The 72,089-nt window shown below is 35.6% G+C and overlaps 4 protein-coding genes across 7 annotated transcripts in view; 2 read left to right on the forward strand and 2 right to left on the reverse strand.

Annotated features, from left to right (window-relative positions):
• The first annotated feature begins 541 nt into the window (after positions 1 to 541).
• Positions 542 to 25,599, forward strand: LOC101744288 (glutamate receptor ionotropic, kainate 2). 4 transcript variants are annotated; one of them, XM_021352225.3, is made up of 19 exons: positions 542 to 763; positions 5,389 to 5,465; positions 8,351 to 8,506; positions 8,786 to 8,970; positions 10,315 to 10,472; positions 10,889 to 11,030; positions 11,107 to 11,274; positions 11,359 to 11,379; positions 11,450 to 11,602; positions 13,411 to 13,629; positions 14,001 to 14,251; positions 14,584 to 14,763; positions 15,773 to 15,910; positions 17,094 to 17,292; positions 18,243 to 18,474; positions 21,325 to 21,440; positions 23,219 to 23,374; positions 24,113 to 24,121; positions 24,189 to 25,599. In XM_021352225.3, exons 1-19 carry the CDS (start codon positions 741 to 743, stop codon positions 24,339 to 24,341), a joined length of 2,736 nt encoding a protein of 911 aa, XP_021207900.1. In that variant the 5' UTR covers positions 542 to 740; the 3' UTR covers positions 24,342 to 25,599. The 4 variants fall into 4 exon arrangements, with proteins under 4 accessions (XP_021207900.1, XP_021207902.1, XP_021207901.1 ...); XM_021352227.3 differs by having other exon boundaries at positions 557 to 864; XM_021352226.3 differs by lacking the exon at positions 15,773 to 15,910 and adding an exon at positions 15,243 to 15,374 and having other exon boundaries at positions 557 to 763.
• A 15,756-nt stretch (positions 25,600 to 41,355) lies between these two features.
• On the reverse strand, positions 41,356 to 43,069 carry LOC119630327 (uncharacterized). Its single transcript, XM_038019333.1, has 2 exons — positions 42,280 to 43,069; positions 41,356 to 41,435 (listed from the first exon to the last, which is right to left on the reverse strand). Exons 1-2 carry the CDS (start codon positions 43,067 to 43,069, stop codon positions 41,356 to 41,358), a joined length of 870 nt encoding a protein of 289 aa, XP_037875261.1.
• A 17,785-nt stretch (positions 43,070 to 60,854) lies between these two features.
• Positions 60,855 to 69,566, forward strand: LOC101744582 (glutamate receptor ionotropic, kainate 2). The gene is made up of 14 exons (XM_038019364.2): positions 60,855 to 60,948; positions 61,986 to 62,095; positions 62,651 to 62,807; positions 63,182 to 63,390; positions 63,736 to 63,921; positions 64,006 to 64,158; positions 64,229 to 64,666; positions 64,969 to 65,192; positions 65,473 to 65,610; positions 65,957 to 66,155; positions 66,840 to 67,071; positions 67,229 to 67,341; positions 68,681 to 68,833; positions 69,318 to 69,566. Exons 1-14 carry the CDS (start codon positions 60,870 to 60,872, stop codon positions 69,504 to 69,506), a joined length of 2,580 nt encoding a protein of 859 aa, XP_037875292.2. The 5' UTR covers positions 60,855 to 60,869; the 3' UTR covers positions 69,507 to 69,566.
• A 1,536-nt stretch (positions 69,567 to 71,102) lies between these two features.
• The window catches only part of LOC105841261 (glutamate receptor ionotropic, kainate 2), an 8,731-nt gene continuing 7,744 nt past the window's right edge, over positions 71,103 to 72,089 (reverse strand). The window contains exons 15-16 of the mRNA XM_038019365.2: positions 71,865 to 72,020; positions 71,103 to 71,459 (exon numbers count right to left, since the gene is read on the reverse strand). Of these exons, the coding sequence (XP_037875293.1) occupies positions 71,262 to 71,459; positions 71,865 to 72,020 (354 nt within the window). The 3' untranslated portion in view covers positions 71,103 to 71,261. The remainder of the gene's footprint in view (positions 71,460 to 71,864; positions 72,021 to 72,089) is intronic.

The raw sequence follows: 72,089 nt of genomic DNA on the forward strand, positions 1-72,089 counted from the left end.
TAAAAATCAATGGCTTTATTTAAAATTCTATAACAACAGAATTCGGTCTGCGGTTTCTTAAATTGATGCAATTCTTTCTTATACCAATATCATATTGTACCAAGAGCTGTAACAAAAGCTGCTCTAACACCGTAACAGTAAGAAAAATATAATTTTAGTCCCTTATTTTTTTTAATTTCTTATATGGTTGGACGAGCTCACAGCCCACCTGGTGTTAAGTGGTTACTAGAGCCCATAGACATCTACAACGTAAATGCGCCACCCACCTTGAGATATAAGTTCTAAGGTCTCAGTATAGTTACAACGGCTTCCCCGCCCTTCAAACCGAAACGCATTACTGCTTCACGGCAGATATAGGCAGGATGATGATACCTACCCGTGCGGACTTACAAGAGGTCCTACCACCAGCTGTACAAGAGGTCCTACTACCAGTATTAGAAAAATAAAGCATAATAATAATATCCATTCGTATCGTCGACAATATCAGGGAGCTTGCGCGCAGGCGCGATAAGGCTTCTGCGCTCGTGCCCTGTAGCCGTCAGCTTGCCAACGCCAACATCGCGGGCGGCCGTCCTACGTTTCACGGGCCTAAATCTACATCGTACACAAATCGATATTTCATTCAATTTACAACACTATAACAAGAGGAATCACGTGCCAAAACCGACTGCAAGCCACAACAAACCGCGGTCATATAAATTGAAACGGTCGGGCTAATTAAATCGTATGAATGCGTGAAAATGTTCGCTCTATGTTGTGAATGGTGGGTAATTTTCGTAGTAGATTTTTAGTGTGACTTATTATGACAGTGAATTTAATGTATTCAGCAGTTTGTACGAGAAATTGAGGTTGATACCTGAACAGGTGCGTTCCTTTGTATTATTGTCAATATTTAATAATTCTAAAAAGTTCCTAAGCTTCGAATCCACAAATTAATTAATTTTGAATATTTATTTGTTTCATATAAATTTCTTTGAATCATTTACATCAAAAGGGTATGCTTGTAATTGGTTCATTGTCACGTCGAAAGAAAGCGTGAGTTGAAGGGAACGTTAATTGAATCTAAGGACGACTGATGAAGTTCGTAGATATTATTTTATAAATGGATTTATTTTTATATCGTTCATTAATCAATTTCAAATTTGATTGATATCTGTAAAATCTATTAATTAATTATTACAGAAATTCTCGAATATTCATGAAGAGATTGATGAATGAGCGAACAAACATCAACAAATTAATTCAGAAATTTTAGAGTTACGATTCGCATCTGCTTTATTAGTTTAGTAGGTCCATGTTTATTGTGTTTATAATATATTATTACATAGTAGTGTTGCTTATGAATTATATATTTGAAATAGGAAGCCCCAAAAGCTAAAATTACTCCGAAAATTTAAAGGCCAAATACAGCTGTTTCTTAATTTAGTAATCAAGCTCTTGAAACAGTTGTTTATGCTCTTGAAATGAGCTGCTTTTGTGCATTTGTGCTCTTGAAACGAGGGAATTTCGCGCTAGAGTTACATTTAAGCCCGAGCTACCACCACATTATCCAGTGTTTACTGAAAATCGTGTGAACGCAGCACGAAACTATTGGCATTGTTAATGGCATGTGTAGCCGGTATATTTGAGTTAATCGTCTACTATCTTTGGCAAATAATAGAAACAATTTGTTACAGACTTTGTCTCACATTACGTTATTATAATTTCGAAGAAATCTCCAAACAAATTATTTTATTTAAATTTGAAACGATCAACGATGCATGCCAGCTACGTTATGAAACCAGATGAGGGGAGAATTGAATCAAACGAAATCCTGAAATTGTTCATTGAAATACAATAGCACCCACATTGTGTGATTAAATATGAAATAGAGCTTCCTAATTTACAAACTGACAACATAGTGTTGCATCAATTATTGTTAACCGCGATGTTAGCCGCAATAATAATAGTTGGTATTCGCCCAGTGGTTGAAATTCAACCCTAATTATTGACACCTCTAAATTTAAATTATTTTGTTTCTGTAATTTTTCTTGTAACAGAAAAAAAAGCGATTTCTAAAATGTTTTCTTTTTATTCATAGCGGTCTTCAAAAACTACAAAACAAAAGAAAATCGGTTGACACACAAAGGAAAAAGAGGCATTGAGGTGTTTTTGCCTATTTATTTGTAGATTTATATCTACACCGTAACTCATTTAGAATTAAACGTAGTTCTCTGCATTATTATGTTTTGTCTTCAGCTTGTTTGAGAACATTAATAATTTGGATTTTGATTCTGATTTTTCCAACATGATTTTTCGTTGGTTTCCAAAAATTTCCTTTACCATCCATCGCTAGTTTCATCAAAACTACGGGACGTTTAATAATATTTATAATTATTAACTGAAGAATTGTTTCAAAATCAATTGATTCAACAATTTTTAATCCGAATTTAGAAAGATACAGAAAGAGCAAAATAATTTGGACCCGAACCCAATTGACCTAATTCGAATTTCAACAAATTTAAAATGAAGTTCTATGAAGTTTTACATAACCTTAAATATACTGATAGAAAATGGTAGAGTCACAATGGATTTGTTCAACAATTTATTTTGGAAACATTACCTTTGTTGACCTTTGACAAAAAAGACACCTAATGACTTCCTATCTTTTGTGTGTTTTTGATAGTTCAATGTATTTATGTTTCTGTATACAAATCATAAAAAATATTTTTACATCTATCTATGTATATAAAATGAATTGCTGTTCGTAAGTCACGCTAAAACTCGAGAACAGCTTGACCGATTTGGCTAATTTTGGTTTTGAATTATTTACGGAAGTCCAAAGAAGGTTTGAAAGGTAAATAAATGTGAAAATTCTCGGAATTAAATATAAATAACAATTATGTTTTTCCTTTGATGTGTCCCCCGTCGGACGGATTCCTTTTGTTTGTTTCAAGTTTATTTTATACAAAAGTTTAGGTATTTTATGTATTGATTGAGGCACTACAAAGTCTGCCGGGTCAGCTAGTATACAATAAGAAAAAAAAAAAATTTAGTTTTGGGTCAACTATGTATAAGCATAGTACTTTATTATTACAGTGCGATAAGAATTACGTGATTGTTGTCGACTTTGAAACGTAAGGTCCAAGTATGAATCGATGTTTCCTATTGGCTATTATATTCTTAAACTGGATCGCATTACTGCTTCACAGCAGAAATACTGAGGTGATGTCCTACAAATAGTAAAAATGTGTGTCTTTCGTAAATAAATAAAACAAAACAAAATTGCGCACACCGTAACTGTTTCAAACATCAAATAAAACATAAGCAGATATTCAGGTTATACTTAAGAGAAAGCTAATTAACTATTTTCATAATAAAGGAGAATGCTTTCAACATAATTAGGTCGTTGCTCTTAGCGTAAATATGTATTTACAAGGTGGCGGCAAAATTCTGTAGCAGTCTGAAAAGCTAATAAAGATTAACATTTAATCACATTAACCTTAGACGTATGTATGGTATTGTATAAGAAAGGTTTTCGACTTTCTATATAATACAGATTCATAATTCACCGAATTGAGTTCCGTAGTGTGATTTTTGATCAACTTATTTTTATTTTTAATGTACTGAACTTAATTAAAAAACGCTGCGCACACATTTAAGCATACACCATTGAGTATTAAGCATAAAAGACAAACAACAAGCTAACCAGCAATTCCTTAGTCCGAAAAACCGCCGAAAATTTGTGAAATTCAATTGAAAAAGCGAATAATATTTAATAATAGTTTCGGAAACAACGTTCTTGCAGTAATTTTTTTCGACATTACTTACTACATATTCCAATTTAACTGTCAAGTTGCAACGTACTATGAACAACGAACAATAACACCACTGTATTATTCTTAAACACCGATCTAAACAATAAGTGCTAAAATAAATGAATCACTTTATTTGTTTTGATCACCCTAAGTCATTTTTTCCAAAGAGTAAGTGTTAACAGCGGTAACAGTGACAATAATACATATCCGGTAGTAGATTCATTCGCGAAGCAATTGCTCTTGAGTCGTTAGGTCTCGTTCGGAGGCGCTCGGGCAGCTGTTAGCAAATCCCACCCCTCCTGGCTGAGCCTTTACTCGCTCACCTGTCCTGGTGAAACTGGATAGGCCTCCGGGCCACCGGTAATCTTTCAATCATAAAGATAATAATAATAATACATATCAGCTCGTTTTTCATTCATTGACACAAGCGCGTAATAATCCATTTAGCTATATTATAATAAACAAAAATGTGTGCAACTACATGTTTGTAAGATGTTTCTAATCAAAAAAGAAAACTCGCTACGATCGAAGAAATAGAACTCAAGAATTTTTTGCTAGAGCCCAAGAATAAGTAGTGTTTATGGTAATCGAAAAAATGCGAGCTTATCAAATGTACAATTATAAAATAGCTCAGTATATTTTTCTCTTTAATATATCTCATCCAATTTTCTTTACCGCGTTCAATCATTTTATGTTGGATGAATAATAATTATGTATGTAATTTTTTACTTAAATTTATTTGATCCGGCGTCATAGTGGTTAACGCCTTTGCCTCATGTATTTAACTTGCATACACTAAGAAACCATTGCAGGATAGTCGTCGGAGCACCATGATTACTAAGGAAGTGGATCTCCATGATGATCTGGAGCTTGACTCAGTCAGTAAATACCTACAGTCGACATCATTGCGCCACTTTGAGAAGACGGCGCGACATGAAATCCCTCTTGTCGTGGCCGCCGGTAATTACATACCCGATCCTGTAGACCGAATGGTAAACAGTCAACGTCGCCCTAAACACGTCATTACGGATGCTCCTGATCCATTAACAGTGCTTTTAGGTACCTCAAGCACCGGTCATCGTCCTCGCCGAACCCGTCGCTTGCGGCGAAGGGCTCGATGAGTAAATTAACACATAGACACAGCCCTCTGAGTTTCTCGCTGGATCTTCTCAGTGGGTCGCGTTTCCGATCCGGTGGTAGATTCTGCGAAGCACTGCTCTTGCTAGGGCCAGTGTTAGCAACACTCCCGGTTTGAGCTCCGTGAGCTCATCTACTAGCTCGGTGAATCTAGAAAAACCCTCGAGGACAATAGAAAAGGTAGAAAAATAATAACAATAAAAACACATGCGCGTCGTACAAATGTTGACCCAAATCGATCCCAAAACTTTCGGTCCAAAAATCAGATGCGCTAAGAGTCGCCGATATGTATATTCGTTATAAGCTTGTTTTTAGATTTCGAATTTCAAATATACAATAACATAATCTCGTTAATCAGTTTTACGTCACGACATTAGATACGTAGAAAAGAAAGATTTATTTACGCAGATCTATGTTTTTGTTGTATGGCAATTCTCTTATAACTTTGTTACAGGATGAGAGGAACAAAAGTCGTTTTCCTCGTACTATTCTTTGGACACCTTTCGGCTCTTCCGGACACGATACGAATAGGTATGTTCTTATTATGTAACCCAAAACGCTGAATGAAAGAATCTTCCGTCCGTATTTGTGATTTTATCAAGCACTCTTGTTTTATATGGTCAGATATTTTTAATATCGTGTAACTCCAGATTAGTAAATCAATCTGCGGTCACATAAAACAAGAAAATACATCATAATCTTAATTAGTGTTGCCTAATCTCTTTGTGATGTTGAAGCAGGTGGTGGCGTGTATTATAAGTTTAAGAACGTGTGTGTGTGTATAAGTTTCTTTATTTTTATTGTTTATTGATTAGGTGGTTGGACTCGCTCACGGCTCACTGGTTTTAAGTAGTTACCGGAGCCCATAGACATCTACAACGTAAATGCTACCACCCACCTTGAGATATCAGTTCTAAGGTCTCCGTTTTTACGGTACAACGGTTGCCTCACTCTTCAAACCGATTCGCATTACTGCTTCACGGCAGAAATAGGGAAGGTGGGGGTACCTACCTACTTATCACATAAAAATATATGAATAAGTATATATTAATACGTACTTGCTTAAAAAATGACAAAAACGCTATACCTATAATATAATCACGACTCCAAAATCATGTCTAACGATGTGTGGCGGTGACGCACTATGTGGTGGCACTAGGTGACGAATAATGCATATATTATTTTCGATAATCATTTACACGAGAGGTCATTTACACATCTACTAACACAAAAGCAACCCTTATTAATTTTCTAAGATACATATATAATATAATTAAAGTGGACTTCAGTCTTGCCTCTAAAATTAGAACATTTCATTTCACCGTCAATGAAGATTTCACTGGTGTCATTAAGCTCAAAGTAATTTATTCCCCACAGGGAACAGAACGCTGTCACAAAAATACAGTTTTAAACTCAATCTTAATTCCAATAAGCCTTGGTGTATTTTTGTTAATTCCTCTGATCAAGGCAACCGCAATATTACAATAACGATTCGATTTTAATAAACTAGAATTAAAATACCTGAAGTACTTTTAATTTAGATTGATGGTGATACCGTCTTTGTATACTGTCGATTTGTTGAAACAATTTTACTCTAAAATCCTTTGAGTAATACATTTATTAATGTTATTTGCTTCTCCTTACCCATTTTCCTGCGAGTTGGAGCTGGCACAAAAGCTCTCCATTTTGTATTTGATCTTTAGTTACACAACCAGCGCGGTATTAAGCTCAAGATTTTTTGGTTTATGAATTTGGATAGGAAATGATGGGAATTTTAAGTTAGAATATGAAATAATGCTCATATTTTGTTTAATTGATGTATTTATTCAATAAAAAAAGAATAAGTAATTCAAACAAGTTTATCGATTCTTTTGAGAAGTTGACCTTAAATAAATTGAAAACTGCATGAAATACTCAACTATGAATCACAATTAATTAGTGAATCAGTGATTAAATCACTATGCGATTAGAGATTTAAATTACAATAAATCTCTGAATTGTCTTTAGATTAAATCACAAATGAATGGCTGACTGCTTCATTAAAATTGATGCAATTAATTAATGAACTCGTTTTAAAATTCACTTTGAAAGATTGCGCAAGTTTTTAGAACAAAAAAGAACATTATATTAATAAATTTTAAGATGGTTTATAAAATTATGAATTTCTTATATTTTATCATCATTTTAACATTTATTTATCATGCTGACTTAAACATCAATTCCTTTATTATTTTTATCGCCATTATTAGCGATTTCCTGTTTAAATGGTAGGATTGCTATTTAGCATGGAGTTTGATCTCATGACTCAACGACAGTGTGCAAACTTCTGTGGCGATTCAATATTTTAAATCTATACTCTATACTAATATTATAAAGAGGAAAGATTTGTTTGTTTGTTTGTTTCGAATAGGCTCCAAAACTACTGGACCGATTTGAAAAATTCTTTTGCCATTAGAAGCCGACATTGTCCCTGATGAACATAGGCTACTTTTTTAAAATTTTTTTTTTATATTTTTTTTGGTTTCATGTGTGTTTTAATGTTTCCGAAGCGAAGCGAGGGCGGGTCGCTAGTAAATAAATAAAAACGAAAAATTCTTCTTTAATATTTTGTTGTATCATTTACAGTAACAGCTTGATTACATGTACTTGCAAAGTAACATAAAACGAAACTTAACAAATACTTGTTGAAGTTAGAAGAGAACAATACTCATTACATTGTCGTTAAGCTGCAAAATTGCCCAAACTACTATCCCCTTTACGACGTTCTGTTTTACATAACATTTCTGTTGTAACATTTAAATTTTCTGACACCTACGTACTTTGGAAGTCGGTCTAGACGAAACAGTGAAAATCTGTTGAGTATTAAATTTGATCGAGCCTGGCTCCGAAGGCAAAACGCTTCTTACCACACATTCAAAATTATACCAAATATTTACAATATGAAAACCATCCACGATATAAAGACACAGCATTGCAAGAAGAATCAAAAACTAAAATAATTATGCGGTAAATAATTTTGCGGTAGGCAGCGGTTTGGCTCTGCCCCTGGCATTGCTGAAGTCCATGGGCGAGGGTAACCACCCACCATCATGTGGGCCGTATGCTCGTCTGCCTACAACGGCAATTAAAAAAAAAAATAACAACAAAATCTCTTTGTATATTAGGTGGACTCTTTCACCCTGAAGATGATAAGCAAGAAGTTGCATTTCGTTAATGAGATAATGCAGATCGCACCTTACTGCCGCGAGCCAAACCATTAGCCCAAGTCGAAACGATTTCTCCGCAGGACAGTTTCTTACCACACATGCAAAATTATACCAAATATTTACAATATGGAAACCATCCACGATATAAAGACACAGCATTGCAAGAAGAATCAAAAACTAGAATAACAAAAAAATCTCTTTGTATATTAGGTGGACTCTTTCACCCTGAAGATGATAAGCAAGAGGTTGCATTTCGTTACGCAGTTGAAAGAGTTAATGCAGACCGCACCTTACTGCCGCGAGCCAAACTATTAGCCCAAGTCGAAACGATTTCTCCGCAGGACAGTTTTCATGCTTCGAAACGAGGTGAGGAAACGGTTGAATTAAACTCAAGTTCCGTTCTCAATCTTCCTTGATTGAGATTAAGCTTCATTAATTTTAAAACCATCCAAGATAACCGTTGAAAAATAAGTTGGCATATTAAACTTGATGTTTGTGATTGATTGTAGAGACTAGTGAGATAAAAAGGTTAAGAATATATTCAGATATCGGATCAGATGCAGATATCAGATAAATTAAACTAGAAATCATTTTGTTAACTTGTGTTTAAAACTTTATTAAATCGATTGCGATATTTTTTGGTAGTATGTCATCTTCTACGAAGCGGAGTTGCAGCGATATTCGGTCCTCAATCAGCACCCGCTGCCGCTCACGTCCAGTCCATATGCGACACGATGGAACTGCCCCACTTAGAAACCAGATGGGACTATCGCACACGCCGGGAATCTTGCCTCGTAAACCTTTACCCACATCCAGCTGCGCTCAGTAGGGTACGTTTTATGATGAATACACAGAATTAGTTAGTTTTGTAAAGCATTGGAAAAAATTTTGTTTTCTACAATAACATTCTTTTAAGATTTTGGTTAGATAGTGAATGTCGCCACGTCTAAAATCTCATTACTTATTTATAATTTTTTTTATTTTCATTTTTTTTCATTTAATTCAGATTTTGTATCCATATTACATTTATTAACATTTCATATATTATACCTGAATAAAATAAAACAATAACTACAATTACGGCATCAAACAAAAACAATAATAATAGTAATAAAACAAAAAATAAAAATGAACGTCAAAACTACCTTAACCTTAAAACCTTATGATCCTAGGTATTCATTATTATATAAATAATAATTAATAACATGACAATGTATTATTCAAAAGCGTTAATGGTTTGTAGTTCAAATAATGACGTCGTTAAATACCACTGCGCCATTAACTTAATTCGAAACTGCGTTCGAGTTTCAAATGTTTTTACAAAGCAATACAACCTAACCTTCTATGGGCAATTTTTTATTACAATTTCACGGCTTCAAAACAGAGGCATAAAAGCCGTCAGTAAAAATCAGTAAACGGCCCACGAAATATTATATGAAATTGCGAAATCAACCGGAAGATTGGACATCCGCAATTAGGTTGATCGAATCATAGTAATAAAAGGACGCAACAGAGAGATAGCTAACGAGAAAATGTTTGGGAGATAAAAGGGACAATGGGTCGTCATACAAATATACAAATTATTTTGTTAGATGTTAATTTTGAAATTATATTTTATAATGTCAAGGTGTAATGTCAGCTCACCCTTTACTGTGGACTTGCTTAATGTTATTTAATAATAAGCCTACTCTATTCAATCGGATTTTGTTCACAATTCATAGAAACTCTAATTAATATTATTAACCACATGTTATCTCAATTATTCCTTTTAAAAAGCACAACTTGTCTGTGAAATTCCTGCCAAAATTGACTCAGCTGTTCCACAGATTAAGTGAAACAGACAGACAGACAATTATTACCAAAGCCGTTTTTTATTCTGATAAGTAACTAATATTGGTTCACATTGATTTAACTCAAAGCAATTTTTTGCATTACAAACTTTATTTATATTTGTTTGTATATATATTTTAGATGTGAATATTAATGGAGTTTGTTGTTCAATATTTTCTATTAAATTTACTGTCTCTTTTTTCGACATTCCTAACATTGTGAAGTATATAGTAATCATATCAAAATATAATAATAAATCCAAATTCTAAGGTCTTATCTATAAACGATTTGAATTACGTTTTTTTTTTTTGTTTTCAATTTAATCTGTTGTGATACTGTTCTAGGCGTACGTAGATCTTGTTAGAGCTTGGGGTTGGAAATCTTTCACTATAGTATACGAAAATAGCGATGGGTTAGTTCGTCTGCAGGAATTGCTCAAAGCACATGGACCTTCAGAATTGCCTGTATCTGTTCGACAGCTTCCAGATTCTCATGACTATAGGTAAGGAATAAATCGGAGCTTACAAATTATACGTTTTGAGAAATATAACATTTTCTTCAAATTTTCCGAGTCGTTCGTCCGAGTTCGAATTTTAACCACTTCTACGGTTTAAGCTCACGTTTTTTATTGTCCCGGGTGACTGTAAAAATGATAAGTATTCGAAACGTCACAAATAATGTAATGAGAATGAAAAATGCGAGATTAAATTATATCAACAGTTAATTTAGCAGTACAAAAAAAAGATGTCTAATATATTTAGTTTAAAGAGTTTTTAATTAAATCTCACTGACACATACAAATTAACTTTAGAAGCAACGCGGGTAATTTAGATATTTCCCACTGTCTGAAGATTGAATACATGAAGAATTTGATTATACAGAGCTCGACGAAGATAAAAACTTTACCCTTGTTTACAGACCCCTTCTGAAACAAATAAAAAACTCGGCCGAGTCCCACATTGTTCTCGACTGCGCAACCGAAAGAATAAGGGATGTACTCCAACAAGCACAACAAATCGGAATGATGTCGGATTACCATAGCTACCTTATCACATCTTTGGTAAGCTCGTTGGAAACTTGTAGAACTTTCCTTCCCTCCTTACACGACGTGTCTAACGCAATTTGAATTTCAACAGGATCTTCACAGCGTAGATTTGGAAGAGTTTAAATACGGGGGAACAAATATAACTGCTTTAAGACTGCTCGACCCGGAACGAGCAGATGTTCAATGGGTGGTGCGAGATTGGGTTTACGATGAGGCAAGAAAAGGTCGAAAATTGCAATTAGGACACACGACAGCTAAAGTAAATCCATTTTTTTTTTCAAAATTACGGATGTTAGTATGAACTAGTATAATTTGTAATTCTTGATTATTCTTTTTTTTTCAGGAAAATATGACATTTATTAAGGTGAGGCGAAATAACACGACATAGATTTGTTCAGTATATGATTTAAATAATTAATACAATTTTTGAGCAGACAGAAACAGCCTTGATGTATGACGCAGTACATTTGTTCGCGAAAGCGTTACACGATCTCGATACATCTCAGCAAATCGACGTGAGACCGCTCTCCTGTGAGGCTGAAGATACATGGCCCCATGGGTATAGCCTCATCAATTATATGAAAATCGTAAGTAGATTTTGCCTACGCACCCATTCAATCTCGTTTATGTAATCGGGCCTTTTCATTACTCACCGTGAAAACATTTATTTATGCTAAGAATATAAATAAATCGTTTTGAGATCACTGAATAAACTGATTTGGTAAGATAAATTTCTAAAGTATTAGAGTATTACCTAGCACAGGTATAAAATTGAAATATATTAAAATGCTAAAGATTAAGCTCTTAATAAAACAATATACTAAATAAGGCAGTCATAGAAAGCAAAAAACTGCAGTAGCATCTGTTTCGGATTGTTTGCATTCACAGCAATTAAAACTATGGATGGTAAGATTTCGTCTTTGGTTAATAGTTATTCTAAGAAGTTCTCGAAACACTTCTACACGCTAAATAAATACGCAAAAAATGCCAATTCTTAACCTCATATTAATTCTCAATCTTATTACTAGCCAGTAATCATTAAATTGAGACCTCAACCTAGTACCTAAAGTTAGTTGAATTTAAAATCCATTCGTCATGATATATCTGATTTTTTTATAATAAGAATTAATATAAAACAATAAAATAACAAAGCTTAGACCAAATACAACAAAAAGCTTAATGTTTAAATAGCTGTACTATAGTACCTACAGACAAAACAGTTCCGTTGTTTAATCCCGTCCAATTCATTCCAGAAACCTTGTGGCCAATGGTTAAACGACGCAACTGTTTTTAAATACCTTTTTTATGATAGAAAATTGTTGTGGAATTCATTTCAGCTACAACGAAACTGTTAGTTGGAGAATATAAAACTGTTAATGAAGAACAATTTATACAACCTCTTTTGTATAAAGACAATATAATTGAAGTTAAATATTTAAAAAAAAAACACCGACTGCTTTTAACTTATAAATTTGACTGCTAGTTTTATTCCTTAAAACTAATACCTAATTAATTGAAGCTAATATATTTTTCTTAGCTACAATATAACCAATTATAACTTTGGATATTAAATGTTAATTAATAAATTAACTTCATTCATAAGTATTGGTAACAAACCAATACAATTTGTAAAATGATAAACTAAATTATAGTGTTTTCTTCGGTTTTGGCGCGTTGTAAACATAATTCAATGCTAATTTTTATATAGCCTTACGTTTGTTATATTTTTTTATTATTATTTCCAAAGCTTCGAATTCGTCACAGACGAGTAGTTATCGCAAACGTCAAAAATAAACGCAAGATTGAACTGTAAAACTAGTTTCAATTATTTAAAACAAAAATCTTCTATATCTGTCACACTCGACAATCGAATTGTAATTGTTGGATATCCAAGATTCAACTACGACCTTACGCCCACCTCATGATAAGAGGTCGCCGTAATCCATAGGAATGTCTCAGTTTTACTATAAATGACTTGTGTCTTCAAATTGGTACGTATAATTTTTACGTAGCAGAAATGGGCTAAATCGTAGCGTATACCCATAAAGAATTGTAAAACACTTTTCGACCAGTACTAGTTGCTAGCATCAGAATCGGTAATTTTTATTTTTATTGCTTCGATGGGTGGAAGAGCTTACAATCCACCCGATGTTAAGTGGTTACTTGAACCCATAGACATCTACAATGTAAATGCTCCACCCACCTTGAGATATAAGTTCTAAGGTCTCAGTATAGTTACAACGGCTGCCCCACCCTTCAAACCGAAACGCATTACTGCTTTACGACAGAAATAGGCGGGGTGGTGGTACCTACCCGTGCGGACTCACAACAGATCCTACCACCAGTAATTACGCAAATTATAATTTGTTTTTACTTCATTTAACACAATGAACAGGTCGAAATGAAAGGACTAACCGGAGTTATAAAGTTCGATCACCAAGGATTTAGAAGCGATTTCACTTTAGATATAATCGAATTGACAAGGGACGGTCTCCAAAAAGCTGGAACTTGGAATTCATCTGAAGGTGTCAACTATACGAGATCTTACGGCGAGAACCAAAAACAGATAGTTGAAATTTTGCAAAATAAGACTCTTGTAGTGACAACAATTTTGGTAAGTAATATATCACTCCCAAAATTATAGGCTTTAATCTATTATATTATTCTATTGTGCTCTTGAGGCTCACAAAAGCGAAATTAGCGTTTGATACAAAGACGTTAGAATGTTCTCGTGGGACCTGAAAAGATGATTTATGTATTTTAGTATACGGAAAGTCGAATGAATATGTTCCCCGCGAGAAAACATTCATGATCGAAAATGTTACTGGATCCATTTTATGACATCCATTAACATAAATCCAGTTTTGTTTTATGTGGTTTCAAAATTATATATTATAGTACTACACTAGTTCAAATAAATTTACGATGAAAACTTTTAGGAAATTTCTTAATATCGATTGAGAGGCAAATCTTTTCATTCCTTAGAGTGCTCCGTATTGTATGAGGAAAGAAGCGAGCGAAAAGTTAACAGGCAACGCACAATTCGAGGGCTACGCAATAGATCTTATTCATGAGATATCTAAAATTCTGGGCTTCAATTATACATTCAAACTGGCTCCTGACGGTCGATACGGGTCGTACAATCGTGAAACCAAAGAATGGGATGGAATGATTAGGGAGCTTCTCGAGCAAAGAGCAGACCTTGCCATAGCAGATCTCACCATTACCTACGACAGGTAAATTAATTTTAACATTTGAACTTGACATTTAAAATATTTTATAAGTTTAAAAAAAGATGGCTACGTACTTATAATTTACAATCGAAATTATTATAGTTTACATGTTCTGTTACAACAATACGAAAATTACTTAAGTAACAATAGCACTCGTTGCACGATTAGTTTCACACCTAAAAGAAATGCCTACCACTTTGAAATTATTTAATTGACACATTAGTGTAATATCTCAAAAATAATTACGAAAATAAAAATATTCAAATTTTACAAGGAATGGTAACACATATAATTATATACTTTATAATATATATTTTTTTTTTTTTTGTGTACAGAGAGCAAGTGGTCGATTTCACGATGCCATTCATGAACCTCGGCATTTCAGTGCTTTACCGCAAACCAATAAAACAGCCCCCGAACCTCTTCTCATTTCTTTCTCCTTTATCACTGGACGTGTGGATTTATATGGCAACTGCCTATTTAGGGGTTTCTGTGCTGCTGTTTATATTGGCAAGGTATTTATGGACTTTATTTTCTCGTCTAAGTTTCTTTAACAAGTATTGTACGGAGCAAATAATTGATTAAGTGCTAGAAGTTTGTTAGGGGATTTAATTAAATTTAAATTTAAATTGAATAAACACTTAAAAGTTTCATCAACAAAATGATTTGTGGCTCAATTGTGTTACAAAACTTTTGCTGCCCTCGAATCTGTTTATAAATTTTTCTACAAGAAAATATAAACCAAGAAAAATGAAACTGAAATCATGCTGTTTCTGAAAATAAAACATGAGAAACTTAGTATAATATAAATATATTTTATAATAGCTTAAAACAAAACTATAATCAATGTAAATAACCAATTACCAAATCCTACGAAAAATATACTTTATAAAATGTAAAGAAAAATCGTCGTTGCAAAATCGTGACCTCGTTGGACGTGATCAGAATAAGGAATATCTCATGCATCGAAAAGCTAAATGTATTCGTCCGATAGGTTCACTCCATACGAATGGCATCAAACGCATTCACCTGAGGGCGAAAAAATGGAGAATATTTTCTCTCTAGCAAACTGTTTGTGGTTTGCAATCGGATCTCTAATGCAACAAAGCTGTGATTTTTTGCCCAAGTAAGATTGTAATGGCTGGACTTATGGCCAGTTGTAAATAAATTAGGTGATTTAACATTTCATTGTCAAAGCCAGAAATGAAAGGTACATTGTTTCGAATATATTCGAAATCGGTTTTATTGAATTCTTTTACAATACAATTTCATTTCTGGACACTACTATTTGTATAGTGAACTCAGCGATATTTATACAAACGTGTAACTGTTTACGAATACTCCCAGCAAACTTAGCTTTACTTTACTTAATTGCGCTCGTTGTGCTGTGAAACATTACTAAATTTTTTTAAAACTCTAATTTGCTTAGATTTTCATGAATCATGTTTACTTAAAGTATGTTGGGAGTAGCTAAAAGTACCGCAAATGAATATTTTCTAAATTCCGGGGTATATTTGGGCACAGGTTCAGCCCGTACGAGTGGGACGGCCCCAGGAATTGTCTTGACGAGCCGCCAGTGCTGGAGAACCAGTTCACTCTGTTGAACTCGCTGTGGTTCACTATCGGATCATTGATGCAGCAAGGTTCGGATATCGCGCCGAAGTAAGTCCTTAATAAAATATTTGTGGGCTACAATTCTGAACTAGAAAAACTTAAATCGAGTTCAACATTCTCGTTTGAAACATACTCTTGTTTCCCGCATATCGAATTTGTCAAAATAGACTCAGGAAACTGCCTCGCAGTAATTAGAATGTGGAAATGTAGCCTTCAGTTGCAGAGTATGGATGAACAACTCCTTTTCGCTAATTAGTTTCAAAGCGACCACATCCCTTTCTGAATTACATGGATCGATGCTCGTTTTCAGCGAGTAGTATAAATAGAGACGTGTTTGCTAGTTTCCCAACACCGAACTACTCTGAACCAGATTAGCTTCGTGATGTTATTCCTAAATAAATAAATAGTGAAGAACAACGATAATGGTACACTAAATACTTCAGTGTTTGTTCCTTGGCTTGCTGCATCAAAGTTTAAAAAAAGCAAAACTCACTCGTGCACTCAATAAGTAAATTATGGAATGTAGTTTTGTGCATGCTAGTTTTATAGGTTAGTTAGTATTAATCAAAATTAAAAAAGGTAAATTTCTTTTGTTGTACATGAATTAAATGTTGGTCTCTCGGCTCGCACATGGTTCAATAATTTCAAACGAATAAATAACGGCATAGATTAAATCTACTGGTTGTTATCAAGTATTTTCTCTTAGAATCTCGACTGTAAGTATGATTTTTTATAATCTTCCGTTAAAACGGGCGTTTCCACTTCTGCCAAAATTTAAATTTAAATTTTTTATATATTTTTTAATTAGTTACTGTTGAAAGTTTCTATTCGAAAGATTTAATACCGCGGATATCCAACTACGTGTCCTTTATTTCAAGATTTGTGTTGTGCCACGATCAGATGTCTGTAAAGCCAACCGACCCTATTAGTCTGATAGTAATCCTTACATCAAAATATGTTAAATTCCCGAATGAACATTTAATGTGCGTATAAATTAATAATTTTCTTTTTGCAATTTTCTCACTAACACTGTAACTATCTATCTGTACTATACCTGATGTCGACATTTTTTGGAAATAATAGATTCCGAATAGGCAACGTAAGGTAAGTATTATTGTTTTAAGATGAGGATTCTCCTACGCATATTGGATATAAGCAGTAGTCGCTCAAGATGGCTGGAATACCTAGATTATTTTTTGAAACTTTCCCCAATATGATTCTTATTTGACAGAGCCGTTTCAACTCGCATGGTGGCCGGGATGTGGTGGTTCTTTACTTTAATCATGATATCATCTTACACTGCCAACTTGGCTGCGTTCTTAACCGTCGAGAGAATGGACTCGCCCATTGAGAGCGCAGAAGATCTCGCAAAACAAACTAAGATCAAATACGGAGCTTTGAAGGGAGGGTCAACTGCAGCATTTTTCAGGGTTAGAATCTGTTCCATTGTATTTTAATGATGAAAGTGTGTCTGACAGTATACACATTTTTTTTGTATTTCAAACCACTGAATAAATTCAAAAATTCCATTTGAAATGTTGTTATGATTTTGTGATAAATAGAATCGTTTTGTTTTAAAATGAAAAATTGTGTAGTCCTTGTTGTACGGTACAGAATACAGTGGTTGTGGAAATCTCCAGAAAGATTGCCGCTACCGAGTTCGCTCAAGGGAATGATAAAAGATTAATAAAATACAACGCTGTAGTCTGTGTTTCGAAATTAAATAATATATTCTGGCTTATTTCGTGCCGTAAACAGAGACTGTCTCTTTTTTTATGACACTTTGTTTTAATAATTCGGTTGGATTTTAAAATCCGTGTTACTTTTATACAGATGTATTCGGTTTTATTACGTTAATTCAACATGAAATGACGTATTTAGCAATTTATGAAAATTTGCTTAATGATCGTTATTTAGGTGACCGCAAAAATTGATATAATTCCAACTTTCGTGAATATTTTCTACTGTGTGATATTTAAAATCAAGATTACATTTTAATTCGACATACATTATTAATTACGGTACCTCAATGTGTATTACGCCGGACCTTATCGGAATCTTTGCTAGCTTAGACGAGAAAAGTACTCAAAGGTACTCATTATTATACAGAAACTGCGTAAATAAAATTAATTAAGCAATCTTTAATTATATGTTTTCATAGTTTTCAATTTCTATATATGTTCTTAATTAGTTCTTGAACACTTTTATTTGATAAATAAACGGAATGTAGTTTGAGCTTTGAAGAAGAACTTGACCTACCAACACATTTTCGGATAAATTATAATAATGTCATAGAAAGATAACTTAATTTAACTAGTTTCTTAATATTGTTATATAAAAATATTAAATCTCAAGATTTCATTGCGTTTGACTTGTACAGGACTCAAACTTTTCAACATACCAGCGAATGTGGTCATTCATGGAATCCGCCAGGCCATCAGTATTCGCAAATACTAACAAGGAGGGAGAAGAAAGGGTGGTGAGGGGAAAGGGCGCTTACGCTTATCTAATGGAGTCTACGACCATAGAATATGTGGTGGAAAGGAACTGTGATCTAACGCAAGTCGGAGGGATGCTCGACTCTAAAGGATATGGAATTGCTATGCCACCAAGTAAGTAAAAAAAGATATGTTGTGTCGTGGGACACCGGATTGAAACGAAGTTCCTTATTATAAAAATATTAATTTAAAGTTCTATTCGAGGTGTAAATAAAATAAAACTGCAGGTTTCACAACAACCCACGGTCATACGGTAACCTGCGAACTTATTGTGGTACACTTCAATCACGGTTGTTTGCATAAGAATTAGTGTATTGCGCAAACGAACGCTCTGAGATCGTGGTCAATGAATGATAAAAAAATATGTTATTTTTGTACGTTATTATAAAGTTAAGTCGTATACTGTGGCCATTACTAATTTTCACGTTATTACAAAGTTAAGTCGTACACTGTGTGCATTATTCTTAATAAAAATCTTACGTTACGGACGTTTTTCCCCGTTTATTAAAAATTTAAAAATTTAATCGACCATTCAGTAATCAGAATTGGTACTTGAATACAATATTCGATGAAATATGCATTTGCAAACTGAAAATAATTAAAAACAAAATGAGCCAAATTAATTTAAATTCAAATGGTTAGTTCGTCACGCTTTCATTTTTGTAAACGTAAACATTTTTCTCTACTTCAAATATTTGACAGTTTTTAAATAGAGAGCACAAAAATGATGCGATAAATTCGTGTCGTTGCAATGTTTCAACATAATGATGTTGATTTCAAAAAGTAAAAATTCTCGGTTACGTTATTTTCTCTTATAAGTGTTTAAGATAGCAGACTTTTTGCGGTAGCGCTTATTAAATCAAGAACAATAATGCACAGTCCAGAGTTAATTTAACTCGAAACCACCTCTAGTAATATTATTTGGTTACACGGTAACTGCTAACGAGAAAAGTTATATAAATACCTATCGGCAAATCGAGTTAGTACAGATCCATTATAAACTTTGCGAACTGCAGTCCACGAACATAGAAACTTGTTTCTGTTTTTACTGTAACAATAAACAAGCCTTTATTTTTTTCGTATTCATTGCGGAACGTAAATGTCGTTAATTAGATTGGGCTGAATAGAAATTCATATTCATATTCTTCATAAAATAAATATTCATATTCAGCCAAATTTTTCAATCAAAATCACTGACACCTTAAGAATTAAGTTCAAATTATCTAACATATTTATTCTTTTGTTGTGTTAATGAATTTTTGTAAGTGTGAACTAAAGCTCGCTAAAATAAAAAGATCGGTTGAAATAGGAGAAATAGACACTGGTCAGTGTTACTTTTAGGTACCACAAGCACCGGTCACCGTCCTCGTCGAACCCGTCGCTTGCGACGAAGGGTTTGACGAGCGAATTAACCCACAGAGACAGCCCACTGAGTGTCTCGCCGGATCTTCTCAGTGGGTCGCGTTTCCGATCCGGTGGTAGATTCTGCAAAGCACTGCTCTTGCTAGGGTCAGTGTTAGCATCACTCCGGCTTGAGCCCCGTGAGCTCACCTACTAGCTAAGGTTACGCTGAAATAGCCTCTCAAGGCTATCAGCTTAGGTAGGGAAAAAAAAGGTCAGTGTTGTCTTTGTCCATTTATATATAGATAAAATAAAACATAAATACTAAAGTCTTACGTAATTACGTACGAGTATGTCTTTTTAATCTAGACAAAAAACCAGTACAACCAGCGGTCACCGCGACGCGGGTTCACGCGAATGTCACCCGTACGTTATCTGAATATTATATAATATGCTTTACGTGGTGTGCAATACAGGGTGAAGAGTATCATTTAAAAAATCGTTTTCGATCGGTATTATTTTAATCTAATCTCAACAGAAAACACTAGCACTATCACATTCTAAACGCTTCGCTTTCCCCCCTTTGCCTTTTCATGAGTTCTGTCTCATGCGAGGTTTGGACGTTGGTTATTGAGCGACAGGAGGTTTTAGTCAGTTCGACTCTGACATGCCCCACCCTCCATCCCCAGCGGCCCAGTGGAGGGCGGAAGTCCGGCGATTTCCTCCTGAAAAAAAAAAAAGCATCATCACATTGCCCCGTTTTGGAAATGACTCACGTTCTTTAATAATTTTTTTCTTTCTTTGGCCTCGTATAATTATATTTTTCTGTTTTTTTTACCTTCATTATTTTGATACCCTGCTGAGCATAGGCCCTTTTTTTATGCCGATGCCCTATTTTTTGTTTGATCGCCCGCCATTCTCATCCAGGTCCGAACTGCCGTCCTGACAATGTCATCGGTCTATCGTCTACCGGCACCTCTACGACCTAAGCTTGGCCATTAATCCCATAATAGAAATTATAGTCTTAAGCATCGTAAATACCGAATGGACCTCCCCCAATATTATCCATTATTTTTCTATCACAGCTAATTGCTGAAGCATCTCGTAAAACTACTGGAGACGTTTCTATGAAAATTGTTTTTTCAATAGTTAACAAACAGGTGTATTATCCGGTTACAATTATGAAAGCCAGAGCCTGAAAAAAATTAATTCTCGACTATTTACAATAGCAACAAAATTTAAAGAAAATTTCATTTGAGCTATATCCGACATTGATTTTTAAAAATAATCTTGTTCTCTTTGCATTTTTACAAAATTTAAAAATAGTTAATGGTTTTTCTATTCTTCTTCTAATAATAAAAAAAAATATGCACAGTGCACTTTGCTTCCATTTTAGTAAAAAAAATCCCCATAACACAACGACATTTCACTACCAATTTATATATTCAACTACAAATAATTGTACTGTTAACAAAGTGAATCATGAGCCATGACTGAAAGTATTTAATTTATTATATATATTTAATGGACTAAACTGTGATTAAATTACATTAGTTTTACATTTAAATTTAGAAACATATCAAATTAGATCAAAGTAAATTTATAAACGAATACTTTGTGTAGACTCGCCGTATCGCACAGCCATAAGCGGGGCTGTTTTGAAGCTTCAAGAAGAAGGAAAATTGCACATTCTCAAAACGAAATGGTGGAAGGAAAAACGCGGTGGAGGTTCATGCAGGGTAAGTAAAATTGTAATTTTATTGTATTTTGTTCTGTTTTGGCGAGTCGTAGACATTATTAAAACTACTTTTGAAGTTTAATCTCGTGTTTATTATTCTCATTACATTATTTCCGACATCTCGAAGACTTTACAGTTTTTGTAGCCACTCCACGTCTTTGTAGGCTCCTAATTCTAGTATTCATTATTGTCGCCCGTCGCATTTTGTATAAAAACAACCAGTTTCCAAAATCCAATATGAAAATTTGTTTTTTAAATTAAATAACTTTTGACTTTTGTTAACGTCAAAGCAGTTTATTTTTACTCATCATTTTAATAAAGCATAATGATACCATAGATCAAGGTACAAGGTATTCTACTAACGTAAAATACGTAGAATACATTACATTGAAAGTGGATATGAACTTTACATATTGACATTGTTGTAGCCTTGACAGAAACGGAATCTCGTTTCTGTTACATTTTAATATGTAAATTTCACATAAACTGTAGTACATTTATTTCAAGTTCTACGTATCGCTACAATGTTGAATACTAACGGAAAACCTTTGGTTTCGACTTATTAGATTTTTCATTTAAATATTAAACGTGAATTTCTTACAGTATATATTATATCGAAAGTGTATTATTTAAAAAAAAATCAACTACCAACATTTAATTAAGATTATGTGTGTAATTGTGCATGTATATAGTCTGATATATTATGTATTAGTGTAATTTATTATTATTATTATTATTTATTTATTTATTATTATTTATTTTAATTTATTATTTAGTTATTTAAAATCTTATTGATTAGATTGTACTCTTCTATCCACTTATGTAAATCTATCCCTTTTTAAGAACGGCTAGCTGGTAGATAACTCAATTGTTGAGTTAAGCTCGCCATTTTATAAGTTTTCGCAATTATTGTATGGTATTGACTGTGTGTACAATAAAGAATAAAGAAAGAAAGACAAATTTACAAAAAACTATTTGAGGTTCGTTTAAGAACAGCCAATCAATATTAAAATGTAAAATTTACTGTGTGAGAATTTAATAGCAAATTTGCCGTCCAAAGCTGGCTTTAGAACGTAATAAATAAATAAACATGAAAACGTGTGTATGTACTATTAACTAGTAGATACACAAGACCTAACATTCATCGTTTAACGGTAAACGTGATACGACTCACAAATACGCCAATAAACCAGAATGAGACGACAAAATGTCCTCCAAAGACGACCCTACACGCACATTTGACATGTTTTATCTGATTATTTGGCTAAAATTGATTTTGCGACTAGGTGCGGAGAACGAGGATTGATAAACGAACTCACAGCTCATCTGATGTGAAGTGGTTACCGGAACCCATAGGCATCAAAATTGTAAATTCCACCATCAGACATGAGTTGAAAGTCCCACTTTTTTATAGTACATCAGTGGCCCCACCGTTCAAACCGAAACGCATTACTGCTTCACGGCATAAACAGGCAGGATGGTGGTACCTACACTCACTGTGGTGTGGTGGACTCACAAGACGTCCTACCATCAGTAATTACGCAAATTATAATTAACGTGTTTGATTTCTATTACACGACGTTTTACCTTCATCGTGGACGTAATTCGTAATGCTAAGTATGTATTTGATTAGAAAATTGGTACCTGGCTGTGGGATTCGAATACCGTTGTATCGCTTAATACGACTGTACCGGGCGTCTTATCTTTTAAGCCGCGACGACTTCAAAAAGCTTTGCATTAAAACCTTCCTTTGTAACTGTTTTTTGATTGTTCATTTAGGATGAAACTTCCAAGTCCTCGTCAACTGCAAACGAGCTAGGTCTAGCCAACGTGGGTGGAGTTTTCGTTGTCCTCATGGGAGGAATGGGAGTAGCATGCGTGATCGCGGTTTGCGAATTCGTATGGAAGTCACGTAAAGTAGCCGTCGATGAACGGGTAAGTAACCTAACCCATTTTTCAAAACAAAAAATCATCAGATCACAAAATTAATCGTGCATAATAAACAAAAAATCGTAATCATTCTTCGATCAGAATACGAATTTTGTTTCTGAAAAGTTTTCGTGGTAAATCTTTTATTGAGAAATTTAGAGCAAATCAAACTTTCTGTTTTACCGAATTCTTGTTCACTCTCTATGTACATATTTAATTTTTATATTTTGTTTCTTTTTATTTACATTTTTCTATTTCCGTTTGGTGTTGTGTTTTTTACGTCCTAATCTCAACTTTTGTTTTGTTCTAGGTTTATTTTAAATCGGGTAACATTCGACGTTTTGTTATCTTCGTATTTTATTAATCACATTTATTATTCATCATGCCACACCGCACATACCTCTAGCCTTCAGGGCGGTAGTTTTATATGGGAGCCATTGAACTTCTTTACATACTATGTGTGAAACGAAATAATTCGCTCCAAAATTAAACTTTTAAAACATGCAAAGAATATTTGCGGTAGTTTATAGATATGCCCGTAGTGTAATAAAAAACGCCTCAAACTCCTTTAGAAAAAGAAGATTAAATTAGAAACATTATAGTTTTATCCTAAATATAAACAAGCTAGATATTTCAGTTAGCGTACTTTTATTGGGATATAGACCTAGAGTATAGTATTAGATCATAGAGCACCACTTAAAATTTTATGATTATTTTTCATGCATCCGTTTGTGGACACCAAAGAAAGAGGAGGTACGATTGTTCTAAATGATATAAAATAGTCGTCAAATACAATCTATCGTTGAGTGTATGTGGACAGGCGTCACTATGCTCGGAGATGGCGTCTGAATTGCGTTCGGCGCTCAAGTGCCCTGGTAGCGCGGGTGGGGGCAGTGGCAGCGGGGCAGCGCGGGATGGCGCGGGTTCCCCATACCTTCACTACGGGTTCAGTACAAAGAGCCAACTCCACTAGCAGCCGGGACCCGCCGTCTCGCCCCCCAGTGACGTCTAGACACAGTGGCTGAACGACGGCGATGTCGTGGACACAACGTGACAACAACGGTGTTGTTTTCACGGATTGAGCACGACGATTTTAATGTCTGAGTGGAACTTTGAGTTACTTTATTAGAATCGTATGCTACTTCTGAAACGGTCATCTAATGGTTAAAACTCGTGAATAAAATGAACAACGAATTGTTTTTTTTAATACGAACAAATAAAATGGAAAAAAAACGAATGATTAATGATGACTAACAATTTTGATTTAGTCGGATTAGAATGTGGAATGTTGATTGATTATAGACGATGTACATACTTTATTTATTGATGCTATTGCTCAAAGTTGAATAAAAGTTTCAGCTCAAAATAAGGAGCGTTGCGAAAATTAAAAAAAAAACAATAATGAGCTTACATTTGGAAGTAAGCTGAAAAAAATTAAATTAAAAAGACAATAATATACCCTCGAGCTCTCGACGAAATACTTTACTACATTGTCAAGATATTAATCATTCAGTATTTTCAATTCCTGAACTTTAAAAGCAACGTTCCTTAAATTTAATGTGACATATTTTTTACCACACAATACACCAGTTGTAAATAATTCATATCTTTGTCTAGCTAATTCTCGTGAAGTTAAATTAATTATTAACACTCTAAGGATGTTTGCATTTTAAGATAATTTTACTAAAATTCTGGTGATAATGCATGCCAAATTGAACGGTGTGCCAAATATATCGTCAAGTAGAGGCTCACCTCGAGAAATCGATGATTAGTAATTATTGGGAACGTACATGCCTAAAATTCAGCGTCATAAGCGCAATCGTTCTTAACCTTAAATAAGTAAATTAATTTAGAAATTGATGTTTGATAAATTTATTGCCATTTATGAAATGCATTACTCTAGTGATATCAGTAGGTTTCTATAGATCGCTAAAATATTTGAATGTACGACTATGAAACTTTAATCGGCATCTGTAAATAAAAAAACCAAATTGATCATTTTCGTAGGAATAAAATATCATAAAATATTGACCAGAATAATATTATATAATATTATATGATGATAGTATAATATTGTAATGTTTGTAGTGTTTTTCTCGAATTCAGTATAAAAATAAGGCAACACAATAAACGATTCAGTGTTAATCGAAAAACTTCGGTCTATTCTCTGTATTATATTATATAAGTTTTCAACGAAAATGGGTTTCAATAAACATACTGTTTTACTTAAAGTTGGTATTTCATTTGTTTCCGTTTTTATAAAAAATCCTATAAAAACACAATGCAACAACAAACGTCAAAGGAGGATGTCACCAAAAACTATCTACATACATATGTACATATTATGTGTGTGTACGTTCGTATCTCTCACAGGTTGTCGTCAACAATGCAATCCAGGATTCTTCGATATTTTGGACACGTATCGCGACGGCCAGCAGAGCCTATCGAGAAACTTGTTGTTCATGGTAGGGTCAATGGTAAGAGATCTCGTGGACGAATCCCCATGCGCTGGACTGATCTGGTCAAAGACGTTACTGAAACCCCACTTAACGAGTGTGTGCGCCGTGCCTCGGTTCGCAGACTATGGAAAACATCTGTCAAGATTTTAAAAGATTTCACATGACCACGACTGCTCTGCCAAGAGCAACCGATTATGATGATGACGTTCGTAGGTAAAATGCTTACGAATCAGGCGGGCAGAGGATCGTACGATACACTTGATGGTGAGTGATCACTGTTGCTCATGGACGTCCCCAACGCCGGGAACACAGCCAAGTCGCTACCTGTCGCTAAGAGCGATAATAAAAAAAGCGACTGCGCTGTGGTTGTTTGGACGTTTTGTTTCTAATTAATAAATAAAATACTTCATCTTAATCATGATCGTCGTGTAGTATTAGAAGGGACAAATTTGATGCACATTACGGCGTCCCGCCATTTAGCGTCTTCTCTTAAAATCAAAACAGGACATAATGTTCATTATAGTAATGAAAAGTACCCACATAACTTTTGTTTATCCAAATATAATTCCACAATACATTTACAGTTTGCAGAAGTATGATATATAGGGTTATTGGTATAATAACCAATTAAAAATCTATGTATTAATACGCGAAGCCAAAGCTTTGTACTCTTTTTTGCGAAAATTGCGCGGACGGAGGAGTATGGAGAGATATAGAGAATATAGAGAAGGAATGCAGAATCAAATTTTTTTTCTAATTATGTATAAGAAATACATTAAATTAATTAAAAAAAAACAATACACTCACTACCGTATATTTGACACACACACGCATATATACTCTTTTCTTTATTGTGAAAGTCTGTGGTCAATTTGAGAAAAGATATTGTTTGTCTTTAATGTTGTTTGTCTATAGTGTAGCCTTGACGAAATTTATTATTTATTACACGAATAAAGTCTTTGATAATAGAACCACAATAATGTTCAAACTTATAACTGAAATTAATAATTATGGTTGAATTTCGACTACTGGGCGACCGCTAGTTTATATAAAAATTCCCATTTGCTTGCACTTTACGTATTCCAAGAACAATAACAAACGGAACGTAAAATAGGTTAATGAAGCAAATACAACTAGATAGGGAGTTTATCTCCAATTTTACTACGTTTATACGACCCAGGTATCCCGAGGCAGGTTATGATTTATATGAGAACTCGTAAAAGATTATACACATAATATGAAGCATTTGTTCGCGCGACAATAGAAACAAAAACAAAACATCAGAACAATTAATTTTACAGACATTACGTGGATTACAAGATATAGTAGCCCTGGTATTGACGTGACAACGTCTTATAATTCGATGGAGCCGGCTGCACGCAAGAAAAAACATGACTCATGCGGCGTTACCTCGCTCTGAGGCGTTCCATTTAAGGCTTGAAGTGCAAGCGAGAGCGCGCAACGAGCGACAAAGAGGCACAATCGGCCTCCGCGTTCGGCAGCGTTCGACATGTGTCTCTCTCCTACTTGAGTGAGCGATGCATCCGCGTGGACAGCTGCTATACAATAATACATTTACATGTTTTCGTCAAGTATGAAGTTCAGTGAAAAATGAATGTGGTGTCAATTGTTTATAGCAACGATAATTGCGATAATTGAAAAATGAAACCATTCCATCAGTACGAGTATTTTCTTATGACGTTGTCACGTTCAACTATCGTCAGTAAACCGACTTTACAGACAACCGATTTTTTTTGTAAACAAGGAACCTAAATATTCTACTTCTTTTACACTTTAACCTTTCTTTGAATAGTTACCATAAATACTTTATATTATTTACTGGTCCATTGTGTTCATATTGAACATTGGCTTACTAACAAAATACATACTCCTGCTGATAATGGGAACGTCAAACTCAATTATACGTTCAATAAAAATAGGAAAAGCGTAACAAATACACTGTTTGAGTTTTATAACGTGTGTGAAAGGGATAAAAGGGTTTTCGGGACGAAATCCAAAGCATTGATAATAACGAGAGGGAAAGCTTTCACGCCCCGTAGCACCTGCTACGGCCTTCATGCGATTTATATTTAAAAGCTTTATTTTTTATTGTTATGGCCTGAATTTATCTCTATCGCTAGGCTTAAAGTTGCTAATTCTTTATTGCTTCGTTTGTTTAATTACCAATGTGGGTTACCAGGCTTCTAAAGTAAAATGTTATAATGTTATAGTAACAACGATAATGGACATAGTGGAATCTAATGATATGTAACTGCTGTATTCAAGATCTATACTTTGTAATATCTACGAAGGTTAAGATCTTCCACTGAGTCGGTGTTTTTGCTCTATAAACCTACGGTTCAAATTTAATTTTTTTGTATTCTATTCTATGTTAGCTTTTATTTTTATTGCTTAGATGGGTGGACGAGCTCACAGCCCACCTGATGTTAAGTGGTTACTGAAGCCCATAGACATCTACAACGTAAATGCGCCACTCACCTTGAGTTATGAGTTCTAAGGTCTCAGTATAGTTACAACGGCTGCTCCACACTTCAAACCGAAACGCATTACTGCTTCACGGCAGAAATAGGCGGGGCAGTGATGGTACCTACCCGGCGGACTCACAAGTGGTCCTACCGCCAGCAATGACGCAAATTGGATTTGATTTTTATAACACGATGTTATTCCTTCACCGTGGAAGTCAATCGTGAGCATTTGTCAAGTACGTATTTCTTTAGAAAAATTGGCACCCGCCTGCGGGATTCAAACACCGTTGCATCGCTAGATACGAATGCAACGGACGCCTTATCCTTTAGGCCACGACGACTTCAATAGGCCACGACGACTTCAACTGTAGGCCACGGCGACTCCTAGGAGCTACTGCTACAAGCAGCTGCCTAAGGAGAGCGTCAACGAACAAAGTTCGTCTCTGCTTTATCTGGCTCTGGTCAAAAATCCTTTGTATGGAGAACCCGCATTTCGGGACCTGTGGCCGAAAAACCTTAACATTATAATAGTATTCTGATGAGAGCTCCATTAAAACGGAGATTTTAGATCGAAATGGAGTCTAAATAACTTTTAGGAAGTATCTCCCAAAAATTTAGTAGTTCGGCTGTTTTTGTATATATACGTATAGTTAAACCAGGTGTGCGGTTGGAAAATTGTTCAACACAAATCTGCCCGTTTGACCAATTAAAAAAAAACATTGCATGAAAATATAAATTGACAAGACAAATTACGTTTCGCTTAACTAGCCGGCTATAAAAAACGTCGATTTATATGTATATTTGGAAGATTTTAATTGTAAGTACAGTCCAAATATTGAATTAATTATAAATAACTAGAGGTCCCGCAGTAGTCGAAATTCGACTATAATTAATTGGAAATGTAAGTTTGTAGACTATTATGATTGTATTTTATAACTCTATAATCACAAATTTCGCCAAGACTACACTATAAAAAAAAAATAACAAAGACAAATCATATTCCATTCTCAATTTGACAACAGACGTCAAGAACAAAAGTTTGACAATAAATAGTATGCATGCGTGTGTGCGTCAAATACATGGTATGTAGTGTGTGTAATGTTTTCTTTATTGATTTAATGTATCTTTTATGTATTATTTTAAAAAAATATTAGCATTGTGCACTTCTTCTCTATATTCTCTATAAGTGTGGAAAATTTCTTACTCCTCCATCCGCGCAATTTTCGTAAAAAGGGATACAAAGTTTTTGCTTCACGTATTAATATATAGATATTTTGACATGTTGCGTAATTATAAATGATAACCGTTAAAGATAAATGCAGCCCGAAGAGTTCCCTAAACAAACATTCTAAAGATTAAATTTCATTATGTTGGAGAAACTGGAACGAACAGTTAAATTGTACACGAAAAGGCGTTTGCCGTTTAAGCAAAAGGGTTTGGTCCCTCCCTGCGCATTATCATTCCCGCTACATGTTTATTGCGCGTATGGTCCTGTTTCAATTTACTTACAGGATATCGATCGCTTAACTCGAAGTGCTTTGTTGAAAATAATGAAGTTGTTAATAATCGTGCTTAATAGTCACGGTAAAAACTAAATGTTTTCAGTTTTCATAAACCAATGTGGCGATAGGTATCACACACAGAACACAATATATTAGACAGATGCCTGAATCGACATGAAATAACGATATTTTCAGTATAAGTTCACATTTATTATACAAGCTTCGAACAATTTCTAAACATTTAGACCGTCGATCTATCGAGCAATTTCACCCGCTCGATGAAAGATCTTTGTCGCTAACCCGCAAAACCAAGTTTTTCCATTGGTTTAAAAATAAAATTAGCTCCGGATGTACCAAAAAATTTTATTGTTCTATTTTTTACATAACATCCTATTAATATTATAAATGTGGTAGTTTTTAAGAATGTATGGATGTATTTTTACTCTTTCACGCAAAAACTACAGAATCGATTTTGATGAAATTTTTCAACAATATAGCATACACATCAGAATAACACATAGGCTATAATTTATAAAGAAATAGTGTAAATCACCCAAAATATAACGATAAGTGTCAAGTAAGTATGTAGAAATAAAATCTACCATCTGCGACCTATCTAGCGTGCGCGCAAAAACCTCTGAAGTTAGACGGATATTATTATAATGTATCATGGAAATGCTTATCTCAAATACTTACAAAAAAGCTTGCGGCAGCATATATCTCTCTTTTATGTTTTATGTGTAAGCCATTATCGCTAAAATAGTGAACCAAAAGTGCAATAAAAATTGATAATTCATAAACGCACATTTGGTAATCACAAATTGATCCTTATTATGAAAATAAATACTTTTATCGCATCTGGTAATTACAAACAAACTTTGTCTTTTACACTACATCGTTTGGACAAATATTTGAATAGTTATGACTGTAAACAGCCAAGTGCGCGATATCATGAAAGATGAAGATAGAAAATTCAATAAGATCAATAATAAATTACAGTTCCCGAAGCGAAGCGCACGCGGGTCGCTAGTATACTAGCTACATAAGGTATATTTAAACACAATTTGTAGATATAAACGATGACCGTAGACCGACGGCCCTAATGTTTTTTTTTTTTTTTTTTTCCTACCTTTGCTGATAGCCTTGAGAGGCTATTTCAGCTTCGCCCTAACGTTTGTAGGTGAGCTCGCGGGGCTCAACCGGAGAGTTGCTAAACACTGACCCTAGCAAGAGCAGTGCTTCGCAGAATCTACCACCGGATCGGAAACGCGACCCACTGAGAAGATCCGGCGAGAAACTCAGTGGGCAACCTAATGTTGTTGTACGGAACTTGTATATATGCAAGCTTATCTTGAAAATGTCGTAAGCGAGATTCAGGCATCTGTCAAATATCTTGCGGTAGCCATCATACAACGCAATCACATCATCAAACATCATACATCATACAATAAATAAATAGAAACAATATTAAAGCTCTACTACTAATCCCCGTCACACAAGATACATTCTCACACATTGTTTTATTATTTCCACAAATCGCTACAATGAACATTGATTAACTAGAATTATACGAAAGCTAAATATTAGCTAGTAGATAAATATTAGTTTTGAATTAATTGCTGGTATTCCTGTGATCGTATTACCCTGGGTCAATGGACAGCAAAAGTTGAAAACGTTTCGTTTTAATTAAAATGTCGCCTGATGAATGCCTGCTCGAAGCGAACTTTTTAATGACACAGTGGAATGCAAACAAAATTAATATTTCGTTTCATAGACATAAAAGGGTTTCTTGTGTGTCAGAAATTTATTAATAAAATTTAAGTCTTGATTGTTTTGATAAGTGTTTCCATAAATAAATGTATTCCTGCAATGTTGCATTGAAAATCAGTTATATACATTTTGAAGTGTCATTCAAAGTTGTAAGTATCATAAAGTATCTTCCCTTGACCCCACAAATCTTCTTTGGTGTACCATCCTGTTCGTATCCCTTTTTTTCCTACCTACTATGCTGATAGCCTTGAGAGGCTATTTCAGCGTTACCTTAACTAGTAGGTGAGCTCACGGGGCTCAAACCTGACGACGTTGCTAACACGAACCCTAACAAGAGTCGTGCTTCGCAGAATCTACCACCGGATAGGAAATGCAATCCACTGAGAATATCCAGCGAGAAACTCAGTGGGCTGTGTCTGTGGGTTAATTTACTCGTCGAGTCCTTCGTCGCCAGCGACGGGTTCGACGAGAACGATGACCGGTCGCATCCTATAAGAAGCGAAGGTTTTGACCACAAACAAACAAAAACGCTGCGAAATGGCCATTACTTATAATATGTATACACTAAATAAAAATTAAACATAAGTCATGTGTGTGATATAAATGTATGATAAATATAAATAGTGATAAAGTAATAAATTTGTTAATTCAAAAATACGACCATCAAAAACTATTAAATGAAACCACATGAATCATACTTGAATATGAATTTTATGTAACCATACTGCAGCGAACGTTGCAAAGTTTGTTGCGATTTGCATTTAAAGTTCTTACTACTCAGTTATTCGTGTGTGGATATTGCGGTTATTGCTCGTAGCTTAGAGAACTCAAAGACGCATTTAAACATGTAAAGTCACATTTAAGTATCCATTAGAAAATGGCTGTAATCCCCTAATTTAATCGGACGAAACCCGCTGATCTTTTGTAATAATTAATTAGTAATAATATTATCAAGAGTTGCTGTTAAAATTTATAACTTGTATGGTAGATATGGTAGATAAAAATAGTTTAAGTCATAAATAGACTATTGTTGTAACTATACTTGAGACCCTAGAACTTATATCTCAGGATGGGTGGCGCATTTACGTTGTGGATGTCTATAGGCTCCAGTAACCACTTAACACCAGGTGGGCTGTGAGCTCGTCCACCCATATAAACAATAAAAAAAGACAAGGCTACGAAGGATACGAAATATTGAATAGTAAAAATTTAAAAGTCTGTACTACTTACTGCTTATCAGTAGTTCACCACACGCTTTAATAGCAACCCGAACTAAAATAACATATTTTAGCTTAATGATCCTTACTAAATTATGCCAAAACAATCAAATTATTTACTTGTATACGTATATTAATTTCCAAGTTAACCTATTTTATTTAAATTATATTAATTATTTAAAATAATCCTTATATTTTATTCATTGTAATGAACTGTGGCGAAAGTATAATGCTTCACCGCAGAATTTATGTGTTTCAATTTTGTTTCCAATATTTTAAGCTGTAGTATTATGTAATCCACTTGAGATATACCTTATTTAACTTTTTCGTCTCATTTTCTTTAATTTTATTCTTTACATCAGAAATGATATCCCGAGTTAATGCATACAGCTCATAAAACATATCGTAGAAAGATTTCACTGAAATATTATTTCACAAGTGATTCATCATACTTATAAGGTTTCCTTCTTCCTGCTACCCCGAATTCATACTTCTTCCTGTAATGTGACAAATCCATCATGGCTTCATTCTGCCAAAATGGATTGGATTGGACTTCCATTATACTAACAAGTAATTTTGCTAAGCTACTCTTAGTTTTAGGGTTGTCTACATGTATATTTATATATAAGTTACTATTATCTATTTGTTAAACAAGATTAAAGTCTCAATTTCTTTGCTACATTGGATGTCGCTCTTCAAGCTGGAACATACAGTCGTGGTCAACTAATTAGGGACAATCTCTAGTTAAGCCAAATTGTGAATAATTTTTTTATTTTCCAACGAGTCTTAGCAATATTCCATATCTTTTACATGTAAGTGTAATTAGTCATTTATGTGCGCGATTATACAAACAATAACAACTTCTTAAACATTAAACCTCTTTACAGTATAGCTGATACAATATCATAGTGCTATTGGTTCAAAGGATGCTGGCTGGCCATTTAATTAGGGACACTGAGGTATTGGGTTCTAATTTCAAAATTGGAATTTTAATACTTTTTAGTATCTTTTCTTATTGTTTAGTGATTGTTTTGGCGGCAATCCAGATTTTTTATTTTAAGTTTTGAGAATTATTTTGAAGAAAAATGGGCAAAAATAAAATTTGCGATCCAACACTACGAAAAATTATCATGAAGTTTGTCGAGCGTGGTTGGTCATACCGAAGGATAGCACAACATTTAAATTGTTCAAAAACTATGGAATGCAATGCAGTGCAACATTTCAAGCGCTATAACACGGCTTTAAATGTGTCCAGAACAAAAAGATCGAGATAAACGACTCCGCAAGAAGATAGAATGATAACCAGGTTAGCTAAGAAAGATCCGTTTCTAGGCTCTATTTTAATTAAACACGAAGTGTTTGGGGCAAACGAAAGAACCGGTGTATCTGCGAGGACCGTTCGACGACGTTTGGTAAAAGCAGGGTTGTTCGGAAGAGTAGCTCGCAAAGTACCGTTGTGGAAGAAAGAACATAGAAATGCTCGATTGGCATTTGCACGTAAATATGGACATTGGACCTACGCCCAATGGCAACATGTACTTTTCTCTGACGAGACCAAGGTTAATTTGATTTCTTCAGATGGAAGGCAATATGTACGGCGTCCTGTAAAAGCGGAAATGAATCCAAGATTCACAAAAAAAACAGGTGAAACATGGCGGTGGAAACATTAAAATATGGGGTTCATTTTCTGGACGTGGAGTGGGACCTGTGAGGAAAGTTCAGGGTAACTTAGACCAACATCAATACAAGGCAATATTGGAAGAAACTATGCTTCCCTATGCTGAGGAGCATCTCCCTATTATATGGACGTTTCAGCAGGACAACGACCCGAAACATACCGCCCATTCAGTCTATTCGTTTCTTACCAGTCAGTCTGTATCGGTGCTAGATTGGCCAGCAAATAGCCCGGACCTCAACCCAATTGAGCACCTTTGGCACGAAATCAAGAAAAAAGTTGCCACTTATCGTAATACAAATTTGGATGAACTTCATGAAGCTTTTTGTGAGGCATGGGCAAACATTCCTGCCAAAACATGTCAGAAACTGATAATGTCTATGCCACATCGGTGTCAAGCGGTAATTACTAACAGAGGTTTTGCTACTGAGTACTGATTTTACACGTAATAAAATGGAGCTGTTAAAGATATTATAACACTGAAGATTATAAGTTTTGTGTAACTGTATTTTTCATTATACTTTACTGTCCTTAATTAAATGTCCACTACAAAATTGTACCTTAATATTTAATACATGTTTAATCTTTGATATTAAATACTTCTTCTATTTATTAAATCTTTTATTTACAGCCATTTATAGCATAATAATCGGACCACATTATGCAAATAATAGGTGCTGAGAAATCAATAGGGTTTTATATTTAAATGTACATAACCGGTTATAGCCCTTCACTATCTTGAATGTCCCTAATTAGTTGACCACGACTGTATGAACATATCTTCACAGCAGTAATTTGCGAGATGTGGGTGTAAAATATACCATAGGCCAGTAAAAGAGTTATGAAAGTACTAACTACTACGAAAAAATGTATGTAATTGTAATTTGAGGTGGTCGTGGCCTAAAAAATAAGACGTCCGGTGCATTCGTGTTGAGCGATGCACCGGTGTTCGAATACCAGGCGGGTACCAATTTTTCTAATCAAATACGTAATCACTCCCCTCCGGAGACCGTGCCTACGGGCGATAGTAATCAGGAAAGTGTACTCTCCTGCCTGATCGTGTTGTCTTTACTAGGAGGTGTTGGTGTGGTGGAGTGGGTGGTGTATCTGGTACAGTGGGTGGTGTATCTGGTGGAGATGTGTGGCTTAAGGTCGTGCCGGTGTCATTGGACAGTATATATGCCGGCTTAAGGCGATCTATACTCACCGTCACAGCTTTGTTTTTTACCAGAATAGAAAAATGTTTATCGCCTCTTTTAAGTACTTCATGCGGTCCTGTATATGTAGGTTGAAGTGGGCCACGTAACAAGTCTTCTCGGAGGAATACATGACTACAAGTGGCGAGGTCTTTAAAAACGAATGTTTTTTGTGTCGAATGGTGTTGAGGAGGGACTGGGCGTATCTTCTCTGCAAAGGATCTCATACGAGCTAAGAAGTCGGTAACGTCGGTAGTGTAGTGAGTGACATTATGGCCGAAGAATTCACCGGGTAAGCGTAGAGGCTCACCATACACCAGCTCTGCCGATGACGTTTGGAGGTCTTCCTTGAAAGCAGTCCTAATACCGAGAAGGACGAGTGGCAAGGTCTCAGTCCAGTTTGCGTCTGCGTGGCAAGTTACCGCAGCTTTCAGCTGCCGGTGAAAACGTTCAACCAAACCGTTGCACTGTGGATGATATGCTGTTGTTCTACGGTGATCAAAGCCAATGGACTTGGACAACCGTAGAAATAAATCCGACTCAAATTGTCTGCCGCGGTCGGTGACAACCTCGACAGGACAACCGTATCGGGACACCCAACAAGAAATGAATGCTGTGGCCACGGTTTTGGCGGTGATGTCGGTTAGAGGTACAGCTTCTGCCCATCGCGTAAAGCGATCGACGGCTGTAAGGCAGTACCGATAATCACCTGCTGGCGGTAGGGGTCCGATCAAGTCTAGGTGGAGATGTTTGAATCGTGCTGAAGGTAGGTCATGCTTGCCCACAGGGGCGGTGACGTGTCTTGTGACCTTCGAGCGCTGGCAATTCAAACATGCCTTAGACCATTCACGGCAATTTTTCCGCATTAGTGGCCAAACGAATCGTTGTGCAACGAGTTTGGCTGAGGCGTTGGGACCGGGGTGGCTGAGTGAATGAAGGCACTGAAATACCTTCTGATTCATCACCAGCGCATCAAGAACTTCGGCTACCACAATCCCCGCATTCTCGCCGATAAAAGCACGTCATTGAAAGTCGTCCCACAGCAAGCCAGCATCGCAGCCTCAACAGGACCATCGCAGCCGGCTCACCGCGCTTCCTAGTCCTACGGCACGCAACTTCACTGCCTCATCAAGCCGCTACAGTTCATCGCAGCCCACGACCGGATCATCAACGCTTGGGGTCACACATCTCCGGCGTGGCAGCTCTGCATCACATGGACTACGCACGACACGCACGCAACATTAAAGCTCAGTCTCGACTCACCGCAGACTTCGAGCAGCACTGGCGACAATCACGCAGCATTCAGCTCAGTTTCGACTCACTGCAAACTTCGAGCAGCACTGGCCCTTGCAAGCTAATCTCAGCAACTAAAAAATGACACGACCTCCAGTCTCGGAGGGGAGTTATGTGGCGGGTAGCCATCATACAACGCAAGATAATTGACAGATGCCTGAATCTCGCTTACGACATTTTCAAGATAAAGCGCATATATACAAGCTCCGAACAACAACATTCGGACCGTCGGTCTACCGAGCAATATCATCCGCTCGGTGGAAGATCTTCCCTCCGTCGTATATTCCCCAAATACTCAACAAATGTTCACGATTTACTTCCACATTGAAGGAATAACATCGTGTAATAAAAATCAAACCCGCAATAATATAAATTGCGTAATTATTGGTGGTAGGACCTTTTGTGAGTCAGCGCGGGTGGGTACCACCACCCTGCTTATTTCTGCCGTGAAGCAGTAATTGCGTTTCGGTTTGAAGGGTGGGACAGCCGTTGTAACTATACTTGAGACCTTAGAACTTTGGCGCATTTACGTCATATATGTCTATGGGTTCCAGTAACCACTTAACACCAGGTGGGCTGTGAGCTCGTCCACCTATCCAAGCAATAAAAAAAATAAAAATTTATAAAGAAGATAAATATAAAGAGTAAATGGAGGAAGCCCGGTTAGTATTAATTCTTTTCAAATAGTATTCCCATTATTCAACATTGAATAGAATTCCAATATTTAGACAAAACCAGTATAACTTTCGACACAGTTATAAGACAAAATCACAATTCTCCATTGTTTGTTTATAATATTGTAACTTCGAACTTAATGGAATTTACTGCGAAATAACTTCATATTATGTATATTGAGGATTGTTCGCTGTCCTGAAATAAATAGAGATTCCAAAAAAAAGCCACAGAACAGTATATTAAAGCACCAGGAATCCAGACCGGGTTGTGCGGTAGAAGTATAAAATTTGATGGGATAACATTATTCTTTTGCAATACCAATAAAATTCTTAGACGTTCTGTAACGTAATAAATACGTGATTCATAGTTCGATATTCGTGTTACAAGAGCAAGTCGGCGTCGGTTCGCTCCCTCGAGGATATGACACCGGAGTGCTGAGAGCAGCTGTAATAGGACAACTTTGCGAGTATCGACTGTTAAAGGAACTGTTAATACGTTCGATATTAATAGCGATCGAAATTAAAATTATGTCAGCGACTACAGACATATTTTTTTATTGCTGGAGTGACGAGAGGGGACGACCTCACAGCCCACCTGGTGTTAGGTGGTTACTGAAGCCCATAGACATCTACAACGTAAATGCGCCACGCACCTTGACACATAAGTTCTAAGGTCTCAGTATAGTTACAACGGCTGCCCGACCCTTCAAACCGAAACGCATTACTGCTTCACGGCTGAAATACGCAGGGAGGTGGTACCTACCCGTGCGGACTCACAAGAGGTCCTACAACTAGTGATTACGCAAATTATAATTTTGCGGGTTTGATTTTTATTACACGATGTTATTCCTTCACCGTGGAAGTCAATCGTAAACATTTGTTAAGTACGTATTTCATTAGAAAAATCGGTACTCGCCTGGGATTCGAACACCGGTGCATCGCTACATACGAATGCACCGGACGTCTTATCCTTTAGGCCACGACGACTTCAAATATATTAAAATATATCTATCTTCAAATATATCTATTCGGGCTTATTGTATAAGTAATGCACGGTCAGACAGTTTTTTGGGATTATTACTCTAAAGCCTATTTATCTATTTTTCTTGTATCAGCCCACAGAGGTCCACTATTGGACATAGACCTCACCCAAGGCTCGCCACAACGACCGATCCTGCGCTGCTTGCATGCAGCGGATACCAGCCACCCTCAACATCTCCTTGGTCCACCTTGTGAGGGGAATATTCACGATACGTCTCGCCTTTTTCCTACCTAAGCTGATGGTCTTGAGAGGCAATTTCAGTGTAACCCTAACAAGTAGGTGAGCTCACGGGGCTCAAACCTGACAACGTTGCTAACACTAACCCTAGCAAGAGCAGTACTTCGCAGAGTCTACCACCGGATCGGAAACGCGACTCACTGAGAAGATCCTGCGAGAAACTCAGTGGGCTGTCTGTGGGTTAATTTACTTGCCGAGCTCTTACGTCTCCCGGTACGCGATCGCTACAATAGAACTCTTAGATCCCAGCGACCATTATACAAGTAATGTACCCTCTCCACTGACACTGCAACATCACAATCCTTTAAGCTATATAGGTCAACATGATTTTCCTGCACCTACCTACTACCTAGGTATCTACCCTCATTCGTGATTTATTCTCGCAGAGAAACTCAGAGCATAGCCCGCTCTCTCTATTGCTTTTTGGGTAACCAAGAGCCTTCTGATAAGGCCCATTGTGAGCAACTTCGAAGTACTAAAAATGTATCTTGTAATACGACGTCAGTTCAACTAACCCAAAACCGAGACCTCCATTTACAAATAAATTTGAACACAGAACCGAAATCATAAATACGAGAAGTATACTATTTCTTCTATCTGAACAAATCTTTGACCAAAACCAAAACCATTTGATGTTCAATTTGTCTCAAATTACATTGAGATAGAAAAATAAGTTGGTAAATTTGTTTAGAACAAAATGAAATAAATATAGAATATCAATAAAATTTAAGTTTAAAACAAACCTATGTAGTTATTTTTAATAATTAATTGATGACATCACTTTTTAAAGTACATTTTGGAGGAATTATTATGGATTAAAATGAAATAACTATATTATACAACATTTGTACTTAGAATTTATATTCTTCCTAATGGAGTCAAATTTTACATAATTTAGTTTTTAGCGGCTTTTTTAATAAATTTTACTGGCTTGGTAACAAAGGCCTTTAACTCAAATTTGGCGACTTTTCTGTCTTTCTACTATAAACTATATCAATGTATTCAAAGTTGCTTCCGGTGGCTGTCGCTTCTAATACGCACGACGTCTTCAGTGGCATAAAGAAAATGGAGTCGTTGCCTTAAATTATTTAATTTTTATGATGCGATAAATGCGATAAATAATTTCTATTTTTTCTACGACCTAACTTTGACAACATGTTCGGTTTGGTATACATCACATTCATATACTAAGCTTACGTCATGACAACCTTTATGCTTTGAGTTGAAATTAGAAAAATCTTTTGACGCTATTCATATAATCAAAACAAAACTAACAATTGAATCGTAGGTAGAGTATTTAAAAATAAATATATGTCGAATAAAATGAGGTTATGGGTGTAAATAAAAGGGAAGACGTGATTTCAATGTATGTAATTTACATGAAATACAAATGAGTAAATCGTGGCTTGGAAGGAAGGTATGCAAATGAATTTTACTAATGAGAAGTAAGTCATAATTATTTCACAACTTTTAATTATGAACTCACAAGAATTACCTAGTTAAACATTTTTAAATGCAAACCGACATAGATTGTACTCACAATGTTTCCTTTCCGAGAGCTGGAGCAAAAGTGCCGGTGTGACGCAGGTCACTCCCTTTTTATACCATTTGTTCAACACCATAACATTTAGAGTTACCCACAATATTTTTACAAAATAATTATTAAGGTAATCGATGCAGTTTTACTTTGTTAAATTGATTTGATTTTATTATAATTGATTTTAAAATATTAGCACTAAAATAATCTATCAGCGAAAGTAATTCATGTCTTAGAATTGACCAATCACAATAAATGTGACTACCACCATTTTAAGAAAAATGGAAGTAGTTAAAGGAATTCGGCCTCGTAGTAAAACAACGCCTAATTATTAACGACATTGACATTGCGACATTGTTCACAAATCAACAAATCGTCATTAAATAATTTAAACAATAATTTTATAATGAATAAACTTAAAATCAAGTTTCTAAAAATCGTTACGGCGACATATATGTTACGGTAAATGTACACTCTTGGGAAATGTACACTTTTACCGGTTAATGCCAATGTAAATTTGCCAAAAAGTTAGGTATATGTGAACTGAATATAATGTATATGTACATTTCCCGGCAAATGTGTTTTGGTAAATGTATACTTTTACCTTCTTTAGAAAAGTTGGAATACAAATAAATTAATAATGTTGTTGCTGTAAAGAAATATTTATTCAAATAAACATAATACAAAAGGCTTTAATAACAAAAATTATTTTAATTAAAAAATGTAAATGACAAACAAAACATACTTTTCTTTGCATATTATATAATATGTTGTAGGTTAGGTTGTAGTGCTTCGGAAGAATTTCGATTCCCGCGGCCCCGCGCGCGTCTGCGGGGAAACACCGGCCTTTTCCCAGGCGGAGACAGTCCATGAGGATTTCCCCCGAAAAAAAAAAAAGATTAGGACGTGGTGCGCTTGCGCATGCGCACCACACTTCTAGCACTTAGATTTCGTATTTTGTATGCCATGCTCACATTTACTAAAACGACATGGTCATTGTGAATTCAATGTACATTTTCCTTCTTTGAAATTGAAAATGTTAGGTGAATGCACATTACCCAAACGATTTTTTTTTATTGCCCTTGTAGGCAGACGAGCATACGGCCCACCTGATGGTGAGTGGACCGCACATGCGTACGAGAAGGCAAATGTGCACATTTACCGGAAAATGTGGACATTTGACGCAATATCTACTTTTACCGTAACATATAACTAGTCAGGTCATAAGTATTGTCACACAGTAAAAACTTTTCTTTTAGAATGCTGGCCACAAAAAAGTTTATTGAATTCGAATTTCGAATTGTTCATGAAAATAAAAATGTATACATACTTTTAGAATTTTACTCATTTTTAAATATGGAGTGGACGCTTAATGAAGACCGTGTTGCAGTTATTGCGTTGCATCGTTGCGGTTACGCGCCAATTCAAATTTTTAACATACTGAAAAATTTGAATATAACCAAAATATTCGTTTATCGTACCATCAAACGATACAATGAAGACTCAAGTGTAGATGACAGGTCAAGAAGTGGTCGCCCTCGGTCTGTTAGGACTCCAGCAGTGATAAAAGCTGTGAAGGCGCGAATTCAAAGAAATCCCAAACGTAAGCAGAAACTGTTGGCCCTTCAGATGGGGTTAAGCAGAACCACGGTGAAAAGGGTGTTAAATGAAGACTTAGGGCTTCGGGCATATCGAAGAAAAACAGGACATCGTTTGAATGCTCGTATAATGGACCTGAGACTGAAGAGATGCCGCGCTTTGTTGAAGCGGTACGCGGGAAAAAAATATCGGTAAATTATTTTTTCGGATGAAAATTTTTTTACCGTAGAAGAGATTATCCTTCGCAAGCGACTTTGCTTTGTTTAATAATGTTTTATTACGCTGCGTCAAATGGTCGTTCAGATAAAAATTTCCCTCTCCTCGTATACCCAAGTCCGAGAGAGTGTTCTTCTTAATTTTACGAGCTAAAGCGATAAGTTCCTCCTTGCGATACCTATTGTTGAACGCAACAATAATAGATTTTTCAGCCTTCAGCACACGAGTTGGGATACGTGCAATATAATTAATCTCCTCTTTCTTAATGGAAATATTATAAAGTTGACCGACACAGCTGACGACATCATATAGATTTTCACCCTTCTTTTCCGGTATACCACGGATCTCCACGTTATTCGCACGGGCCCACTGGTCCCGGTCCTGTAGCTTATTGTTCAATCTGGTAATTTCGTCACGAAGAGCAGGAACCTCACTGCCGATCTTTTCAACTGCACATATTCTAGAGCCCAAGTCCTTCACCGTGTTCGAGAGATCACCAGTGAGTTGATATGCCAGCTCGAGGGAATTCTTGAGATCGCCTATTTCAGCCTTGATGCTCCTGATGTCATCCACCACCGTTGCTAACGGAGCCAGTCGAGATAGGATTTGACTAAGTTGTTCCTGTATTGAGTCCTGCGGCCCTTTACACTTCAGGCACCGCCAGGTATTTTTCCGTTCACCTAATCTACGATAGCCGGATTCCGTCACTCCAGAACATGGAAAATCATAATGATTCTTGCAAATGCTGCATATTGTTCCGTCGGTGTGTTGAGTACCACAATTCGCACAGGTATGCATTTTAAGAAGTGATAGTGATAATAACAAAAAGTTAAAATATTTATAAAAGTTTGAGAAACTGATTAAGAGACGAAGCGAGACAAGCGTGCGTATTCTTAGGTGGCCACGAGGCGAATGCGAATCCATTAAGATCAATTATTGTGGTGTTTTGAACTGTTCTTCGCTTGTAAAATGTTTATTTACATCGTAAAAAATGCCCTTTTTTCAAAATGTAAACATTACTGTCACTGAAACATAATAAATACCCTTAGAACTTACCTGCCCAAATGTAATATAACTTAGAGCTAATAAATGTGGTAATTTCATTCATAAACTTACTAAACACCGCCTGCGATGACGCTTTACGTAATTAAAATTATAATTCGATTAATTTGAAACACAAACGATTGTAATAGGTTCACAAAATTTTGAATATTGTCTAAAATAGTTTTTTTTTTTATTGCTCAGATGGGTGGACGAGCTCACAGCCCACCTGGTGTTAAGTGGTTACTGGAGCCCATAGACATCTACAACGTAAATGCGCCACCCACCTTGAGATAAGTTCTAAGGTCTCAGTATATTTACAACGGCTGCCCCACCCTTCAAACCGAAACGCATTACTGCTTCACGGCTGAAATAGGCAGGGTGGTGGCACCTACCCGCGCGGACTCACAAGAGGTCCTACCACCAGTGAAGAGCGAGTTTTTACATCCAGAAACATAAGTAGCATAGCTTTAAAACCAGAACTAGAATTAAGTCAAAACATCACTCACTTCAACATCAATATTAACGTTACTTTCATGCATTTAAAATAAACATTTAAATAACACATATACATATTTATTTATTTATTTATATTGGGACTAATTCTAATAAGAAAAAACTAAACTAGTAAAAATCAAATACAATAATTGAAAATTTTCCCGTGCAGGTTTATTTACCCTAAAAGTGGGTCATTTGAGGGGTACTACAAAAATGGGTTGAATTTCGCTTGCCTGGCCGAAGTCCAACAGCCAAAAACACTCGACGGTCACTTGTCAGAGTCCAAAACGTTCATCCACTTTTTTCTATGAGTTGAAAGCGAAAGCTTACAAAGTTTAATGAAAAACATTTTGTTAGACGTCGAGCTTTCAAGGGAAAATTAAATTCTCGTTAAATAATTTAATTAATTACTGGTGGTAGAATATATATTATCAATCCCCACGGGTAAATACTATCTCCCTGGCTATTTTTGAAGGGCGGGAGAGCCGTTGTTCTATACAATTTAGACTTACTTTTCACGTCTCAAGGTGTGAGGCGCTATTTACATTACAATGTTTACAGAATTTGTTAATCATTTAATACCAGGTAGGTCGTGAGCACGATTACCCATCGAGGCAAAAAAAACAAAACACAATCAGTGAAATAATTATCATACGAGGTTCCTATGTATAACTCTAAAGGCAAAATTACTTATGATTTGAATTTTAGAAACATTCAAATTACACGTAAAAGTACAAATCACTAACATTTGTGATTTTTATTTTTGTTGTGGCTTTGAAGCGGATTGCTATCAGAGTTTAATAAAAAAACATTTTCTTAGATATGTATAATACATAATATTACAGTCCATTCCGTAACCGATTTCAACATGCTTCGTGTGTACTTCATAAATTTCAGCCAAACTTATACGATATTACAAAGCTTACAGCTTGACGTCATACAGTAGCTTTTATTTAATCAAAATAAACAATTTGTTATCTGTATTTTATTACGCGAAACGAGACGAAAGCTTTGATCTTTAAATAGCCGACTTTAGATAAATTTTAATTCTGTTCACAGCGTTTCAGGATTTAATCTCCCCGCTCATTATTGATCGCAAAATATGCGCCCACCCTTCCCCAACTCAGAATATATATTTCTTCAAATCCGAGTTGTTTTTTTTAACATTTATATAATCAATTCAGTACAAGAAAATCCTTTCCGCTGATTGTTATTTCTTCCTTCACCTTATCCATTGAAACAAGCTAACGATATCTAAATGTAGGCAAACAAGATATTAAGGTATTCATTCCATTTTTACATGCTTGTATAATATATTATTTTAATACATTATATGATTGATAATGGTCAGTTTCTCCTAGAATTGAAATTATAGTTTATTTTTTCATTAAAACTCGCATTTATTCGTTAATGAGATTATTTATTTTGTATTAATACTATTACTGAATTTCTTAATTTTAAAACTATTAAATTGAATAAAACTATTAAATTGAATACAGAGTATAGTGGAATTGTTCTGCAGTGGACTAATGGCATCAAAAATGTCTACCACAAATTTCTTATAGTCACGGATTCTCTAATAACTTGATACTTAATTAGCTTGATTTCCTTAAATTTGTCTACTTTCCGTAAAATTGAGATTAACGTAAGTGTACTAACGAGCCTTTCCGAGACTACGTAATAGACCGCTTTCACAGACAAAATCTAATTTGAAACATGAATAGTAAGTGACTTTTTGAACGTCAAAACACATTGTAGCTTAGCTAAACGAGGTCTCATTTCCTCGGTTTCTAAATTTAGAGTGAGGTGGAGCCGGTATGCAAAACGAGGGCCATAATGGAATGGTAAACGTTTCGCTTCGGTGGAAGTGTTTTTAACCAGAAAATGTTTGGGTCTTACTTCGGATCATTGATGGCCCCGCGTAAAGTCCACAACAAAGAACTATTATCACAATGAACGTGGATCGATGCTTCCTTACCGTTTCTGTATGATTCTTTTTTTTGTAGAAAAAACCTCAATTTTGTGAAAATAGTATAACAAATACGTGTTTGTCTGACTGTTCATATTTTGGAGATTTGATGCCTATAGTTTTGATGCCCGCCTTCAAATAATTACAATATTGACTATGGGGATGACTGAGTATGGGGATACTGTATCTATATTGAAGAAGGGGTATCATTACAATCCGAGTTCATTGGGGTTTTTGGGGTTATATTTTGAGCGATTTAAAGTCAATTTGACATCTAAATATTGGGAGTTCTCAATATAGGGGAACGGTAGATCACGCTGGACAAAAACTTATGCTTCATAAATCTAACGTCGTGTAAAATACTGCACCCATATCTGGGGCGTGGCTTCGAAACACTACGTACTTGCGTTTGACTTACATATAAGGTATATGATTCGGTTTCCTTATCTTTTGTACAATATCTCCCCTGTCTGTTCCCAACATCTGCAGATCGTCAAGTCCCACATTTCCCGTGCGCCCCCTTGACGCGGAGATCTCGAAGGAGGTTCGGCCCACGGCCTGAAAAAAGAAGGGTTAGTCTTCAGGAGTAGCAAGCAAAATAGCACCTAATTATCATCATAACATATAATAATCAGGCAGGCCGTGTGCTTCGTCTGTCTAGAAAGACAATTTAAAAAATTAAATAAATAATATTTATTTATAACTTTCTATAATTGACAGTATAAAGGCGGATTTAATGCCATAGGCATTCTCTGATATAATACTTTCAAATGACTCTTTATATTGTACATAAGCCATTGTATTACGTCGAAACTTGGTTGGCAGTTGTATTGTACGGATTTAAGATGGAAAATTGTTTCGCCATTACTAAAAACATAATATTCATTTACAATTTTTCCTGTTGAACACCAGTAAGCTTCCTCCATTAAACGTCGGGATCTCAAATTTTCATGTCATTAAACACAATCGAAGGGACATTTATTCCGCAATAAATACAGAAAGAGCGCAGTGAACGCTCACATAAAATAAAGTGGCTTCAACAATATATCCTTTAACTCGCAATGGAGAAAAAAAAAACAATTTAGTTTCAATTGGATTTCGTATTTACTTTCACAATTTACAAGTTTTCCTATAAAGCGGTCAATAAAATAAATACAGTATTATAATAATATTGATGCAACCGGATCAGGTCCCGCTATGCCTAATGCTATTGTACGAAGAACATCGGTTTATCGAAACTACTCAGACAGAACCTAGTGAACCTACTGTTGATTGATGAGGCTTCGATTGCTCCAGAAATTTTAAATAATTTTCCGCTTCGTTTAATTTATATAAAACGATCAAAAGACTTCTTGTCGAGTACTTGTCTTTGATAGAGAATTTTCCAACGAAATAATTGTGTACCTATACAGTTATACGTTAATGAGACTTAGATCTCATGTTTCAAGGTAGGTAGCGGGCATAATATTATGATGCTTATGAGCAACGGTAACCCATCAATCAAATAAAAGAACAATTGTCATCACGTCGCGTAAATAAAGGCACTAACAAAAACAATATTTCGTTCATTCGTGATAAATCTACGTCTTAACATTTTAACAGCAAATCATCTATCTCATAAATAATAATAAGGAGCTTTGCTTACTGCTTCTCGTTACGTAAGCAGTCATGCATTTTCATAACAGAAGTGCTTCATGATACTGTAATGAATTTCGCTCTTAGCGTACCCCTGCGTGCTGAAAAACTCTTTGAGTGCTACGAAATTGAGTTGCAACAAGCTATGTACAGCGCTCGAGCGTGAGTCAAATTACTGTAACGAACATTTTCATATTAATACTACACATCACTTCAATTTCACACGACTTACCTACGGAATTACTCCGTGAGACAGATCGGAAATTAGTTACCTGAGGAATTTCATTTTGTCCCCTTTTTTATAGTCTATCGGGAACAGTAAACAAAATTTTTAACTGATAGATTGTTGACTGTTTTCATTAAATTAAACTTCATATTTGTTGGCGTACAATAGTAAATATAAATTTATAAAACGAGATACGGCAATGAAAACTACAACTCACAAATCACTATAAAAACTATAAAATGTATTATGTTTTCTATTCAAGTAGGCTTTAACGGGTACTTTCAATATTTCATAGCTTTACTACAAATTCGGGATGCGGTTGCATCACTTAGAAGAATCGACGAAATCGGAAAAAAACTCAGATACTAGTTTCCAATACAGTTACGTAGGTCTTTTATCGTTGTATAAAAATTAACAATATCTATCATTACTAGTCAAACTCGACCTGCCTTGCTAGTCGATCTTTGATTTGACTACGGTACGTATCGGTATACGGTATACGGTACGTACCCTACCAGACTCATCATTCGCTGGGCCAATCTGATTTCATGAAAATTTCATCTCAATCGGTCCAACGGCTTCGGAGTCTCTAAGGAACAAACACACATCAACTTTATAATAGATTATGTGATCATTTTATCTTTGAACAGATGAGTGAAGCTCCAATTGATTTGATGTTAACGTTGAACATAATCATGCATCCAGATATCCTGTTTAAAGAAGACTGTAAATTTTCTATATCTTATATAATAGCCGGCAAACTTCTTGAGCATTTGTCGACGTAGTGGGGGTAAGTTTGCGCATGGTACACTCACGTGCAAAAACATTACTTACTCTGCGTCATAATGCTATTAAATTATTTAAAAAAACATATGTATTTATTTATATATTTATTAGAACATCAACAAAACATATAGGTTAATAATTGTAATAATTTAATGTTGGGGTAAAATAGATATTCCTTCTATTAAGTACAAACTAGTAGGAGTGGGTGATATAAATCGTATATAGATTCAATATCTATATATCGCAGCAATATCGTTGAATCCGATATCGCCCCGCACGAAATCTATATATCGATATCAGCCGATACACGATATTGCTCGATGTGATGCGCATCGCCATATCGGACCGATTCGTGAATCGAAATCTATATTTCGATATCGGCCGATACACGATATTGCTCGATGTGACGCGCATCGGCATATCGTACCGATTCGTTAATATCAGCAATATTCGTTTGGTTCGTATCGAATCGGCCAGAGTGAGTGAGCGCACGATAGGGATATCATGTGAAACAGAAACAGGCATTATCCATACAATTGTAAACCTTATATTTAAGTCCATATGTCTGTAGATTATTCTTAGCGTATCAGCAGGATACAATTAAGGAAAGAAGTTTCAACTTTCGACCCTAACTTGAATGCAGTATAGCCTATTTGCATCGTTGAATTTAATTTCACGCGCTTTGACCTTGAACTAGAATTTTTGGACAAGTGTTTATAAATACTTAAAAGTTTTTTGTGTTTGATTTTTAAAGTACACATTTTTCTATTTTTAGTTGAATCCAAATAATTGAGTTTATTTCTTGTGTTTGTATTAAACTTTTGAAATCTACACTCTTTTGGTATATTTTGTAATTTTGAATTAAGACACAAAATACTAAAAACTGAAAATAATGTAGCCAGTCCTAAGCCTGGTAAAAGCATGAAGGAAAGTTTTTTTGATATTTTTATTTTCATGTTCTTTTTATTACTTTTAAGATCATATTATAAATTGATATCAGAAAACCAACCGTATAACGTTGACTTAAATCTATATCTACTACGATATTATATCAGCGTATCGTTTCAAATCTCAAATATCATGAATCGAGAAAATCTACTAGCATCCATCAATATATAGATTCAGAAAATATATAGATTCAATATCCGATATTGATCCTCGATATATAGATACGATTCGATACGCGGCAAAACCGATATTACCCACTCCTACAAACTAGAGCTGTTGCCAGGTCTTAGTTCAGTTGAAGCGTATCTGGTATTTGGATTTTTTTTTTCGTTATCATAATCTTGACCACCATCATCATCACTGTTTTCATCACCCGAGTCGCTATCATCGTGATGAGTCGACATAGGGCTCATCGGTGTAGTTTACAACTCGGTCGGTTCGGCCTTCTTTTTTGTCTATAATTAATTTTTTTTTGAAGATATTCGATTCGTAGTAATCGAATGTTACTTTTTTCAATTACCAGCTTCCGATTATTTTCTGTTTTTTTTTCCATCTGAAGCCTAGCTCTTTCATAATTCGTCGTAAGCTTCATTCCGAGCCATTAAAATTTATATCTTCTTTAAAGTTTTCGAAGCCTTTCTACGGTACGGAGTTTCGCTGCTTGTTATGTAGTTATTATGATTACATCTTTTTATTAAAGATTGAACGAAACTATCCATTCCGGTAACTTTCTTCATCCCTGATCTTTTCTTACCCGGAGTCCAAAACACGGCGAGCAGGTCAGAGTCTTTAGCTTCGTTAATAATGCACCTAACAGTACTGACTGATGTTTTTGTTGCTTCCGAAGTCTGTTTTACTTTTTCCATATCATTCTTCCCCTGTTTTATAATGAAGCAATATACGTCGTACACAATTTTTTTACCCTTTCTTTTGAATACTACACCAGTTTGTCGCGGCATAGTGTATTTTTTATAAAAAATCAACAAACACTCAACAAATAGCAATGGCAACAAAGTCAACAAGCAATTATAACAAATAACTTAACGATTAATAACGATAAACTTTTCACTGTACGCAAGTGTACTTTTGGGAGCAAGCGGAATGAGGGCGCGGTGCGGGGCGCAAGGTTCGACTGATCTACCAATAACGCGCCCGATACGATTTCCCCTGCCGTCGCGCCTCACCCTCACCACCAAAGTGATCTAAAATTCGGTTCTGCGCAATCAAGGTCATTTGCTCAAGAAGTTTGCCGGTTACTATACCTATATTATTTCTCTTTAATCTTCGAACAAAGCTGGTTATTGTAGTCCAGAATCTACTACAATGCTCTACGATTTATCGAAAATATCAAGCAATACGAATAAGATTTTCCTTAAAGGAACCATTTCTAGTTTAATAAAGGATAAATGCATCCATTATTCAACAGGTACAGTTTTGTTGACAATAGATCCAGTTGTCCACCGTTGTGCCTGCTGGATATATGCCAAGACAGTTCCAAGTTTCGAAATGAAATCATCGTATCTATCTTCAAAATTTCTTGGCTACTTGGGGCTCTACATGCGTTACCGTGTGTTTCTGCTTGTTTGCTCCAGCACCCCTTGTTACGTGCACGCTTAGATTTACGGAATGCTTAAGATAAAATAATTTGTGAAATGTAAAGAAAGCAGAAGTTGTATATTTGCAGTTCTAAGCTTTCTTAACTCTGATATTAAATGATAAAAAAATATTCATTCGAATTACATTTCTCTGTATTTTCAACAGAAACCCATATAAATAGGCGATGGGCGATGAGTGATCTTACATAACGATTGTCTGTATGGCGATTAATGCATTCAGTAATGGGGCGTGATTTACCGTCATTTTGAGTTATTTATTTCCCTACCGATCTCTAACAAAAAATTCAGATTATAGATTGAGCTTTTATGATTCTACACCTTTGATTAGTCTACTTAATTAGTCTACAACTGTCCTAATTTTTTCTGCCGAAAAGTAATCACGATAGGCTTATAGAGTAGCAGACATTCATAATTGTAATGACTAATGATTAACCTTTCGTTTTACTGCATTCATATATTATAATATCCAATAGCCACTTAAAAGTAGGTTGCTCATGAGCTTGACTATCCAAATCAGATGCAAAACTTCTGTACAATTTTCTCTTTGAGTAAAAAAACAGGAGCCATCAAAAAAGAAAATGCTCAGATTCCGCCTTGTCGTAATGATATGATAATGTATTCAATACGCCTTGAAAAATACTAGGTCTTCGTATCGGATACAATATACAGAAACCTAATGTTGTTCATTTAAGCCAACCCCATTTTGTTATGAAAGGTCTATTGTCACAAAGTCTGTTTCTACTAACGATATTTATTGTTCAACGTTTACAAGGATAATGAGACGATAACGTGATATGGGAAGGAGTTATCTTTCTGTTTGTAGACCAGTGTTATTTTAATGGAATCTGTTTTATTTTTATTACCATAACATACATTATGTTCATAGTCCTAAGGTTGTATTTTATTTGTTTTATTTTGCGCCCATATTTGTATCTACTGCTGTTTGGTATCTGACAATAGATCTCAGCGACAAAACATTTGTTGTTAATGTTTATTGGGCATTCTAGTTTATTCTAATTCTTGTAATGTCTGGAATATATCATTTTCTATCGTAATTATTTCTTTGTTTTTATATAGATAGATTAACTCTCGTCGCTTTTTTTGTTAAACATAAATACAGCTATGTATTATCTACTGCTGCGATACTGAAGTATGACCGAAAGTTGAATTAGAAAAATGGGCATTCCCGTCGTACAGTGTAATATTAGTGTATATAATGTTAGTTGTTCGTGGATTTAACTTTCCATCCTGGGACAGGTGCCAATTAATCTAAATGTACGTAGCACGTGCTCCTCATAAAAAGAATGGCGTACTGGTGATAAAACATGATGTACGTTCTCACGGATGAGCTCCATCGCCATTCCAAACTAAAAATCTTCCCATAATTCAAAGATACTAAGCTCCGATTCATTGAATTCATGTAATACGAACATTTTTTTAGAAATCCAGTCTGCTTTTTAAGTCCGTACTAAGTTCGAAGTTTTTTTTTTTTTTTTTTATGATTGAAAGTTTACTGGTGGCCCGAAGGCCTTTCCAGTTTCACCAGGACAGGTGGGCGAGCAAAGGCTCAGCCAAGAGGGGCGGGATTTGCTAACAACTGCCCGAGCGCCTCAGAAGGAGACCTAACAACTCAAGAGCAATTGTTTCGCGAATGAATCTACTACCGGATCGGAATCGCGACCCGCTGAGAAGATCCGGCGAGAAACTCAGCGGGCTGATGCATGGGTTAGGCTGCACGTCGACCTCTTTGTCGAGTTCGACGAGTACGGTTACCGGGGTCCCTAAGCCTGCTCCTAGTATTAGAGCTGAAGGCATCTAATGCAAAGGTTATTGGATCTGATGGATCCGTAAGGACGTGTCTAGGGCGTCGACGGTGACTGGCTCCTGCATGATCAGGATTCGGGGAGTAGTCAGCGGCGGCAACGATAAGGCGATTATCATGACGCATAGCCTTATCGAAGTATCGTTCCGACGCTGACTTCATGTATTTCCGAATTGATTCGAGGCCCAGGTCGTCGTGTAGGTCAACGTTCCTCACGAACCACGGAGCCCCGACAGCTAACCTGCAAAAGCGGGATTGTAAGGATTGGAGGGTGTCTATATGTGTGCGGGCCGCGTGAGCGAACACCACACTCGCGTAAGTCATGACGGGCCTTATGCAAGTTTTGTAAAGTGTCACCTTGTTCCGAAGGGACATTTTACTCCGCTTACAGATCATGGGGTAGAGTCTACCGAGAATAAACGCGGCACGGTCACGGACTGATTTTATATGCGGGCGGAATGTCATCGATGCATCCAGGGTAACGCCCAGGTACTTGACCTTCCTGGCCCAGGGTATGGGTTGTCTAAAGAGAGTAATGGGGGGTGTGAGATTCCTCCTCCTAATCCGGGAGGAAATCCGTGTGGAGCTTCCCCTCTGAAATAGCACCGCAGTACTTTTCGCTGGGTTGATGTCTATGCGCCATTTTCGGAACCACTGTCCTAGGGCTAGGGCTGCGCTCTGAAGCTTCTTCGCGATTAGGGACTTATTTCTACTAGAATAGTAAACAGTCGTGTCGTCGGCGAATAAAGCTAAATGGGTCGGCGGCGACCGGGGAATATCGTTGACGAATAAGCTAAATAGGAGGGGTGAGAGGACAGAGCCTTGCGGGACTCCAGCCGCGAGAGGTCGTGGGGAGGAGCGGGTTCCCTCGACTCGATATCGAAAAGAGCAGTTCGACAAGAAGTCCCGTATGATGAGCACGAGACTATCCGGCACGCCCATGTTGAATAGTTTGAAAATCAAACCATTGTGCCAGACTTTGTCGAACGCTTTTGCGACGTCGAAGAAGAGAGCTCCCGTGTATAACGGTTTTGGTCGATTAAGCCCCACAAGAATGTGCTCCGTGAGGCGGTGCACCTGTTGAACGCATGAGTGATTTGTACGGAATCCGAATTGTTCATCGATGAGAATGCCCTTGGATGAGACGAAGTCTCTGAGGCGTTTGTAGAGCAGACGCTCATACAGTTTGCCTAGAGACATGAGGAGGCTAATCGGGCGGTAGCTCGTCGGATGATTTTTTGGTTTACCGGGTTTATGTATGCCGATAACGTCCGCTTCTTTCCACACCGCGGGAAAGATACAGTTCGCCATAGCGGCATTGAAAATAGATGCCAACATCACGATGAGTTGGACGGGTAGAAGTTTAATAACGCGGTTAGATATACCGTCGGACCCGAAGTTCGAAGTTTGCTAGTGATAAAGTTATCTTAGAATGGTCGAGTTTCAGTGCAGAGCGTCCTAGTTCCAAAGCGAGAAACTTATCGAACAATTTGTTAACTGTCCACTTTTAAAACGACATATACACAGTTCTGTAAGATTTCTGTTCGATTTTTTTTTCCAAATATAACTCTTTTAACATTAGTTAGATTTCCTATTAATTCCTATATCATTAAATATTATATTAATTCATATAACCTCTATATCGTGTTATTCGAATCAATTATCAATTGAGAAAAAAATTAAGTAGCAAATACAGATAGACTTAATCCGAATATAAAGTATAATATTGTCAATTACTATACTCTATAAAACCCACGCGGTACCTATTTGTATGTATGTAGAGACCGCGGCCACACAGGTAGGTACCGCGCTGTCTACATCTGCCTCGGTGTAAATATGCGTTTCGTTTGAAGGGATGCAATAGTCGATATTATAATAAATGCAATTGAAACTTTGTAATAATAATTCATGAATTAAAAATACATAAGTAGTAAACAATAGGACATATTATGTACCTTAATCTTAATCATTGTGATATGAGCACACAATAACCCGACACATTAACCCACTCTTTAACCCTTAAAACCTGACATAAGATGAAATCGTAAGGCTATAATTTAAATTAATATTTCTAAAAAGATCTTCGGTAAAGCACTATACGAACATCAAAAATTATCTGCAGATTCTAAATTAAATAATATGATCCAGTGAATTTTTTTTAACTATATTGATTACTCGATATCTTAAATATATTATGGCTAACATTAAAAATCCTAGTATAGATTATTATTAACCAGTATAGATTATTAACCTAGGTAACCTAATAGATTATTATTATTAACCTAGTATAGATTATTAAATCCTAGTATAGATTATTATACTTTCTACGTCAAATTCCTCGAATAATAAAAGGGTACATAAGAATTTGATTCGTATGTATTACGCATGAACATTAAGAAAGCATAGTCCCTGTAGAGTTGTTTGTCTGTCCTTTTTCGAGTTACAAAGTGAATATTGAATATTAAAGCGGCCCGAATGTTGAAGCGACGTTCCAAACAATGACGATAACATGCATATGTAACATCAAATATAGACATACTTTGCACAAACTACATGAAGCTTGTAAAGCAGCCTGGGTTGAATGCCATAATAATCTCCTCGCAATAGTAGGTTCCGACAAACCTATAGATAAGCTCTGATAAGGCGATATAGCATATACGATACCCTGTACTAGTGGAAGGGCGTATTGTGAGCCCCCCAAAGGTAGCACCACAGTCCTATTTAGGCACCAAACTAGTCTAACGTTCGAGTTTGAAGGGTAAAAAAGCCCTCATTCAATACAATTGCGACTTCAACTTCATGGCGACTTTACTTTATACAATCTGAGCCGTGCGCCCATTCGTCTTCTACAAGTAAAAATAAAATTACTCTTATTTAATAAGATAGAGTAGCTCTAAACAATTTAAATAATTAAAATTGTAAATGATGAAAATCCTCTAACGGGGTTTGAAACATTACAAACAACGGTTAAAAACAATAAATCTCACTCAATATCGTGTAATTATTCATTTTGATGTAGCTATTACGAAAATTACTTTGGCAAGACGAAAAATAGTAGAGACATTTGTAAAGTTTGTTTGTTTGTAGCTTGGTACAGCTTTTGACGATGGATGTTTGTGAAAAGGATCTTGGCAATTCTTTATAGAAACGGGTTCTTCGTTCTATTCGAACAAGTTTCCTCGAATTTTATTTATGTTCGTGTTCTTATTACAATGTTGACAGCAAATAACTTGACTCTTCGATAAATAAATGATTGTAACACAAATAAAGGGGGGACAATAATAATACAACTACTATTAAAAATGAATACAATTGTTAAAATATTTATACGGGTACTAGCGGACCTGACAGACGTTATCCTGCATATACAAAATGAATGAAATGAATCATTCAAAAATTCATTCAATTATATCTCTAGGGGCCAGGTATGGATTTTAAATTAAATGACGATAATTCGACTTATAACGTGTACTTTATTTTAAACAGTAAAAAATGCATTAAAAAAGACTTTCACAAAAATTGCAATAAATGGCGTGTGCGCAATAGTGGCATAGATTACAGAGAGTAGACGCCGATGAGACGTCATAACGATATGGAGCGGTGGCGCGAAGATTTGAATCTTGAACAATATCCAACCGTTTAGTTGCAGTATAGATAAATAACCTAGATACCGACTGCAGCGCCATCTGCCGGGCTTATTTGTGAATCTAAACTAAATCTGCCACCCAAAGGCATACGAAAAAAAAACATTGAAATCGGTCCAGCCGTTTAGGAGGAGTTCAATGACAAACGCACGGATAGAAGAAATATATATATAAAGATATTTCAGTCAGCCTAAATTATAATTCACTTTATTAATGATATCTATTACAATACTGTAAAATCAACGAGAGATCTGATATAGGGGTCATTTAATTTAAATCATTGACGTATTTAGGATGTGCTAAGTGTATCGGTGAGATGTCGCAATCCATGGCTGACGTCCAAATGTTTCACTAACCGTGTAGTTACTATTTTAGTTTATATGTAGTTTCCAAACTTGAACTTATATTTTTAGAACACATTCTTCTTTTTTCTCCAGCAGATCCGAACATAAAAGTCAATCTGCCATTAAAATAAATTAACTCAACAACGGATCCTTCCGAAGATTTTGCGTAATCCAAAACCATCTACTTCGGTACAACATTTTCGCTGCTTTTTGCGAACTTTAGACATGATTATACCGACTTGTACGTGATCACAAATATTTCAAAAATACTCAGAGTCATGAAATATTAAATGCCAGATAAAAAGAAAAAAAATTGCCTTAATTATATTCCAGTGTATATAGCTTTGAGGATTCTGTTACCTATAATTATAGTGTCTATTTAAAATTCACGAGCTTTTTGCTACAACACAACTGTATTTATTTTACATTTAAGTTAAAGCTTTTGCTTCTCCGCGGCTTCGGAGTTAGGAAATTATTAAAAGCGAAATGCAACTAGAACAGGTGTAGTTTCAGTTTTGTGTCTTCTTTGATTTTTAGGCTCCATAATTAGTTATCGATCAGTCGAAGAAGTCGTCGTGGCCTAAAAGATAAGACGTTCGGTGCATTTGTGTTGAAGCGATGCACCGGTGTTCGAATCCCGCAGGCGGGTACCAATTTTTCTAATGAAATAAGTACTCAACAAATGTTCACGATTGACTTCCACGGTGAAGGAATAACATCGTGTAATAAAAGTGAAACCCGCAAAATTATAATTTGCGTAATTACTGGTGGTAGGACCTGTTGTGAGTCCGCGCGGGTAGGTACCACCACCCTGCCTATTTCTGCCGTGAAGCAGTAATGCGTTTCGGTTCGAAGGGTGGGGTAGCCGTTGTAACTATACTGAGACCTTACAACTTATATCTCAAGGTGGGTGGCGCATTTACGTTGTAGATGTCTATGGGCTCCAGTAACCACTTAACACCAGGTGGGCTGTGAGCTCGTCCATCCATCTAAGCAATAAAAAAAAAATAAAAAAAAAATTCCATAATACGGGTGTCGTAAATGGCACCTTAGGTATTCAATAGGGAATAGATAGAAGTATTATCTGATTAATACACTAGCACACGGAGATCGCCAACTGATATTTACAGGTGGTAGACCGTTTTGTGACACCACACGGGTAAGTAGTACCAGGACATATTCCTACTGAGAAGCATGTATATGTGATCCTATGTATCATATCCTATGTATATCAGCTTAGAGGGTGGGACAGCCATTATACTATTCAATTGAGTGAATACATGTAGCAGCGTTCACATTAATGTCCATGAGCTAATATTGCAAAAAAATTATAAAATTATCGGAAGAAATGCCTTTTCGAAATCATTGATACAGCTTCTAGTACATCATTCCAGCGAATCCCTGCCACGCTTCGTTGTAACGAACGATATGTTTACATTTTTTGGAAATGACCTGCGCGCCAACCCTCAAGCTTTGATACTACTTACTCTGACAGAAACTTTCAATTAAGTGCCCGTAATAATTGTACCAAGTTTCAAATCAATTAGAAAACGGACATATGAGTGCATGGGAGAATTAATTAACTTGGTAATGTTTTCGATTACATCATAAATTCAGACATTAAATTATGTGCATATATATTTATGATTCTATATTAAGATAATGTCTAACATTTCATACAATATACGGATGCAGACACGATAATACAACTCCGATCATTCGACATCTTTAAAAATGATAAAATCACATTATTATTTGCAAAACAAATGCATTGCATTACTCGTCCTAATTACATATCTATTTTTACACAATCGAACTGGCAAAGTAATCGCTATAATGTATGCGAATGCGTTGGAAACAGCTGACAGACAAACACCGAAGTGACCCGTTGTATGCATGCTCCGAATGTGCTAGTGAATGTGTGTGGAACAAACAAAGTTCGGATGTGACGGATGTCCATTGAAATTCACAGCTCGTATTCCGGATTTACGTCAACCATGTTCGATAGAGGTGAGTATATTAATCTCATTGTAAATTTTGTATAAATTACCACGTATTTCAACAGTTTTGTTTTATAAATGCACTTATTTTTGTGAAGTATTTTGTTCTTAAGTTTTCAATGTTTTCACCTTAGCTTTCGGTTGATAAAAAAAAATGTATGTTAAAAAATGTATTTTACTAATAATGATAAGTAAAATACATTTTTTACTCTTAGACATTAAGCAATAGTTTCAAAAATGTAATCTCTAAATGAATCTAAAACTCAGGAAAATCTTCTCTATTGATAAGCCGATGCTAGTACTAGAGACTTTAATCAAACAGATTAGTGGTTGAATAAACTTCATTCAAACCTTCTATGAATAAGCCGTTTATTTGTATAGGAAGTAAGTAAGAAATATCTTAAATTATATTGACACGATCAATGTTAACACGCACATTACAAGGGAAATAAAAACAACAAATACTCTCCTTGTTTGAGACTAAAATTATACATTCAAATAAACCGAATAAGCGCTGCTTAGAGTAGGTCTCCGAAGGTTTCGTACAAAGTTTATTATGTATATAGAGTATATAGAGTTCGTCGATCCCAGAAATCGGGAGCCTTAACAATTTTATTGAAGGTTTATTATGTCTCCGTGTACAATAAGTAAGTACATTAGGATTAGATGGGTTAACTTGCGAGTTAAAAAAATTAAAAATATGATTTAAACCGCCAACTATTTTAATTATATTCACCTCAAAAATTTTGATAGTTTGATTTATTTTATTTCAGATTTTAAAAGACCATATATATTTTAATACTGTAGTTTGTATTTTTCATTAGAAGTCGGTGCCCCTAGTGCAATCGTAACAAAAAAATTTAGACAAAAGATTTTTTTTGCCTTTGTAAGGAGACGACCCTACGGCCCACCTGATGATGAGTGATTACCGTCGCTTTTGGACCTCAGCAATGCCAGAGACAGAGCCAAGCCACTGCCTACCATTGCACACTAAAACTATAACTAACTATAGTTCCATTGCCAATTAATTCAACCAATTGATAACATATACTAATAAATTATACTTAACATAAAAAAATTATATTACTTAACTAATGTAGAGAAAAACTTAAAAAGTAACGGCTCTGAACAAGTGACTAGTGAAAACATAACCTTATATCACCACAATATCTTTGTTCAAAGTTAGTTTGTTTTCACTTCATAGGAAAGTACGTGATTGTAATTATAATTTTAATCTTCAACAATGGTGAAGCAGTGTTCCGGAACTTCGAAACTTTCAAGACTGTGATCAACGTTGGTGAGACGATTTGGATTAAATTATATTTGTAAAGTTTTACCCCTTTGCTGTTTTCGATTGATGCGTCAATGGCGCCATAAAATTTTTGTAATGTTTTAAGTAAGAAGTTGGACTAAAATTTATAAACGAATTTTACTTATTCAAATTCTTATAAATATATTGATATTGTTTATTTTATTTTCGAAATGGGTTAGCTATTTAATGTAATCAAAACGGATTAACCAAGATCTTATATTAGATACTTACAAGTTGCAAATATAATTGATATCTAGTATTTTTATTTATTCATTTTCGAGATGTTTTCTATCTGGCATTTATTTATATTATTATATTTAACAGTTTGCGAAGCATCAAATACTTTAAGATTTTCGCATGCATTACTGTCTCAAAATTACCAATTAATTTATACAATATTTAAAGAAACCAATTCTTTTTTTGTTTGTATGATTAATTTATTGAATAGCAAAGATATAAAGGTCAATGAATTACTGAAAAGACACTATCTACAATTTGTAATGAGAAAAAAAATGTACTTAAAGTATTTCTGTTGTTTTTTTTTTAATATAATGTTCTAAAAATAATTGTGACAAGTCGGTAACTTGATTAATTTTCTTACCCGCAAAAGACTTGGGCATGCGCCTCACGTGTCAACAAAATTGTCGAAAATCTTGTCAACATAACAATAAGTTTCGCATGACCATTTCTAGGAGCAGTATTTCCTCCGAATACTGTGACAGAAGTTGCATTCGGTTCAGCTCTAGCTCGCGCTTCAATGGAAAGTGAACGCTATCATTATGTTCTGAAGGCTGTGTATGCTCCACACGGAGATAGTTTTGCAGCCTCTAAAGCTGGTATGTATAAGACTTTGTATAGAAAACCTTTTGTGTTTTGAGCTTCAACATTTCACTGCATTTTTTTTTAAATAATTAACTGAGATTGTCAGACTAACTTAATGTACATCTGATCTTAGCAATTATCGGTTCAAAAAGATAATTCCTCAATTTGAAAATGATGATGACTAAATGATGAAAGAATAGTGGCTTTGGCTCGAAAAAACCAATTTCCGAAACATACCTTCGTATTAGCAGCTGGATCTGAGTGAATAGATTGTATATTATTATCATTTACCGAATTTATGTAGCCTTACTATTATCTATAAATACTAGATAGAAGTATCTATGATACATTATAAGCATTTATTTTACTATATTCACTCATATAATGTAACAGTGTACTCGCATTTAGATTTAAACTTTCTCTTGTCATTTTAAAGGCATTAAATTACTGAAAATAATTTCAAATACGAACTTGGGAGGTAAGTGCTTCAAGCATTCCTGGTGGAGTGGAGCGCAAAATTCTTGATTTTAATCTAGCACTGGGTCAGCCTACGCTTATTCATTGAAAATTGGGCTTTACATTGATACCTTAGGTTTGAACTAACTCAACCTCAACATCAATCAGCAAATGTACAATTTCATGAGACCGATAATGATTTGCATTGATTTAAAGTGTTTCTATATAAAATGTATTATCTTGGTTTCAAATATTTGCTTACCATTCCTGTAATCGGTAGTTTCCTAACCATAGATTAATAATGAGGCTAAAACGTGGGCCGTAAGCCAATTAATGGCATAAGAGATTACATTTCATTGATATCCAAACCGTTGAGAGACTTAAGAGATTTAAGATGATGAAGATAGATAAATGAAGAGGATTGCCATGGTGTTCAAGTTATGGTATAACAGATTATTAACTCTTAAAACCCGAGCAATGCCCAAGTTGTCTATGAATTCGTTCAATGCTCCCTGTAATACCAGTAACAATATCTTATATATTTATTCGTATTTTTATTTTATATATTTATTCGTATTTAATTAAAAATTTGCAGCTTGTGAATTGATAAGTCAGGGTGTCATAGCTATATTTGGTCCCACTGATCCGATTTCGGCTTCCGCTGTCGAAGCACGATGCCGTTCTGCAGGAATTCCTCATATTCAGGTAAAATTATTTAATATTCCAAAAGCAGTCGACGTCGCCCCAAACACGTCATTTCGGATTCTCCCGATCCACTAACGGTGCTTTTAGGTACCTCAAGCACCGGTCACCGTTCTCGTCGAACCCGTCGCTTGTGACGAAGGGCTCGACGAGTAAGTTAACCCTCAGACACAACCCACTGAGTTTCTCGCTGGATCTTCTCAGTGGGTCGCGTTTCCGATCCGGTGGTAGATTCTGCGAAGCACAGCTCTTGCTAGGGTTCGTGCTAGCAACGTCCTCAGGTTTGAGCCCCGTGAGCTCACCTACTAGTTAAGGTTCCGCTGAAATAGCCTCTCAAGGCTATCAGCTTAGGTAGGGAAAAAATAATAATAATAATAATATTCCAGTTTGAATTTCAAAAGGACTTTATTAAACTAGTTATCTTAGACTTAGTTATCTTTAAGACTAAGCAGCAGTGTTACTTTAGTACGTTCATAAGTTTTTGTCATTTAATTCATACTCAAAAATTGGATGTAATTATTTTGATATCCGTTTTCCAAATCAGTTTACTAATTTTAGGCTAATTGGCGTCCACCTCCGGTCCGTGGTCTAGAGCGTCCGTCGCCGCCTGGTATTAATTTGTATCCAGAGGCAGTAGCCTTGTCGAAGGCCATTGCAATATTCATTAAAGACAGCGATTGGACTACGTACACTTTACTTTATGATGATGATCAAGGTATAACGGTCTACAAATCGAATTAGTGACGATAATACAATTTATACAAACAATACCTACTTCCTTTTCTACTAAATCTTGATTGATTTATGGCGCAACTTTGTCGAGATAAGATGACAATAGTTTTATCTTAGTTATTAGTGCTATCGTTGATGACGTTCACGACCTCTTTTAAGTGACTACCAGTATTGATGGACATTACGGTGTGAAAGCCAATTCTATTTTATAACATCTTCAAACTGGAAGGTAGGACGACTTCATGGCATAAGTAGACAAATATAGTGGTTTCCATCCATACAGGCATACTTCAACAGCTTTCAAAAAAAAAATACAACGAATTTAATCAAATAATAATATTAAATATATGTTATAAGGCTTAATAAGACTACAGGAGATATTAAAGCACGCTGATTCGGAAGTGAAGTGGCTGGTAAGAAAACTTGCTCCTGGCGAAGACAACCGTACGTTATTAAAAACTTTGAAAGCCACTGGCGAAACTCGAGTCATACTCGACTGCCCAGCTCATCGAGTACTCGATTACCTTCGACAAGCTCGTGAAGTTAATTTCTTCGAAGATTACATGGTAACTTTCGGTTTCTTAATCATCTTGTTCTTTGTGTCGATCTTGAATGATGGTCCTATCAACTCTGAATATTTTTTTTCATCAAACGTTCTGCCTGTTTTTTGTAAGTCCTTCTTTATGACATCAGACATATGGAGACCGAAGCTATTAAATTAAATCTACCCAGCATTTGTGTTCGGCATAATTTTTTTCCTTTGACTTCTACAGTAAGTTTTTCTAAGCCATTAGTATCGCTAATTGCCACAAAGTAGCTAAGAATTCATTAAAGCGCGCGTTTTTATTACATCTCCAAGATTACACAAAAACCAACTACTTATTTGAATGTTACCCTGTCTACTTTTACAGAGCTATATTCTTACTTCCCTCGACGCTCATACACTTGATCTAGAGGAGCTGCGATATGGATTATCAAACGTTACCTGTTTAAGAATATTTGATTATTCAGATGCTAGAACTAAGTCGTATTTAGCTGACTGGAAAGTGAGAGTAACACCTGATATAAAAATACCAGTTCAACCACAACAAATAACAGTACGTACACTTCACACGTACGATTCATTGAATACTAGTTGAAACATATTTTGTGACAATCTCGAGCAATTCAATACTACACAGGTTGAAACAGCTCTAGCAAGTGATGCAGCGCGGTTGATCACAGACGCCGTGGAGAGCGCTCCAGAAGAATTCAAAATTGAAGCTAAGCCAATTGAGTGTGGCTCTGAAGACAAATGGGAAATAGGAGAGGATTTCCTGAATCACATTTTAACGGTAACCACGCTATTTTGAAACAAAATTATGTCTCGAAATATATTTTAAATATTTGTTTATGTTCTTACAGAATCCAATTGTCGGTATCACGAATACGATAACAGTTGATAACACTACAGGTGACCGAACAAAGTTCAATGTAGAAATTTTAGAACTGTCCAATAGTGGTTTCGCCAGTATAGCACAATGGAATTCTGATACAAACTTCGTATACTTTCGAACAGACAGCGAGTCGAAAGAACGTTTGGCTGAGAAATGGCAGAACAAAACATTCAAAGTCGTTTCTCGGATCGGTGCTCCTTATTTAGTAGAAAGAACTCCACCGCCAGGTGAGACCTACACAGGCAATGATCGCTACGAGGGTTATTCAAAAGATTTAATACATGAAATTTTAAAAGAAAGTTTGAAATTGAATTACGAAATTGAGATCGTACCAGGAAACGGGTACGGCTCATACAATAAAGATACTAAGAGTTGGGATGGACTAATAGGGCAGTTGTTAGAACGAGTACGTTATTTTTTTATATCTGTAGAAGTGTACTTTTGGCCCACCTGGTATTAAGTTGTTACTAAATCTAATTATCACTACAATGCCTACCCACAATAATTTTGTTTGGTTATTACATTATTTTGATTATATGTTTTAAAGTAGACGAAATTACGTGATAATAACTTCTAAAGTACGTTATGGCTATAGATTATGATAACCAGATGGACCATTAATCCTTCTACGCAACCTAAGTTTCAAAAAAAATACTATTATATTTTTTAGCTTCACTTCAATTTACTAATCTTTACTTTCAATTCTAGAAAGCAGATTTAGCAATATGCGATTTGACGATAACATACGAACGAAGATCTTATGTTGACTTTACAACTCCGTTTATGACTTTGGGCATTTCGATTTTATATTCGAAGCCAATCCCTCCGGATCCAGAGCTATTTTCCTTCCTAAAGCCCTTTTCTGTCGATGTATGGATTTATATGGGAGCAGCTTATTTATTGGTGTCTTTACTACTTCACATTTTAGCCAGGTTAAAACAATTGAAAACTATTATTATATTCAAAATTTTAGATTTCTTACTTTAAATATTTTCTGATGCATAATTGAAAATTTTATCGTGTTTCTTGTTATTTATTATCTTGTTATTTAAATGTCAGGCCTGCTATGTTTCTTTCGTGAGTTTTTCTCGGAAACACGTTATTTTTTTAACCGATGGTAGCATTTACATCACGATATCAAGTCGAATCATATATTTTGATATTGAATTTGTTTCGTATTGCTTGCTTATTCGTTTTTAACGTTTTCTTCAGACTGGCTCCAAATGATTGGGAAAATCCTCATCCGTGTGATAAATCACCAGAAGAACTAGAAAATATCTGGCACATCAAAAACTCTTGTTGGTTAACTATGGGTTCAATCATGACTCAAGGTTCAGACATTTTGCCTAAGTGAGTATAACTAATTTGGCAATATTATTTTTTGCACTCTGCAGATAAACGAATTCACGTACTTCAAGAGATGAGGTAGAAGTCTCAGCTTTTACAGACTTTTCACCCTTAAAACTTAAACACCAAATTTCGTTGTGACAATTATAGGCAGATTAGCACCAGTTGTGACGTCACAACGCGTCATCAAGGGTTCGAATGCGTTAAGCATAATGCTGTCCATGTCATAAATTGTAAAATTTAGTTTTAGTTCCGTTATTTCAATAATTTAAATTGCTTAAAAAGGGGATACACTCGTAAAATAAACATAATTTATTGCTGACAGATTAATTCTTCTTCTTTATTTCAGGGGCTATTCCACGAGGTGGGTTTGCGGGATGTGGTGGTTCTTTGCTCTTATCATGTGTTCGTCATACACCGCCAATCTCGCTGCCTTCTTAACTAACGCGGCAATGGACGATTCCATTAAAAATGTTGAAGACTTAGCTTCACAAACCAAAGTTAAATATGGAACTTTATTTGGTGGTTCCACTTACTCATTTTTCAAGGTATTTAACCGTGTATTTCATGTCATCGAATATGCGACAAAGTATGGTAGCGTATTTTTGTCACACACAATATAAACATCAACACAACACACAAAAATCGATAAATATCAATAAACGAAAAGTCGGCCGTCACGGCATGTCAAAGATCAAAGTCGATGGTGGAATTTAGTTTCTTATTTTTTTATTGGTAAAATGTGTGGACAAGCTCACGACCCACCATTAAGTGGTTACCGAAGCTCATAGACATCTAAAACGCAAATGCCGTTGCCCACGTTGAAACACGAATTCTAAGGTCTCCATTTTTACAGTACCACGGCTGTCCCAGCTTTCAAACCTTAAGTTTTCTGTATTAAAATGTGTGTAGCGCAAAGCGCATTTCTTTTTCAATACTACTTCGATAATGGTCAATAATAAAGAATTTTGATCCTGATATAATCGCTTAATTTAATATGAATCCAACGGGCGTCTCATATACGTACGCTTCAGGTGCTAACAATTTCTTAGAACTATTTGATGATAGCACTTTGCCTTTTTGCGGACTTAAGTGATGATTTCTGTGAAACGGCCTCTTCTCTTATACAAATAAAAATAAAAACGGTTTACTCAATTTATAAAATAAACAATTAAAAAACAATCGAACTTGTATTCTATGATCAGAAAATGACAATGACAAAATGATTTTAGCGATCAAATGTAACCACGTATAGAAAAATGTGGGGCACCATGGAATCCGCTCGTCCTTCGGTTTTCGTAAAGAACAACGACGAAGGCGTCGAAAGAGTACTTAAAAGCAGAAGAGGTTATGCCTATTTCATGGAATCAACTGCTATTGAATACCAGTTAGAGCGTCATTGTGAACTAATGCAGATCGGCGACCCTCTTGATTCAAAAGGATACGGAATCGCAATGCCGTTTTGTAAGATAGTTTCCATTAATTCATTTCAGAAATTTCTTATTAAAATGATGAATAGAGTCTACAAAAAAATGTGATTGTTTCAACATAACAGTAATATAAAAAAAAGAACAGAGAAAAATAGTCCCGGAATGCTATCAAAACGAAATTTATTTTTCAGTCTCTTCATACCGTGGTGCCGTCGATAACGCTGTACTAAAATTAGCCGAAAGCGGGAAATTGGTGGAGATAAAAAATCGTTGGTGGAAATTGCCTCCCGAAGAAGCTTGTGTTGTTAGTTTTTAATAAATTTTCACACAAATGTATAATTTACGAGAAAAAAAAGTTCGTTGTGATAAATTTACATTTAAATGATTTAACATTAACCTGAAGAAATACTAAAATTATTACTAGAGTTTAATATTTGATATTTGGGATATAGCGAAATACTTTTTTTTAATTTACATTGTAGGCAGACGAGCATACGGCCCACTTGCTAGTGAGTGGTTACTGTTGCCCATGGACGTCAGCAATGCCAAGGACACAACCAAAGAAGCGACTATAACGATAAAATAACGGTCGAATGTGAGATTTGCTTAAAATCTCCGCGGCTAATCACCGAATTCACAGAATATTGGCAATAATTACAGGTTTACATTTGAAATGTATCATATAGAGCACTTTTTGAAATAAAATGGCTTTAACCAAAATTCTCGTTCTTTAGTAAACGCCAAAGACATAAATATAGAATTGCGTTTTTTTTTTGTTTTTCTATTTTAATACTTTAAGGTATGCATTTGATTTAAAAGAGACGTAAAGAGTACGTTTATCCTTTTTAGACTAAAAGACACTACTTATATATATGTGTGTGTGTATGTAACCAACCAAAAATCTTCAGAAGAGCTTTTAATGAAGATCTTTGCGGTAGGGTTACTGGTGGTAGGACCTCTTGAGTCCGCACGGGTAGGTAACACCACCCTGCCTATTTCTGCCGTGAAGCAGTAATGCGTTTCGGTTTGAAGAGTGGGGCAGCCGTTGTAACTATACTGAGAGCTTAGAACTTATATCTCAAGGTGGATGGCGCATTTACGTTGTAGGTTTCTATGGGCTCCAGTAACCACTTAACATCAGGTGGGCTGTGACATCATCCACCCATCTAAGCAATCTATACTTAATATTATAAAGAGGAAAGATTTGTTTGTTTCGAATAGGCTCCGAAACTAATGGACCGATTTGAAAAATTCTTTTTCCATTAGAAGCCGACATTGTCCCTGATGAACATAGGCTACATTTTTTTATTATTTTTTTATTTTTTATTTTTTGTTTCATGTGTGTTTTAATGTTTCCGAAGCGAAGCGAGGGCGGGTCGCTAGTAAATAAAAAGGTAGCATCTTGGCTCTGGCTCTGCTGGCATTACTAATGTCCATGAGCGATGGTAACCATCTGGTAGGCCTCATACTCGTCTGCCCGTGAAACAGCTGGTATTAGCCGTACTTGGAGAAAGCCCATGCCCAGCAGTACGTCCAGCAGTAAACAGGATTCTTTCATCTAGTGATGATATCAATTAAAAATTACGGCCTGCCTCAGTTTTATACAAGTAAACTGAAATATTATAAATACATTTGCTTTGTAGACGGAAAAGAAAGCTGATACCGGTATGAGTCCATTAGGCGTTGATAATGTGGGTGGTGTATTTGTTGTGCTGGGAATCGGATGCGGGATAGCAGCAGCAATGGGCATCTTTGAATTCTTATACCACGTTAGGGAAGTTGCTATAGAACAAAAGGTAAGACATAAACAAGCAAATATCTCTATAGCCAGCACTCTAATGATTTAACTGTACCACATTCAATAAAGCTGATTTTGCAAATTATGTTTTTGAAAATTTGTGACAATGAAAAAATGAAGTGAAAATTGTGGAAATTTGTGTGTGTGTGATTTGTGCTTACTGGTGGTAGGACCTCTTGTGAGTCCGCGCGGGTAGGTACCACCACCCTGCCTATTTCTGCCGTGAAGCTGTAACGCGTTTCGGTTTGAAGGGTGGGGCAGCCGTTGTAACTATACTTGAGACGTTAGAACTTATATCTCAAGGTGAGTGGCGCATTAACGTTGTAGATGTCTATGGGCTCCAGTAACCACTTAACACCAGGTGGGCTGTGAGCTTGTCCACCCATCTAAGAATAAAAAAAAACCACTAAATTACAATGCAGTACTTACAATCCATTTTATAAACCAATGAACTACAGTAATTAACTATTTCTGTTTAATAGATGACCCAGTCAGAAGCATTCTGGGCAGAATTGAAGTTCGCCTTAAGTTTCTGGGAAACAGAAAAGCCGGTAAAGCACTCACGACCATCTTCCTCGGCATCCGAATCGAATCCAGTTTCCAGAGCTTCGTCGGTACTAAGATCGGCAGCGGATCTTTTCCACGTAGATTTATTCAAGAATCACAGTTAAATGAATTTCAACTATCATTATAAATAATTAAGAAAAATATAGACTACTGAATGAAGATTATTTCTTGTAGTTTTTGTCATGCTCCTAATACATGGAAAGTATACAGAATATAAAAAATAAATAAGTTTTAGTAAAACAAATGGTAGTAAATCCACAATGCGCCCTTTGAAGACCTAACAATGGTAAATCTACATCGCATGTAGAGTAAAACCTATTGCTTCTTTATCTAATCACCGGATGTAAACTGTTCTTTAATGATACTGAAACCATAAAAGTCTTGAATAATATTAAAGTATTTTCTTGTGCAGTCATATGTTTGAGCAATAAAAAAAATTGCTATATTTTAAGCTATTGCATAGATTTTATCGCGGGCCTTTATTACGGCTTGAGAGCGGAATCGTGAAATTCCGTAACGAAAAAAATCTTCCACCCCTCACTACGCCTACTATGTGGCTCGCGTTCAACACATTTACACGTTGCGCTTGTGTAGTGTTTAAAGTAAGAAGTCTAAACACCGATTTATGTACTATCAAAATATGTGATATAATTTCGTGGGTAACGAATAGCACGATTCAGCTTTTGCGTCAAGCGCCATCTATTGGCGAAAAAACGGAATTGTAAAATAGAAAATTATATCACATTACAATGCGTTGGGCGTGCCATTTTCTATCGCTTAGTCGATGAATTTTATTACTACTCATTCAGTGATTTTTTTTTTTATTGCCCTTGTAGGCAGACGAGCATACGGCCCACCTGATGGTGAGTGGTTACCGTAGCCCATGGACTTCAGCAATGCCAGGGGCAGAGCCAAGCCGCTGCCTACCGGCTGATTGGAGTGGCATTAAAAATAAACTAGCTAAACCGTTGATTCTGGGCGAATGAGAGTTAGAACTAGCATCCAAAGGCGTGTCTCTATCCCATGTAGCGCCCTCTAGTGAGTGCGCGGTCAAAATGGAATACTCACAATGCAGCAGATTCATTAAAAGTTAGCCCACTGAGTTTCTCGCCGGATCTTATTTTATTGTTGTTTTATTATTAAATTATTATTGTCGATTTATAATTGCATAAGTTGATAAAAAATGCTATGCAATAGCTTTACCGCGGCAGTCTCCGAGTGCCCACGTCTTTTTTTTTTATAATGGCGGATATCAGCGACAACCTCTTGGCCCGACTGACGTTAAGCTGTTAGCGAAAGTCATAAACACGAAATCCAAGCAACGACTATCTTACTCTTCAAACCAAATTGTTTGGCAGAAAAAATCGGCTGAATAGTGGTAAAAATCCGTGTTGAAACGATTAGAATACACTCTTCCGCCAAGTATTCAAGATTGAAAAATCCTCGGAAAATTAAGGAATTTTACCAAAGCACCTATGAGGGAATAGTCATACTATTGTGCATTTCACTTTAGAGCCTCCATAACGACTCATCCCTATTTATTATGTATCGGGAATAAACTTAATGACTCTATTTTTCTTAATTTGTGCACAAAATTGTTAAAAAAAATATTATAATAAATAAATAAATAAATAATAATAATTATACCTTTAGTAAAAACAGCATAATCATCACCAAGTGATGAATTATAATCGTCTTACTTTGGATTAAGTAGCTTTTTTTATAAAAATCTCTTATCTCATTCATTTTATTGAATAAAAAAATCATACATTTACTGCAAAACACATACCGTTGGTACAATGGTTCGTACTCACTATAGGCCTTACCATTAATAAGTATTACATCTAAATTATTCAAATTTAGTAGATCTCGTCAAAATTAATGAATGAGGAAGCAGCTCTGATGACGGAAACTGCTCTAGATCTAGATCGCTCTCTTTCCGGTGATGGAGTGGCGGTGGAAGGAGCCGCCGAACGTGGGGGCGCGGCCAATCGATGCAATTCTCTAGGATTCAAAGACGATTTCCACTCACTGAGTAAAGCTTCACGAAATGTGACCTGAAAATACAATGAATTAACAAATTGAGCAATAGGTAACTAACTTTCATTGGTTAAAGAAGAAAAAAGAAGTTAAGAAACTGTTAGACAAAATAAATTTGATGAATTTGAATTAGACGAAAATATTCTAATAACGTTTTTTATTATCTTTCTAAAACACTATTATACTAAATACCACCCAAAGCTACAACGAGTAATCTAATATATTTTTATCAAGTATAATTTAATATCATTTTGGCAAGGTTTTCTTGCGTAGTGATACTAATGCTTAGACGGATTGCCCAATTGTCTATATTACTTTACATACATTTATTCAATAATAATTTTGTTAAAAATAAATCCAGTGCAATTTAAGCTATTCTAACCTGTATTTAACTTAATGAAATTATACTTGATGCAACTTACCTTTTCTTTAACACTAATCTGTTGCGCGTACAGTAAAAAGTCTATGATGGCAACAAAAAGTCCTAATATACCCCCGGCTCCAAGAACTATAAAGATACCACTTGTATCCTCCATTTGCAAAGAACCTTGGCCTTCTTGGTTGTCCGAATCCTTATTCTAAAAAAAGGTCATAAAATTACACTAATTTGAGTACAACTTATGTAATTAAAATAAATATTTAGAATT

This window comes from Bombyx mori, chromosome 23 (genome assembly GCF_030269925.1).
Source record: "Bombyx mori chromosome 23, ASM3026992v2".
NCBI classification, from domain to species: domain Eukaryota; kingdom Metazoa; phylum Arthropoda; class Insecta; order Lepidoptera; family Bombycidae; genus Bombyx; species Bombyx mori.

Coding starts and splice junctions, on each gene's coding strand:
- LOC101744288 (XM_021352225.3), top strand. CDS start 741: ATGTTCGCTCTATGTTGTGAATG. Junction 8,507..8,785: donor TTTTCATGCTTCGAAACGAG/GTGAGGAAACGG, acceptor ATTTTTTGGTAG/TATGTCATCTTCTACGAAGC. Junction 18,475..21,324: donor TGGAATTGCTATGCCACCAA/GTAAGTAAAAAA, acceptor TACTTTGTGTAG/ACTCGCCGTATCGCACAGCC.
- LOC119630327 (XM_038019333.1), bottom strand. CDS start 43,069: ATGCATACCTGTGCGAATTGTGGTACTCAACACACCGACGGAACAATA. Junction 41,436..42,279: donor GAAGGATAATCTCTTCTACG/GTAAAAAAATTT, acceptor ATGTCGTTTTAG/TAAATGTGAGCATGGCATAC.
- LOC101744582 (XM_038019364.2), top strand. CDS start 60,870: ATGGAAAGTGAACGCTATCATTATGTTCTGAAGGCTGTGTATGCTCCA. Junction 60,949..61,985: donor TTTTGCAGCCTCTAAAGCTG/GTATGTATAAGA, acceptor AAAAATTTGCAG/CTTGTGAATTGATAAGTCAG. Junction 65,611..65,956: donor GGTTCAGACATTTTGCCTAA/GTGAGTATAACT, acceptor TCTTTATTTCAG/GGGCTATTCCACGAGGTGGG.